Source organism: Melitaea cinxia, chromosome 3, assembly GCF_905220565.1.
Source record: "Melitaea cinxia chromosome 3, ilMelCinx1.1, whole genome shotgun sequence".
NCBI classification, from domain to species: Eukaryota; Metazoa; Arthropoda; class Insecta; order Lepidoptera; family Nymphalidae; genus Melitaea; species Melitaea cinxia.
The window spans coordinates 10,290,333-10,360,633 of NC_059396.1; the positions used below are offsets into that span (position 1 = coordinate 10,290,333).

At 31.6% G+C, this 70,301-nt stretch overlaps 1 protein-coding gene across 1 annotated transcript; it reads left to right on the forward strand.

Moving 5' to 3' along the window:
• Positions 1-8,649: 8,649 nt before the first annotated feature.
• On the forward strand, positions 8,650-54,393 carry LOC123669779 (trissin receptor-like). Its single transcript, XM_045603370.1, has 6 exons — positions 8,650-8,878; positions 18,877-19,021; positions 26,436-26,595; positions 30,137-30,334; positions 47,017-47,175; positions 53,914-54,393. Exons 1-6 carry the CDS (start codon positions 8,650-8,652, stop codon positions 54,391-54,393), a joined length of 1,371 nt encoding a protein of 456 aa, XP_045459326.1.
• The last annotated feature ends 15,908 nt before the right edge of the window (positions 54,394-70,301 follow it).

Sequence of the window (70,301 nt, forward strand, 5' to 3'; positions counted from 1 at the left end):
TTGAATACACTAGCCACACCGAATCTCTCGATAAACTTTGTTAATGATTTTTTCTCAAACATTGGTAAACAGCTTGCGGAGAAAAATATAACCTCACAGAATGTACCACTTAACACCTTGGTAAATAATATAAACCCGCAATCAATGGTCATGTTGCCAACTGACGAGGAGGAAGTCACTGGGCTGTTGAGGGCACTCCGTAGTGACTGTGCAAAGGGTTGGGACAACATTTCCAGCAACCTATTAAAAAAACACGAACTCACTATAGTACCACCTCTAACATACATTTGCAACCTTGCGCTCTCTACAGGAAAATTTCCTAAGGTGTTCAAGAAAGCCATCATACACCCGATCTATAAGAGTGGGGATCGAGGCTGTGTTAATAACTATAGGCCAATAGCCGTCCTTCCTGCTCCTCAAAAATACTGGAGCGGATTATGAATAGCAGCCTTACTAATTTTCTGGAAATAATTGTGTTTGCTCGCAAACGAAAAAAAAACCGACTTCAATTACATCGACGAGTAATACAACGTAGATCGACGCAAAAATAGTCAAGTAACTACGTGTTATCAAAGATTACTCAAAACGTAGTTATCAGATCTCAATAAAATTTATATGTAACCACATGATAAATATCAGCTTTCGATTAAATAAAAATCATCAAAATCGGTACACCCAGTAAAAAGTTATTGCGGATTTTCAAGAAGTTCCCTCGATTTCTCTGGGATTCCATCATCAGATTCTGGTTTTCTTATCATGGTACTAAAATAGGGATATTTTCTTTCCAGCAAAAAAAGAATTATCAAAATCGGTACACCCAGTAAAAAGTTATTGCGGATTTTCAAGAGTTTCCCTCGATTTCTGTAGGATCCCATCATCAGTTCCTGGTTTCCTTATCATGGTACCAAACTAGGGATATCTCCTTTCAAACAAAAAAGAATTATCAAAATCGGTACATCCAGTAAAAAGTTAAGTAATACAACGTAGGTCAACGAAAAAAGCGTCAAGTAAAAACGCATTATTAGATAAAACTCGAAAAGTAGAGATCTCAAATAAATTTAAATGGGACCAATTGGCACACACCACCTTTCGATTAAAATAAAATTTGTCGACATCGGTCCACACGATCAAAAGTTCTGATGTAACATACATAAAAAAAAAATACAGTCGAATTGAGAACCTCCTCCTTTTTTGAAAGTCGGTTAATAAACAATATTCTCTCACCTGCGCAGTTTGGCTTTCGTGCGGGTAGCTCCACTTCTGATGCTGTAAATGAACTTATCAACTTTATAGTATCAGAGATGGATGGAGGGCGGAAAGTCTTGGCTATATTCCTGGATATTGCCAAAGCATTTGACACGGTTTCTGTACCCCTCCTTATCCGAAAAATGGAAAATCTGAGGATTAGAGGTGTACCTCTATGCCTTTTTGAAGATTATTTGAGTGAGCGTACCCAGAGAGTTAGAATAGACGAATACATTAGTAACGAGTGTACATTGACTTATGGCACGCCTTAAGGTAGCGTACTTGGACCTACTCTATTTCTTATTTACATCAACGACCTGAGTATGCACACCCTCCCTGGTTGCAAAATAATCAGCTTTGCCGACGAGACCGCTCTCTTATTCACTGCAGATACATGGGCCGAAACATACAGGTATGCTCAGTCGGGTTTCAATACTATCTCAAAGTGGTTACGAGGAAACCTATTGACTTTAAATAGCGCGAAAACCACTTACATCACTTTCTCCTTTAAAGGCATTGTATCACAGTCTACTCCTCACGCCATACAAGTTCACTCGTGTTCTGAACCACAAAACGATACATGCGACTGCACACGCTTACAAAAAAAAGAGACTGTAAAATACTTGGGAGTAGTGATTGATAATAATCTTAGATTTGACGAACATATAGATGCGATTATTAACAGGTTACGAAAACTTATATACATCTTTAAAACAATAAGGAATGTCTTGGATGCTAACCGATTGAAATCTGCCTATTTTGCCCTCGCTCAATCGGTGCTAACTTATTGCATCACGTCCTGGGGTGGTGCACCAAAAACCAGACTGACTGAACTGGAGAGGGCACAAAGAGCTATACTGAAGGTATCATTATTTAAACCGTATCGTTACCCCACTGTATTGTTATACAAAGAGTGCCAGGTCTTAACGGTGCGCCAATTGTTTATACTTGACACCCTACTAAGTCAACACACACTTCTTGAATATCACCCGTCAGTGTCAGACGCCAAAAGGCGGTACAATCCTGTACAGTGTAGCAAGTTTTCCACAAGGTTCTCAAAGCGATTCTTTTGCAGCTTGGGTGGCTTTTTGTACAACAAAATCAATAGATTTCTGCCTATATACAACCTCACTAAAAATAGGTGTAATCGGAAATTAACTGACTGGTTACAGAAATTGAACTATGATGACACGGAAGCGATTCTTTCTGCCCTTACTTAGAGTACTTCTAACATACTAGCACCCACGCCCATACAACACACACGCACACACACACACACACACACACACACACACACACACACACACACACACACACACACACACACACCGCCTAACCCATATCATACCACGAATAACGTAAAATATACTAACCCTTAGATATACAAAGTTACTATCTCATATAATATTGTTTACAACAAAATTGTTAATGCCCGTATGATGAGAATCGAAATGTACTTTTTTAAGGGGTGGAGACCTGGTGTCCTGAAACACAGGCCTCGAGCCTAGCTTAGGCACCAGTCTCCCACAATATTAGTGCTCATGTTATTATGTACCTATCTAATGTCCTGTTAGCAATATCGTGGTGAGAAAATAAATAAATCTTATTATTATTATTATATAGGCTGAAGACGGGCAGAAGCGTCTTAGGTGCGGCAAAGCCACCCCTGCGGTCACCAACCCGCCTGCCCAGCGTGGTGATTATGGGTAACACAGATGAATTTACATTTACAAGAGTTCGTGCCGATTTGGCGCGAACTTGTGGAGGCCTATGTTCAGCAGTGGACTGCAATAGGCTGAAATGATGATGATGATGATGAATGACAAAAGATGTCTGCAACACTAAAAGCACCGCAAACGCGTTGTCGACACTATCCTATATTCCCCTCCACTTACCTTACCAACAGGAATACAACTCTGCTTGAAAGCAGTATTATTTAGCTGTGATATTCTGTGCGGTCGAGGTCTACCCCAGTCGGGCTGTTCCATATGTTGAACAGGAAATTTCCTGCTGTGCCTTACCTCAGTTAAATTATTGGACCCAGGAATATATTACTATAATTAGATTTAAAAATTGCTTCAGGGCTGGTTAAGCTTATCGTAAATGTATGTTACTGATAGGTTTTAGCAGCAGAGTTGATGTAAGACAGACACTAATGGCCTACAACCAACGAACTACAAGATTTAGTTTCATATGTTGCAAACAGAAATGTCTACCAGATAAAGTGGAGTTTAATAGTTAGCAATTAAAGAAATGTAAAATAATTAAAAATTTTAATCTCTTGAATATTCTTACACCTCTTATAACTTTATAAGCAACAAAAAAAAGAAACTTTTCATATCAAGCCATTCAATATGAAACCAAGCTTTATTACAATAAAAATATAGATATTTCTAAACCAATTAAGACAGTTTAAAAATATTGCAATAAGTATAATAATGATATCAATGTAATAATGTTCAACAATTATTAATTGATATTGTAACGGTAAACTAATTAGGGCTATAAATTTTAGTTTGCCGTAAAGTAAACTCATAAGTAACTGTTACTGTTAGGCTGTTGGGAGAAGTAAATAAGGTAATAGAACGATTATATATGTATATACGGGTTACAAATAAAAAAATCTGAAAGAAAGTAAACCAAATAATAATGGAAGATTTTTGACGTCACAACTAATAAATCGATGAACTCCGGCGGAATGTACGAAAAAGGATGACTGCTTGCGTTACGCTCATTGTCCCGTTACGCTATTATATATTATATTCCATATACTTTTACTCGATTACACTAGAGGTACATCCGAGGAGATGTTTTGTTATGGCGTTGTCACGTTAAACTATCGTCTGTTACAAAAACGCTTACAATAACAACACAACAACATTACAGATAACTTAATTTTTTGTTTTCTAATGTTTATGCGAATTTCACTCATTACGATGAAACAACTTTTTTGGATTTTATCGTCGTTTATTAAGTTTCTTCGATACGTCGGTATCTGCTTTCAAAATAAAATTCAATTTCATCATTATGACTAATCATGTTGCCTACTACTTATTAGAAGTTTTTATACTTTTATGGTCACTACGAACACCTTTGATTCTATTTAGTGACTTACCGGAATTGTCATTTTAAAACGCACGATATTTCGGGGACGTTGCAGATGTCATGTTCGCCCAACTACTACTACTTATGACTAATAAAATAAATGGGAAAGTTTGTGAAGACGAATCTGATGGGAACGTTTGGATGGATAACTGGATGTTTGTAACTTTTTCATATAAACTTACTAATCCGACTTCGATAACACCTTCATAAGTGACATGCCATGAGAAAAGAAAGGACGAAGATTCAGAACAATATTTAGACTGAGTTTAATGATTATCATAAGAAGGGAAGTAATTTAAGGAGATTTTTAACTTAATCGAAAGCCGATGTTTATCATGTGTATCAATGTGGTCACATTTCATCGAGATCTGATTACAACTTTTAGAGTATTCTTGTTTATTTACTTTGTGTAGAATTAAAAATGACTACTCATTTATATGTTTATTAAAATAAATTCTCTGAGTAATTTGCCAATACACAGCAATTATAAAATTATGTTGTAAAATTGCGAAATATAAAAAAAAATTAGGTAGATCTTATCATGAACCATTTCGGCAGGGATCAGGCGAAATCTATACAAATAAATATAGTTGAAGTGTCTGTGTGTAATATTAAAATAACTGCTTTTTACTAAATGCATATGGATATATACACGGTACATATACAATTAACAACACAATACAACAAAATATTTTTTTTTACAATTTTTGTCTGTCTGTTTGTTCCGGCTAAAAACGGCTGGACCGATTTTGACGGGACTTTCACTGGCAGATAGCTGATGTAATAAGGAGTAATTTAGGCTACTTTTATTTTAGTTTTTTTTTTTTTTCTATAACTCTACAAACTGAACAAGAACTATTTTTTTTAAATACCTTGCGAACGAAGTCGCGGGGTCAGCTAGTAATAAAACAAACAAGGAAACGTCGTGTACAGTGATTGATGCTGCGATCATTAATTCGACAGCCAATTGCAGCTATCATTAGACGTCGTCATTGAATAAATATTTTCACAAGCGTGGAAATCAAATTCCCAATACAAATGAACATGACTCATTTGGAATTAGATTAATATCAAGGATCTCTAACCAATCCAATTGAAATATATATATTTTTACATCATGTTTATTAAAATGCTTTAAGGCCTTAATAAAATCTAAACTTATGTTTTTAAATCGTTGAATGATAAAATGAATTTTAAAGTAAGCAAAATTTGTTTTAGCGTCGTAAACGATTATATAATAACGCCTAAAAAGCCTTTAAGCAAAATATTTTGCTAATTACATTATATTGTCCTTTGTGTAAATCAATATGAAGGCCGAGCGAGCTATACACAATATAAACAAATATTTTTAATTTAGCTGCCTAAAATTCCTCCGTTGTCGGTTTCAAGTTTTAAATAAAAAATGTGAAATTAAAATTATGTGAATGCGTTGAAATGTTTAATATCCTATTTTATGATATTTGATATTCTGTTTCTTCCACTATTTTATTAGAACCGGGTAGTTTGGCGCGAACTTGGGGAAGCCTATGTCCAGCAGTTAGCTGCGATAGACTGAAGCAAGCTAGCAAGCTTTTAGGTGGCGAATGCTAGCGCGACCCCATCTCGCTCCACTCAGGCGGGCGACTGCTCACACGTGGTAGTTGTTTAGTCATTAGGAGTCTGGCATAACCCTCTGGCACCGGAAGGTATTCATGATGGATTTCCCCCACGTAAAAAAAGCAAGCTTTGAGAATGGAATGCATTTGTGACTTTCAGAATGGAATAACTAGAATTGGACCCTCAAATTTTTTTTTCTTCTTTAATCTTTACTTCTGGGCTGGTTTTGATATTTTAAATCTAGTTTTTGGTAGATTTTTTATCTAATTCTGACTATGTCGCTCTGCTTTTGACATTATAAATATTACTTAAAAAATATTCTTAGACTTGATTAGGTATTTATTGAAAGTACATAAATAAATAATTAGTCCAGTCTTAATATAATTTTTACGCATCGATATATCTTAAACGCTTTACTGTCACATCGGATGTAGAAATTTTAGAAATTTGAAGTTTCATTATTATTTAGCTTTTGATTGCATATAACATACATAAAATAAGTATTCCAGCGTTTGCGAAAATTTTGTATGCTATAAGGAGATTAGTCCGTGTTACTGAAATTACCTGAAAATGGCTTGAGAATACTTAAGGGAAGACAGTTTTTCGCATGACTGTTCCATGAAGCGTGATCGAGAGCCAGATAATAATAATAATAAAAACATATGATACATTGTCAGTTCTACAAAGTTCTGACAGACCCAGATGTAGACCAACCTAGCTCTATATCCTGTTTACAATACGGTAACCTTTTTGGAGGAACCGAAGGTTTTGTCTGTGCAATTACAGATTAAGTTACTAAGACGAATAATTACCGGAAACATAATTTGAAAGATGGAACTCCAGACATATGCCGAGCTGGTCATAAGCCTGGAGAATCCATTAGATATGTTGTTCCGGTTGTAGTCATCTTGCTAACGGTGAGTACTTGCACAGACATAACCAAGTAGCAAGGATTACCCATCAACAACTCGCTATTCGATACGGCCTCGTTGAAAATGAGTTGTCTTATTACAGGTTTAACCCAATACCATTTCTTGAGAATGGTCGTGCATTGTTCTACTGGGATCGATCTATTGTCACTGACAGGTTTATTGCAGCCAATAAACCTGATATAGTGCTAGTAGACCGATCAGCGCGCCGAACAATTTTTGTTGACATTACAGTTCCACATGACGATAATCTCGTAAAAGCCGAAAAAGAAAAATTAAGTAAATATTTAGACCTTGCCCACGAGATTACCGGCATGTGGAATGTAGACTCAACAATAATTGTTCCTATTGTTGTATCGGTTAATGGTCTATTAGCGAAGAGTTTCGACCAACACCTTAAGAAACTCTCACTTGACTGTTGGATCAAGGGTCGGATTCAAAAGGCAGTGTTGCTTGAAACGGCCCGCATTGTGAGGAGGTTCCTCAGCCTGGAACCTTAACTACCGGTGGCCTGGGCCTCAACCTGCCACCGGAGGACTACTATTTTTATATATTTAAATATTTTTATTTGTCTTTTTTATAAATATATTTAAAAATGTAATCATAAAATAATATATTGAATAAAAGAAATAATAATAATATATCTTATAACATACACACACGCTCGTCTATCGTGGTATGAACGTTATCGTGGTGAACATGGTGAGTAACGCTGAGCACTGACGCTGTAACCTGTCCTAAGGGTAACGTTTTACGTCTCTTACGGAAAAGTAATAAACATTCTATTTCTTTATCACGACTAATTCGTTCTTAAGGCGTAAACTGAAGTCAAGTTATTATTATTTTATTCACCTAACACAACTTCCTAAAATAAGAATTTTTTAATGAAAACCTTTAAACTAAAAGCTTTGTAGGTTATTTTGCGATAAGTAGTTTTTAATCGATTCATAGATTAGAAAAATCCCTCATGTATTCCTAGACGTTCAATTTTTCTCGTCTCATATTGAATTTGAGCTTGGTGCATAAATAAAATTATATTTATTACAATAAAAAAATCGTTATATAATTATATTTTTGTATATTTATAGCGTACTAGCGGACCCGGTGTATGTTGTAGATATTTAATTATTTATTTATTAATATTAATGTATTAAAAAAAGTACTTCATTTGCACTTAGGTTCGAACACCGGCGACTAATGTACCTATTATGTGAGATTTTATTTTATTGTTTTAAATTTCATTCTAAGATAAATATGTATTTATTATGAGAATCATTATTTTAAACCTAATAACATAAACCTACCGGAACTGGTATCAATTTACCGAATCCGGGTTGAATTTCTACGTTTTATAAAGGAAAGGGTCGGCATGAAAAAAAAGTTGAAATTATTCAAACAATAGGTTTTATTATTTCTAATTAATATATAAACGATTAATTAAAAAATGACGCAAAATACAGAAATTCAACGTGATAAATAATAATACATAATTTGTATCGTAATCTGGATTTGAAATTGTTTGCAGCGAAAATAAATTGTTTGAGAATTTATCTAAGCTAGTGGAATGTAAATAATTTTAAACATTCGGAAATGTTCTTCTTACTCAGATTATTAGAATCAAAAGAAGACTAGCACCTGGAATAATATTTTAAAATTATTGTTATTGAAGAGTACTTTACATTTGAGCCATTTCTTTAATAATAATTTTTGTTTCAGATGGATGAGCCAAAGTCGAAAAATCAATTGAAATAATACTTAAAAAACAACCAAAATTATGTACCGCGTTGAATTATCCGCGGAATCTAATTATATTGTCGAATCTGCCTTGGCTACGGTCAACGAGACTCACCAGAGCAATGTCGGTAACAATTCCTACTCGTACATATCCAGAAGAAATGAAAGCCACTATCCTATGGAAGGGGAGGAGTTTATATTCGACAGAACAGATGTTAAAGCTATATTTATAACGCTTTACACAATTGTGTTTTGCTGCTGTTTTTTTGGTAAGTTGGCCAACAGGTTATCTTGTTTATAGTATCATGTAGAATTAAACAAACATTAAAATACCATATTACAGTTGCCGCTATTTTCGAATACCCATGTGGGTCGTTTTATAACATTTATCAGCAACATTTTACATTTTTAGATCAGCAATGTTGCGATTGGAACGATGCATCGTTTATTTATTTATTTATTGAACACACAGAATAAAAATACTATACATATCTAGATATATTATTATCAATGCTACAGAAGAACGTGTCCAACTCGTTTTCGGAACTAAGCCCTTGATAAAATAAATTATATAAAAGTAAAGTGTATACGTTCTAGACAAGGGAAGCACTAATACGATAGCGGTATAATTCATTCCAGTACTTGGTTACGTTGTGAGTGACACATTGTGATTAGTTTCTCGTTGAAATCAAGTACTTAAGTATGCAAACAAAGGGTCGCTTTTTTATTGGGGAGTGTTCCAGAGGGTAATGTTTATTATTATATGTGATAAGTATTATAGATATTTTATGTTACACGTTTTTAGTATCCTTTTATATTGTCTTATGACAGTGTTGTTGTCTAATTTAGTGACGTGCGTATCTCTTAAACAACGGCATTCGCGGGTTCGGTTCTCGCTCGTGAAAGACATTTTTAGTGGTATAAAATTACAAATATTCATACATAAAGCTACCACATTAAATAGCAAAAAAGTTATCTGTCCTGATTGTTATCATAGCGATCGTTACTCGCAGAAAAAAAAATGAGCCAGTTGCAGGCTGATTGTCAAGTATCGAATTATATTTTCGACTAAGCTGTGCTTACGACTTCGTCCGCGTGGAATAGTGACTTTACATGTTCTTTAAATTGGCGTAACTTTTTTATTTACTAACCGATTGACATAAAACAAAATAACTAAATGTTAAGCTGAAATTGCCACAATATATTAGTAAAAACCACATCTAACTCGGATAAGTCTTTTATGGCACAAAAACACAGACAAACAGACAAAAAATTTGACACTCATTGTTTTGGATGCTATTTGCGTTAATAAAGGTCCCAATAATATTTTTTCTCATATATCTTAAATGTACAGACAGCGACCTGTTACTTTCTTATTATATGTATTGATTTTCGAACTGAAACTCCGTTGATTCTGAATTGAAATTTCATTAAAACATACAAATTAATGTTATTTTTAGCCCTACTTGTAAAAATACGGTAAATACTAATTAAATCATAAGTAAACAAATTCATTTTCATAGTAACTACGTTTTGGAAGAGCGCTGTATCCATTCACAGTTAACCATCACACTGGCGTCGCAAATATACTCATATAAATAGCAGGTCTTAATAACGTATTTTACCTCATATCTTGAACAATATTATTAATTAAAAATAGATACCATAGAGAGCTGAAGACGTATATGTGCGTTTTAGTAAACGATACGTATATTAGAATTTCTACCTACAACAGCAATAGAAAAAACGTATAACACTTCAATAACCAGTAGGAGATACGGACTTAAGACGAAGATCACCCATCTGCTTAATAATTAGAAATAAATTTTAATTTATGTTAGTATATTAGAAAAATTGTCTCAAAACCTTTGACTATAAATTATTGTTCAGGTTAAATTTAATTCAAAATTAAAAAAAAATATTTTTATTTAAAAATGTACCTAATCTTATAAAAAATAAAGTTAGTATCCACCGACAATATAAAGAAATAGCAATTTATATGGGTAAAAATTAACCAGCCCTTCTATCATCAGAAAATACCAAAAATTGCAGAGTGAATCTTTTATGATTTGAGCCCCTTTTTTTGAGATTCGAGTAATTGACTACAGAGGCCATAATTTAGAGTAAGTAACGAATGTTGACATATAATTATGTAAGTTAAGCCCATCCTAAACAAAGCTCATTATACCTTTGTGGTTTACATGTGATGCTACTTTACATTTTAGCGCAAATGAAGCTTAAAATATATAACTTTTATATTTACAGGCTATATATAACTTTCATTAAAAAAAAAAACTCATAGAGTCTATTTTATACAATCGAATTAATACAAATACGGTAACAGATAAACTGACTGATTTCTTTCACTTTTCTTTTAACCTTAATTGAGGTCAGACGTAGCAAAATTAAGCAGCCCCACTGAGAAAGTATCTTACCACATACTCTAAGATATAATAATTATGCAACTCCTACCTACTATGTGATTTAGGCGTCTTATTTAGTGTTATACATAATATGTATATATATGTACCTTTGCATTTTTCATATCTCCTCACATAACTAAATATTACACTTCATTTTATAATTCATTTGTCGATTGCATTATTTTTGTATCTATAAATTTTATTTTATTTAACTGTTAGTATATGAGATTTAAAATTAACTTTTGTTGTTTTTATTACTAAAATTTCAAAAATAATAAATAATTTTAGTTTTTTTTTAGTAAAAATCTAAAAAAAATGTTTGTAGATTATATTCCAGGTATATATCAATTGAAATAAATTGTAAGTACAAGTGTGTTAAACCAATAGATTACACTCTACTTTTTAAGTAGCACACAAATCAGTAAAATAAAAGCAGCATGTTAGACACAAGATAGGTTTACAGTTGATCTTAATACAGTTATTTGGACTTCATTTTTAAAGTTTTTTTTATTTTTTTATATCACTAATTCGGCAAACAAGCGTATGGCTCACCTGATGGTAAGAGATTACCGCAGCTTATAGACGCCTGCAACACCAGAAGCATCGCAAGCGCGTTGCCGACCCAATCCCCAATCCCCTCCAGGAGCTCTGGTCACCTTACTCGCCAACAGGAACACAATACTGCTTGAAAGCAGTATTATTTAGCTGTGATCTTCTGTAAGGTCGAGGTACTTCCCCAGTCAGGCTGCTCCATATTTTGAGCAGGAAATTCCTGCTGTGGCCTACCTCAGTTAATAATAAAAAAGTACGACGTCTGTAATTTAATAACCGTCAAATCAAGGCCCTTGTAATATTTACCGTACTTGTATTTTTTACTTTTTGATAAAACAGAATAAATGATATCTTATTATGCATTACGTACGGGCTTTTACGTACGGGAGAATGGATTAAAATTAAAATGATTAAATCGTAGTATGAACTCTAATCGTGCCCTATTTCTTACCTATTACACGTATTTTAAATATACAAAAAATATGAACATAATCAAATGTTTACTTAGTATCTGAACTAAGATTCATGAAGAATAAATTTAATGTGGTTTGGTATAAAACCAACAGTAATTAAAAAAACCTTTTGTTTCGATTTAATTTTAGATTAATTTTAACCATTTTAAAATGTCTTTTAAAAATCGAAACAATCCTCACTTCGAATCGTCCTGAGCAGCTGCTAGGTACCGCGTTTAATTAATTTTTAACTTATTGTTCAGTCTGCGACCCTGCTGATTCACAATAATGCTTGAAAAAGAAGATATCAATTCAATCATCAATCATTACAGCCTATACAGTCCACTGCTGGACATAGGCCTCCACAAGTTTACGCCAAAAATAACGTGAACTCACGTGTTTTGCCCATAGTCACCACGCTGGGCAGGCGGGTCAATCATAAGATATCAATTGTCATTAAGAAATAAATAAGCACTACACATAACAATATAAAATAAATTATAGGAAGATGGACAATCATGGACAAAAAAGGTAATTTTGAGTTCCGAAATTACAAATAATTTTAAAAATATATAATTCAATAAAAAAAAAATCAAATTAAAAACATTCCAAACCTTAAGAACTAGAATAAATTTGAAACTGAAGTGGCCTTCACAGTTTTAACAAAAAATAAGGAAACAGTATATCTAAGTTTATTTCGAAACGGAAGAGCTTTAAATTGTTTCCTTGCTCGAATTAAAAGAACTTATTTCTATGGAGAACATGGCTTAGCTTTTTGTATTTTTCTACTTTTGTACTTTCACTAGAGGGCGGATCATTTAATATAAGTATGAACCTATTGATAATAATTTGTATCAAAATGTCAGCATTTATTTCGAAGTACAAGACTGCCGGCCTGTTGCTATCAAACGTCAGTTAATTTATTTATATTGCCTTAATACGAGGACATTAGACACATTAGACATTAGGGCTATAACATTACATTACGATTTGTGTAGGTTTCACTATTTAGGTTTATAAAGAAATAAACATTGTTACAACTAGGAATACTGTGATTTATTCGTGCAAATGTAATTCATTATTCATTAGTCTTTAATAAACAAATTTCTTTAAAACACTAACGTTAACAAATTAGAGACTTAGGTAGACTTTGGTCTAGGTATTGGATAGGCTGTATATAAGGTATAAGTAAAATTTTCGTTAAAACAATTATATTAAAAATAATAACTTGCAAAATTCAAATTACATTGCAGTCTCGTCGTACCCAAATTCTGATAAAACAAACAAATGAGCCTTACAAATCTAAATAAAATTTCTCTTTCGACATTAGCAATTATTATGAGTGTTTGATGTGTGTTTTGTATTAATTATTAAGTTACAGTCTACCTTATCAGAAAATAAACCAAAATTTGTCTAACTGCTTCCGAGTATTTGTTTTGATTTTGATAGGACTTTTAATCGTAGAGAGCTAATGTAATAGGTTAGAATTGTGACATCATTCCAGCCTATTGCAGTCCACTGCTGGATATAGGCCTCCACAAGTTCGCACCAAAAATGCCCGAAATTGTGGAGGCCTAATTCTAGAATTGTGACAACAATTCTGAAAATCATTATCGCAACAAAAGCAGCTGGGTATATATATATATAAATATATAATAATATATATTATACCAATATGTATTGTAAACGAACAAAATCACAAGCTCCAGTTCATTTACTAATAATAAGGCCTGTGACGCGCTATTTCTGCTGCGTCACCTGTTGTCGATCGAATTGTTTATTAACTTTTACTACGGTCTCACTATACTCATAAGTACGGGACCTATTTATGAATTTATCGTGTAGTATAGTACGCCTGTAAACGACCTTCTCACTTTATTATTTTACTCGTACTATATAACAATAGAAATATTACATAAATTACTGTATTACTGCGCCTTAAATTACTGTGACATTTCGTATACTTTTACAATTTAAAAAGATAATTAATACGAATATAATAGTCTTGTACGATTTTATTTTTGTTTTACCCACACATTAGGGAATTGTAAACATTTTTAATTTCATATAAAAAATCGACCGTTCCGTTTCCACAGTCATTTAGAACCGAATATGATTAAAATCATCATATCAAAAACTTCGATCTATCGGGTACATCGTTCCATAGCTTAATTAGCTAGAGCATCGACACGGTCAGTCGGTGATGCAGGTTCGATTCCCGCTGGAACGGTCGATTTTTGATATGATATTAAAAAAATGTAATTGTCTTGTTTCTAGTTATAATGATCGAAGTGGGGAATAATATTAAATCAAAGCTCTCGTCTTTTTGGGAGCAATAAGACATAGTAATATGATAGTATAGGATGCCTACCGCTCGAAATTCGTCTTATGATCTAAAATTCGTACGTGAAATCGCATCTCTGCTACCTTAATGAATAATGGAAAAGCGCACCCAAAACTAGACTTAAAGAATTGCAAATACTTCAGAATAACATCGCAAAGGTTCTCTTCAACTACGATTTCATGTCAAACACTGATATAATCTATAAGGAAAAAAATAATGAATATCTACCAATTATATCATTTTCATACTCTTTTATTGATTTATAAAATCCTAATTTCAAAAATTCACAATCAAATCGAATTAGACACAACGAAATGCGAAGACACTCACTTAGACAACGCAATAAGCTAGTCACACCTAAAACTAGAAAAAAATATATGAAGAGAGCAATAACATTTGAAGGAAGGGCACAGCTATTCAATAACTTGCCAGATCATGTAAAGGTCGCAGACTCGATCACTATTTTCAAACGGAGACTTAAACAATACATCAAAATGTTTAACTACGAATTTTATTTTATCATTGTTTTCTCCTTTTAACTTCTCTCACGCATTAGTAATACGATTCACAAAATCACAGATCAGGTCTGCAGCTACAAACTGGACTATAACTAAATCTGTCATGTTAATGTTGTTGTTTCTCATGCAAATGGCTGTATGGTTTTAAATGAAAAAATAAAGAACTTTAACCTTAAGTGGGAAATCACTTTGGCAATAGACTACTTAACATTGTTGTAGTATTAGCTAACTTAATTAGACGTAGTGCATCAACCGCTCTGGTGTAGTCGTGCGAGTAGTCGCCTAACACATCGACGGTTTGCGGGCTCGATTCCCGCACGGGATGGATATTTGTATTCGTACAAATATTTTTTTGCGGTTTGGATGTCTGTCCTTGTGGGTCTCCCCACCGTGCCACGGAGAGTACGTTAAGCTGCTAGTCCTGGTTGTTATCATAAATGTCTGATAGCGATTGATACACATAGTAGGGAACATATATAGTATATATATATATATATAGGGTGTTAGAAGCTGAATGCGTAGTGAATGCGAGACGTAGTGCTTTTTGCACTTGTAGTAATATTGGCTTATTAGTTGAAGTGAAACAAGCTCTAAGAGTCTGATATGCTAGTAAAGTCTATAAGTAACTTATTTGAGAGATTCAGTTTATCGGCAATTTTCTGAAATAGGCTTATAGGCGTATTTATATATAAATTCAACTTGAATATTCTAAGACTAGATTTCGTACTTCATAAATTCGGTGTTTCACTCGCTTAAATACCTACGTACTCGTACGTTTAGCGTGCAGAGTATTTGAGGTAGATTTTAACGTATATGATTATTACTTCTTCCTATCGCAGTCCACTGCTGGACATAGGCCTCCACAAGTTCGAGCCAGACATTATGGCGCGAATCCATGTGTTTTGCCCATAGTCACCATGCTGGGCAGGCGGGTTGGTGACCATAGGGCTAGCTTTGTCGCACCGAAGACGCTGCTGCCCGTATATGATATTTTCAGTTTATTGAATATGGCAAGGAAAAATTTATTTGAAATAAAACCATTATTCACATGCTCAGTAATAATAATTAAAACAATAAATCTTTTAAAAGATTCACGAAAATGGTCTGTTACAGCTTTATTTACCTGCTGTCGGAGTTATTTCATTGAAAGAGTAATTTTCGCGATACGATTTATATTAATTTAAAAACAGTAAGTATGGTTTTAAAACTTTGACAGATTTATGGTTACTAATCTAGAGTCTAGTCTACTACTAATCTAGGGTCTAGAGTTTTGTTTGTAATCCAATTATATTTTAAATGAATTCTTTGTTTTCTAAAAATATTTGTTTAAACCTATGCAATTTTTATACTTTACCTTGTATTTGTTTTTCTTTTATCGTTTCAAATGTATTTTTATTTCTCAGAGGTATTTCTCTTATCATCCTTGCCCTTTATTTAATAACAAAATTTATATTTTTAAATTATATTAACACTTAAGATTTTCTCCTGACAAACAAACTGAGCGATTGAAACAGTATTTTCTCCAGAATGATTAATTAAGTAAGCGCTCTTCTATAGATGTAGTAGTCTAAAACATAAAAAGATAAAAATATATTTTATTAATAATATACATAAACGCCAAATCTTAAATTTAAATAAAAAATATAACTGAATTATATTAAACTTGTTGGTCGGCAGACAGTGTTTAAACGATTGATGTGTGACGATTATTATATAATTAATTAATGCTGTGATTGTAGAATATTATTATATTTAGCATTAAGTCAAATGTGTACCTGCTGACAATGTCGACGACACTGTCATTAGTGATAATTGTAATTTATGTATCATATATCTTTCATGTATATTAACAAAATAAAATAAATAAATTTATTTCACGGGTAATATAGCGTATTATTATTTTAATGGGCAAAGAACGAAACTGCTAGATGCATTTATTACACGAGAGTTGCGATCATTTAGAATGAAATTTGAAGAATATTTTTAATATTGTAAAAAGGAATAAATATTGTGAGATTTTTTTTTAATTTCTTTATTTTTTACCTTTGACACTAAAAACGTTCACAAAGTATTTATTTATAAACGAAGATTGTTTGAGTTAAACACAACTGTATTTTGCCACAAATCCGGCTTCAAACAACAATTTTACCATTCGTATAAGGCGAAAAAGCAAGTACAAAGCGAAGTAGGAAATTTATTAGAAAACGTTTTCAGTTAGAAGCGATTTATGAATACGATCAAATTATTTTAATGGCATCATTATTTATAAAATAGAATTAAAAATCGATAAAACGGCTAATCTTCTATTACTACCACAGCTGGCGATGCAATAAAATCTATTTGCACTATAAATCTGCTTCGTAAAGTATTTATCGTGTTGTCATTAACCACTTCTATCGACGTCATAAGCTATATCAGTGGCGAACTTTTTTCTAATGGATACTAATACTATAGAGAGATAAAAATTGTGTGAATATAGATTTTTAGGGGTTAATCTCTGACGCTACTAAACAAGTTTTAAACCCTTAGACCAAGAAAAAGCTATATATTTCCCGAATGTTAGAAGATATATTTTATTTTCGTAATAGTAAATATTCATTTAAAAAGATTTACATTTTGAAAATAGTATGTTAAGAAAGGACTACTTTGCTGCTTTACCCGCTTACGTTGAGGTAACGGTGAGCTATAAGTTAATACCATTTCTACAATAATGTTAGTCTTTAGTAGATCAAAAAAATCCCTGACACCATACAATTATATCTGATAGAAAAGCTATACTAAACTACTTACTTGTCCAAAAACTTTATTATAATTTGGAAGTGATTTATAAGCATTATTATTAAGCATGTCATATTAATACATATCAATATAAGTTACTTCATCATCAAGATCATAGTATGAAGATAAACTTTGCCCGAAATAGTGTCTTGTTAGGACGCATAGTTTCAGAGATACGGGAAGATTACATTAATGGCGGTGTAGGGTGGAAATCATAATCAAAGACCAGCAAAGTTCGCAAGGATCAGTTACATATTAAATGAACCATACAAAATCAATCAACCATTATTTACAGTTATATCTAATTACGTTTTTTCCAAAAAATATAAGCGATTGCGCTGATTAATAATGTAATTTAAACGTTGTTAGCGAAATAAAGAACCTCAAATAACATTTTACAATTTGTTATTTACGCGTATTTCAGTATTGGATACTTTGTTGATTATATAATCTAGTTAAATGTAAATAAAACTCTCGGATTAGTTCAGTGACCAGGTGCTTTGAGATAGTGTTAGGTGTTTTTTGAACACGCAACGAAGAAGTTAATCTCAAGGGGACTCATTAAGACTAAGGCGTAGCTTTATAAGATTCTATAGCAAAACAGATACATGTAAATGAATACACTACGAAGAGTTTATTTTTGTTTGTTAGGTACCTTATTTTATCAAAAATATGTTATCGATATATTAATGTCACTTCAGCTTGTAATATCCCACTGCTGGGGATAGGCCTCTTTTCCGCATATAGGAGAAAGATCAGAGCTTTATCTACCACGCTGCTCCAATGCGGGTTGGCGGATATATTCCCTACTATGAGTAACGATCGCTATCACGTGTACATGACAAGAAACGGGACCGACGGATTAGCCCGCTCTCTCGGCACGGTAGTGAGACCCACAAGGACTGCACAAACACCCAGACTACGGCAAACATCTTTATGACCAATACAAATGTTTGTCATGTGCAGAGATCGAACCCGCAACCGTCAGCGCAACAGCCATAAACCAGCGTTGTGATCGTTGAGCCTACGCGTCGTTGCGTAGCGTATTAATATACCTATTGATAATAATAAGCCATAATATACACAATCTCCGCGGATCTGTGAGTTGGCGGATCTGAAGTTAAATTTGTCAAAACTATTATAAACATAAAAAAATAAGTAGGCACGATTTTATTTACATAATTGTTTTTTTTTTTTCAGGAAATCTACTCGTTATTCTAGTGGTGACCTTATCGAGGCGATTGAGGTCCATAACTAACTTCTTTCTGGCAAACTTAGCGGTAGCAGATTTATGCGTTGGAATATTTTGCGTTTTTCAAAATTTAACGATATACCTCATACCAAGGTAAGTGAGTTCACTCTTTCTCTATATAAACTATAAGTGTACGAAATTTCATACTCCTCCGTCCGCGCAATTTTCGTAAAAAGGAGTACAAAGTTTTTGCTTCACGTATTAATATATAGATTATAATTGTAATAAAATGTTTATAGCTTTACTCTTATAAATAATTGACATTATAATGACATATTATTATAGATGGGGGAAGATATCTCTTTTAGAGATAAGTCCGCCCTTGCCAACTTCCTATATTATAACGACTATTGTAAAATTACTTAGTGCAATAAATAATACAAAATGCAATTTAAGACGCAAAAAAAAATTGTAACGTTTATGGATCAAATGCAGTGTCAAAGATTTCAAAAGGAAAGCATTCCGCTCTTGTCACCAAGTAACTGATAAACGTAACGACATTTTTTAAAAGAGAAGCTAGATCGACATTTTAATAGTTACGATTTAGCTGAAAATCTGAGACTGACCATAAAACAGTTTTGACCTATTTGCAAAAGGCTGACTGATAAAAAAGCTCGATATATGTGTGCCCCATGATCTTACTAAAAAAAACGTAATGGACCGTATACTCATTTGAGATTCTCTTTTAAGACGTAATGATATTGATCCAATTTTTAAGAGATTAATCATTGGTGACGAAGAATGGATCACCTACGATAAATATGTACGAAAGAAATCGTAGTCAAGCTGCGAGACTATTAGGAAACTCGGGTTGATACGCTATAGGGTAATAGAGTGTATAGTGCATGGGGAAAGGGCATCGTTTATTATGATCTTTTACCACTGTACAAAACCATCAATTCGGATTTTAACTGTCAATAGCTGATAAGATTTAAGCAAGAAATTGTGAATAAATAAACGACCAAAATTGATCAACAGGAAAAGTGTGGTCTTTCATACATTACTTAATCTATTACACTGTCAGGTATATATTACAATCACATACATTATACACTCTATTATATATTACACTCTCAGATTTCCATCTGTTGGTCCCTTCGAAATTCTTTAGGTAATTTAAATTTAACATCAAAAAGGAATGTCAAAACTACTTGTCGCGGTTTTTTAATGAGAAGTCCCAAAATTACTACAGCAACGGAATGCTGCCACTGTGTATGAGATCGCAGCATGTTATCGAACGAAATGGTACATACATTTTCTAAAATCTTACCTTCCACTTCTATATAAATAACGAAGAATCTTTTCCCCGACCAAATAGTTTTCTCTTTAATTAAATGTTACTATACTAACAGTAATCTGAATTATTACTAAGCCACTTTCTGCACCTGTTGTCTTTCATATCGCATTTCTTTCTTAATCATAAATATGTATGGTTGGAAGGCACACGCAAAAGATGGGCAATATTATTTGACTGATGGGAACTCATTTTTAAGCGAAGGAAAAACGGAGGAGAATATCAATTTGACCTGTTTCTTTTTTACACACGACGGCTTTTTATAGAGTAGTCTGTTTTTGAAAAATCCTTTTTTATTATATCGTTAATGGTACTATAAATTAGGAAAAGAGTTTTAAGCCGTCTAAGGGTTTTATTATAAAGTAAGATTAATAACAATGACGATTTATCCTTCTACGAAATTTATGCTGTGGTATTACACATTAGCGACTTTCTATTTATAAGAGAATCTGTGCTTTAAAATTGATTATATTATATTTCCATAAAACTCACCCCTTAGGTTACAAAATTAGTAAATGATTCATTGTTAATGTGACAAAATTGAATCAAATCAATAATGAACTTTATTTTATCAATTCAGTTTACCCTTTGAACTCTGTCGACTCGTAAAACATTTTATTTTATAATTATGCAACATTTAAAATCGATTAAATCTATTAATCGAAAGTCGAGATTAGTCGAGGTTTCTTTTAAAACTTTTATAGAAACATTTCAAATGCTTATGGCTTTTATGACCAGACTATAAGGTTTATTTATTTATTTATTAATACTTTATGGCATAATACATTAAAGAATTGTACAAAAGGTGGGCTTAATGCTAAAAGCATTCTCTACCAGCCAACCTTAGGACGTACAAGAGCAAAGGCTTGTAGGTGTGCAAAACCGGGTATTAGTAAAATTCAGATAAAGAAGAAGAAAAAAGGGAGGAAATATAAAGTTAGTGGCTTAGTATATACATGAGCACATAAATTCATATAAATATACCATAAAAATCTATATATATATACCATGAAAATATAAACATACATAAACAGATACAACCTTGTATACATACATACACACATAAATACATGCATGCATACATACATACATACATACCTACATACATAATACTTAATAAGCTGACGACAATAATAATCACAACACAATTACAGTGTTTATTGAGTTCACTAAATTAGGTTAAATTTTGGCTAAGAAGAACCCCTTAACTTGCCTCTTACATGAGTCACGTGAAGGAGCTCTACGGATGGACTCGGGTAACGAATTCCAGAGACGAACAGCAGAAACAGCCAATGAATCATACAAAAACCCAGACCTATAAATAGGAGTAAGAGATAGATTATGTGATATTTAGATAATTTGACTAGAAATTCGAAGTAAAAAAGTTAATGAGTAAGCACTCGATACTTTTTAAGGGGTAATTCAAATCTCAGTGATGTTCATTTATAACAAAATTACAAAACAAATTTAAAAATAGGTGTCCACTTTACTACGGACACGAGTTACTTAAGAAGTATAAATAAATACATTTAAGATGAAATAATAATGTCTCTCACTCTGGTCTCTTGAGAAATATTCTCATGAACAAAATTTTCGTGTCCGCTGTAAACTTACTATAATTTAGTATCAAAATTTATTATAGACATAATTCTATATTAGCTTGCTCTAAAACTAAATGGAATTCTTCGGGGAATCGGAGATGAATCGTGCCTTGTTACTCGAAATTATGCCAAAGGCTGCTTGGCCATGAAACTTGAAAATTATTGTCATCATACCATTGTACATAACACTTATTAAACACAGCAAAACTGGTCAAAATTGTTTGCGTATAAAACTTTCGGAAATGCATATAAATCTAGTTATGTACTCTATACTTTTTGAAGTGAAACTTTTTTAGGCGCATGAAGATAAAAATTTTACGGATGAAACGGCAACGTTTTGATGAAACGGCGCCGTTTTGATGAAACGGCAACGTTTTGATGAAACGGCAACGTTTTGATGAAACGGCAACGTTTTGATGTAACGGCAACGTTTTGATAAAAAGGCAACGTTTGTGTCGATGGTGCCGGAACGGAAATCTAAAGCTTTCGAATTGTATAAATATAAACGAGACTTAAGAACTAGTTTGCCAAAGAAGTTTCACTTCTGACATATGTACTTTGTACGCACGCACTTTTTTATTATAAATACGAGAACATATACAAATTAATCAGACACATGCACAATATAAAAAAAATATTTTTCTAAATAACAAAAAATTTCCAATTAAAGTCTGAAATGTCCTGCTTCACTGAAAGGAGGGCTGTTTAAATATTCTAAACAGGTTTTTCTGTCATAAAATCGTTTAATTTAAATACGCACGTACACTTAAAAATTTGACCTCAAGACAATCATCTCATTTGAGTATAAAATTACCAATTTAAATAAATCATTCTTGTATTTAGATATATCAACCAATACATATACTCGTATTTGATACGCGGTCTAAATGTAACCCTATATTGTGTGTAAATGTTAAAAATATTTAATTAAAAAAACCCCATAAACACGTTTCGATACCAAATTTTGGTATATAAAATTCTACAATGTCTTTAAATATTTTCAAAATACATAATATCACTAAGCAAGCTTAAACGAGACAAATATATATTTCAAGCTTAACGTAAATTCCTAATAAGATTGTCTTGTGAATGAAAACGAATTCGTGAAGAAATTTGAAAGGATTTTAGATTCTTGAATGTTTTCCTACTAACTTATTTTTAAGGATTGTTTTTTTAATGTCATTTCTGTAAATATATGTACGCAACATTAGGTAATGTTACATACTTACATACTCCAGTATCCAACATTGTTATTAATTTAGTTTTTATGAAATTTAGGAAATGTTTGGAGCGTAATATAGAAACATTGTAATATATAAAAATAAATTTGAGACGGAAATATTAGGACATTATATTATGTTTTCATTATCAGATTATGTTAAGGGCACAGTAACATCGAATTATCATCACACTTGCATATGCATGTCAATTTTTATTTATATTTTAGTTATTAAAATATAAGAGTTGAAATGGGCACCACATAAATGCACGAACTTTGCTAAATAAATAAAAGCTTGTTTTTATAAGTTTGTTATTTTATAAAGCAACACTTTCAACACTCGTTAGGAAAAACTGAATGTGAAACACAACCTACCGAAAAATGGGAACGTCTCGCATTAAATATTTTGTACCTCAAAATATAATTTATATATATCAGTTTTTATGAAAAGTACTACATTATAATTTATCATAGAGTTAAAATTAATTTAGCAAAAATAGACATTTCTTAATTCACACTTCCTAAAAACTCAAGGACCATATTATATTAAGTAACGTTTAGTATTGAATTCATAACGATATAATAATAAATGCAAAGTATTATACTAGTAACTTTTAGTATTGAATCCACCGATATATATCAATGAAAGCAAATTATTACATTATAGCCTTTACTTCATATATAGCCTCTACCTTATATTGTTGCTATGCTAAAAGTTTTCAGTTTAATCGTATAACATACGAGTATAATAAATATTTGTGAAGGCTATATGCGTTAGCGATGTGTTTTGATGTGGAATAATACGAAATGATCTTTAAAATCTTTAATAAAAAAAAATTATGAAGTGTACAAGATTTAGCATAAATCCATAATCCTTTTTCATCACAATCAGTTCAGAGAAGGAGGTTCTCAATTCGAATGTTTTTTTAATGTATGTTTTCATTTCTGTAACCTCAGAACTTTTTACTGGAAGAACCGATTTTGATGTTTCTTTTAGATACTCTGTTTCTTTTTGTGTTCTATTTAAAAGATGTGGTCCCATAATTAAGATGTGACAAGTACTTTTTGAGTTATCTCTAATAACCTATAGCTTGACCTATTTTTCGTCGACTTACGTTGTCTTACACCTCATAAATTTTTACTGAGTGTACCAAATTTGAATGTAGTCGAATTCTTTTTTTGTTTCGTTTGCGAGCAAAAACAATTATTTTCTTACACGCCTCGTAAGTTGTGTTACAGAAGCGTGAACATTTATTATTATCTACTTACTCAGTTGTTGCGAATTTTTGCTCAAATTTATACATCTATTATGAATGGAATATTCATTACAAAATGTGCCATATTAGAAAAAAAAATGAATAAAATAGTTGATAGCTCTTCCTTTTACAAAACATGTTTCAAATTGGAATCGTTTTTTCGAATTCGAAGTAGTTAATAAGAAATGCAATATCAATCTAGAAAAAGAACTTGCAAGATCTCATTCGTATTTGCTTTCTTTTCGTATTAATTTTCTTATTATAATCTTTTCGTATTAATTTTGTATGAGGGTTAAAATATTTTGATATTTCTAACCTCATATAAAGTTAATACGAAACCTCATAACATTTAATAATTATAGATTATGCAAAGTTCCTCATAACTTTGAAAATAATACTAATTCTTATAAACTTAATAAACGTAGTCGGCAATGACAAAGTCCTTATTGAGAATTTGAGACAAATTAAAAGAATTCATAATTCATTAATAAAATAAATAATCATAAATTATTACACATTAATAACCCATACTGTGATGAAATAATATTATCTTATATACGTTACAAAGCAATGAAAGAAATTTGTAAGATTTTCGCGAGATCTCGGAGAATTTTAAAATCTCGCAAAATTACGTTCCCTATTCGTTACCCATTGCCTTGAAATTTATTGCATTCATGGTGAACTACGTTTATAGCATTAGATTCGATTGACGTTACATCTGGTATCTGTTTCGCGTTAAAAAACAAGTAGAGATTTGTTTAATTTATAATAATCAACGATGATATGAATATTTTTTTACGTAATTAAAAATGTTTTAAGCAGAATTAAACAATAAATACACACATGTATTTGATATTTACCCCGTTATAGAGACAAAACGAAAAATATTGTATATTCCTTAAATAAAGTTTAATTTTGTTTGCCTTCAATTTTCATCGACGAGTAATTCAACGTAGGTAATCGGAAAAATAATTAATCAGTTAAATAAACATTATAGTTGTAAATTTAAATGGGGCCACAATGCAAGCATTGTCTTTCGACTAAAAAAGAATCATGATTGTTATTTAAAGAAATTATGAAGTAATAGACATAAAAAATAATGTCGAATTGAGAAGCTTTGTCTTTTTTAAGTGGCTTAAAAATAAAATATTCATAACTACATGCTACAAAAAACTTGTATGATTATACGAAAACAAATGTAACTGAAAATATTTATCTCTATATTTAGGAGTCATACAGTCAGAGGTTTTTTTGTAGAGACCTCCTTTCTTCTAAATGAGACAGCGAATTCACTTTGTCATCATAAATAAATATACCCGACGTAGTAATAATACGAAAGGGACATTTTCGTTCTACATGCCTTACACTTTTTTTAATTTGTAGGAACTTATATAATATATATTATATGTACTTATATAAATATAATGAAACCTTCGTTATAGAGCTAACAAAAAACAACGTCGTCATTTGTCTTCATTAACTAGTTTATACCTATTTAAAGCATTCACAAAGTGTGAATTTTTTTATTATTTTTATGCCTTCTTATTTTTATGTGCATCAACAGAACAAATTTTTAAGTAGGTTTTTTAAGTGTAAGTATATTAGATACATCTAATTAAAAGATTAAAATAGGTCTCTAAAGTAAGTTTTTAAAGTATCAGTTACTTAGTATGTCCCTTTGATAACCATTTCTTTCGTCCTTTTCATAAATGTTGTACCTAAATTTGTTCTAGTATATTTATGAATGAAGCCGATCACAATAAAAGCTAATCAAAAAGACAGCAGCTTACAACATTTGAAAGAACACTTTGCAGTGGTAATATAGAACTACTTTAAAGTGCAAAAACATGGCGAGCTCAGCACAACTATCTTTGAATTGATAAAAGCGTAAAGTTAGGAGTGAAAAGATATTGCATTGGTGCAGTATAGTGCACAACAAATATGGTGGTGATTCGAAATTAGTTTTAATTTCATGTGATCCTGTGTCCCTTTCATGTGATCTCTCCCCTATATTCCACGACGTATTATTATATATATTCAACGATTGAGCTATCAAGTTGAAAATTATTATGATGCTATTTATTTGAAGCAGGTTTTGTGAGTACAACAGAAGATATGACCTTATATTTTATTTCAGCTGGGTGTTCGGCGACTTTCTCTGCAAGATGTATCAGTTTGTGCATTCACTGAGTTACACTGCATCGATTTTCATCCTAGTGGTGATTTGTACGGAGAGATATTTCGCCATCATACATCCTATAACGTGTAAACAGATACTCACATCGACTAGATTGAGGGTAAGAGAACTTGTATACTTCTTAGTAGTACTTATTCTTGATAGTAATTTTTGGCGCAACGGTCACACACTAGTTTGTGGCTGTTGCGTAAGCGGTTGCGGGTTCGATCCCCGCACATGACAAACATTTGTTTTGGCCATACAGATGTTGGCCGTGGTCTGGGTGTTTTTGCAGTTCTTGTGGGTCTCCCCACCGTGCATCGATATGCGAAGATGTGTATAGAAACTGGTCTGTCTAAGCATAATAAACGTATGGGAACAAATGAAAGCCCAGCTGTTAATAGCTCTATATAGATCACAAGATGTATGGATAATTTTAAATACACATTTCAGAAATATACAAAGAGATGTAACTGAATTCTCTTCACTATATAATATATATTTGGGGTTGTGGGACCCCACCGTGCCTTGGAGAGCACGTTAAGCCGTCGGTCCCGGTTGTTATCATGTACACCTGATAGCAATCGTTACTCATAGTAGGGAAGATATCCGCCAGGAGCAGCGTGGTGGATTAAACTCTGATCCATCTCCTATATCGGGAAAGAAGCATATGCCCAACAGTGGGATATTACAGACCAAAAAGTATAATAAAAATAGTAGTATTTTTATAAATATGCATATATGATATCATACGAATATTAAAAATATGTAATTCCACAATTTTTTTAAACTATTGTCACGGGATTTTCTACACGACATTTTTAACTAAATCGTAGTTTCAATGTGCTAATAATTCACCTTGAGTTCCTAAAAGGGAAACATAAAGAAGTCTACAACGTGTAGACTACACGTGAAAAAATCACAATATGTATGTAAATTGGTTATTCCGTAGAAGAGCAGTGTTGTGAATAAGCTTGATTTTTTTATCAACTTACTTAATATACGAGTATTAAATATATAAAACTGTTACATAAGATTTCCTGTTCTTCTCTTACGAAACATGCGTTATGTTTGTATCTTCGTTTTTTTTTTGTTACGTTTTGTATCTTTGTATATATATTATATGTATACATTATTTTATTTATAATGTAGATGGACGCAATAATAATGTCAATGAATAGTTTTATCAATGATTTTCAGTTAAATGAAATCCGCATTGCATATAAAAGCAAGTTAATAAAATTAGCATAATTTTATCGGCACAATTTCATTATAGTAAATAATTTAGGTCAGCTAACTTTGCTTTGGTTACAACCCGTATTAAATAATACCTCCGTGCTTTACGATGGTAATTTGTTTTAAGAATTAGGTATCTAGAACAGTACCAGAGATGAATCTGAAATCAATTTCCTGAATACTTGAACAATCTATTCATTACAGCACTTGCAATTTACTAAAAGATAAATTTATTTTTAACTATTTATGTAGAACGCCAAATCTATTAATCAATGTAAACAATTATCATTATTTTTTTTTTATTTTTTTTTTAATCTTTATTTGTATAATGTAAGAGGCTTTGGTCGCTTAGCGACTATGTGAGCCCCATTGATCATAACAAAATAACTATACTCTTAAACTAACCAATCTTAAAAACATCCAATACACCTTAATCGCCAGTGCCGACGTAGGATCAGAAAGGAAACAATTATCATTATATTATTTGTGCAAACAAAATCGAGCTGTGTTAATTACAGTGTAGTCATCAGTGGTAAATTTTGTGTAGTTTTATTTAATAATAACGACAACGGATGTTATGACGCGTCTTCAATATCGAATTCGTCTCCACATTTTTTTTAAAGTTTGCTTTCTTACAATCTCTCATTTTGCAACAGATGTTGCAAGTTTAGCTACAGTTTTCTATTCTTAAGTAATTTTCTTAGCAGCACTTTTTAATACTTTAAAAATAATGCAAGCGAACAAATGAATGAAATAAAATAGGGAACTGCAGAATTATTTGAAAACGTGGTTATTGGCTTTATTTTAGCGTAGGTTGTAATCAGGATATTGTTGATGTTATGATTTAATTTTTGTCAAAGATAAAGAGCCGTTCAAAGAAATAAATGAGCAATGTTGATATATTATTAATACATAAATTATAGCTTTTGCAGTAACCTTATTTAATTGTATGATAATAAGTAGAATATAAAGCGTCTTTGCCTCCTTGCACAAAAGGCTTGTTCTATTTCAAAAAGTGTTCGGAATTAATCTCGCCACCGGTCGCCAGACTCTACTGCAGTTTAGCACTCACCTGTTACATTTTTTTTAGTCCAAGATACGAACTAAATGAGATCTTCACTCATCTGCTTAGTGGATTAAAATTAAATGATTTGCTAATCCTCTTTGCCCCGACATTCGTATAGTCACCACCCGTGCACAATTACTTTGTGCTTAAATGTCTTTACTCTGTTTTTGTCAGTTTCAAGTAAATTAAGATCTTCAACAGTTTACAAGTCTCAAACTGTACTTTGCGTAAAAGGTTTATTGAGCGAGCAGATATTGTCAAATACATGAATATTACCATAGAACGTAACCCTAATTTTAGGTGGAATACTTATGATTAATCAAGCAGAATTCGGAAGTTAACTTACTGTTTTAGAGATCTTTGAAATGTTGTTGAACCGATTATTTTAAAAATAATATATAAAACTTTTTGTCAATATCATATTTCATATTGCTTTGTATCATGGGGTCGAGTATCAAAAGCAACATTGAAGTCACTTCTTTATCCAAAGAATGAACTATATAAATAAGTACTGTGAGGTTATTACAGCTCGATAATTATTCTTACTAGATGTTATCCTGAAACAACATTCCGAAGTAAAATATACATACACCGGAAATACTAAATAGGCGCAGAAATTATGCAATATACTCCAACACTAAAACGTTTCGAACTACGTTTATTCGTAAATTTTATTGCCACTTAGGACCTATCTTATCACTGAGGATTATCTATAACAGAATTAACAAGAGTTTTTTCAGGCAATAGTAAAATATTAAAATTAAAAAAAAATAACTACTTTTTTAGCTTGTCTTATTGCCGCTACACAGGTTTTTCTAGTATGGCAGCAGAGGTATCCTAAATATAATTACTGTGAAATTGCTCTATAACTACATCTTAGTACTAATGTAAATCTTTTTTTTTTGAAAAATAAATAATTATTATTACTTTATAATTTTCTTCTTGAGTATGTTAATATAAATCACGGCAAAGCTAGCTGTAAAATTCTTGACTGTTACTATTATTTTCCTGTTATAATAATATAAATATAAAATAATTATCATGCATAAGCAGATGGGTGAAATTTGTCTGTACTTCCGCTCTCCTACTATTAGTAGTCGCTGTTATAAACTGTAATTTAGGTCACTTAATACAATAAAATATTGTTTGTTTTCTTTCTTTCCTTCCTTGTCGTTTTCTTAGGCGTTAAAGACTCGAGTATGAACAGTAATATTATGCTAAATATTTCGTTTGATTATTAACTGAAATGTGAAATGGGTATATTCAATTTATTATATGCATAGTATTTGTAGTATTTAAGTAAAAACAATGTCCATTACCAATTGAATAATTTGCTATTCTGTATTGTGTTTTCTTACAGTTGGTGATTCTCGGCGTGTGGATAACCAGCGCCGCTTACAGTGCTCCTAAATTCATATTTGTGGAGACAATCACTAATGACTTAGGAGACGGCCACATAGAGACGATCTGCATTCAACATCGAATGAAATTCAACTCGGAAATATTTGACATGGTTAACTTCGGTCTTCTCTACGTGACACCACTATTAGTGATGACGGTAAGCTCAGTACTAATTTATCTAACGAATCCTTTCGAGAATACTTTTAGCAAACTTTACAAGAATATTAATCCTCTCTGCTTGGAATAAATTAAAAGTTTAATTTAAAATGAATAATTTAGAAATACTCACGTGTTATGAAATTAGTGAAACGGTACACTAAATAATAATAGATACAAACGTGTTTGCAATATTTAAAAAATGCATGTTTCGTTATAAGCCATTTTTTTTCAGGCATTTGTTGTATGCAAAACTACGTAGGTAAAAAATAAATATATCATTTCATAATGGTGTTTGGTGGTCGTCTTTATTGTTATATTATAGTTATTTTTTATTTACTACCTAAAATTATGTTATATTTCGAATATTTTCGATTTCCCTTTTTTATTTATAACTGTATGCTGTGTGGTTACGGCAGTAAAGAATATGGCCACCCCCTCTCTTCCCATGAGTTTCGTAAGAGGTGATTAAGCCATTAAGGTATAACACAGTTTCACTACCACCAAGTCCATCTCTAGGTGTAACACAATACTGACTATTATATTACCATTATTATGAGGTTTGTCTTGCAACGGTGCTGAATGGTACTGCGTAAGGATATTGTATATGGAATGCTTACACCGGACCGCTACGCAAACACCGAATAAATTTTCGTACGATTTCTTTGATTGTGCACCGTCAGCCTTCCGTAAACTAAAATAGTCCACAGGTCTTTATTGTCTTTAAAGACAATTTTTTTATATTAAATCCATTTTTTCATTTATTTTAATTTTTTACGTTTTAAAGGCGGCGAGCAAGCGTACGACCCAACTGATCGTAAGCGGTTACCGTAGGACATGCGGCGTAGGCTATAGTCGCTTGTTCTACCACAAGCATTGCAAGCACGATGACCCTACCTTTTACTCTCCCCAGGAGCTCCTGTTATGATACTCATCACAGGAATACAATAGGCACTACATGAGAGCAGTAGTATTTGTTTGTGAGCTTCTGTAAGGTTGAGATACTTATCCAGTCCGGCTCCTTCAGATTTAGAAAAGGATATTTTCTGCTGTCCTATCAAAATTTATAAAAGAATAATAAGTTTAATAATTCAGTTCAGTGAAAAAATCCCCCATTTACTTATGAATATACGAAACAGTACTAAGCAGTGCTTATTCGGATAATTGAAAAAAGTCGTAGATTCACCCAGAACTAGTATCAAGCCAACTACACAGACTTAGTAAAATATAATTATGATTATATAATTAACTTTTAACGAATGTTAATCCAGGTAGTGGGGGATATTAAGGGTAAAGTTTAGGCTGAAAAAATAACAGCAACTCTCCCTTTTACCAAACTTTTGGGTTTGCAATATTTACACGGACTAATTAATGAACGTTGGAAAATTGTCGCGCAGACCGCATTGTGAAAAGCAACTTTTTTTTATAAAAGTCAGACGAATTTTTCTCGAAAACGTTAATACATTGACTTAGTTTTCGAATAACAATAATGCTTGCATTACCTGTGCTTGTTCGTGTTCGTGTCGTCTGCGACACGTTAGCTTAATGGCCCCAGCAACTAAGATAACACAGATAAGTTTATATAGACGATACAGATATTTTGCTTAATCTTTATTGGGTTTTTGAGATTTCGTGTTGGGGTGCTTCTAGAGCCTACCAAAAAATAGTACCTATCTAAAGTACAATTTTTTGAGGGTGTGTTATTTGGCTAAAAAGTTATTTAATATTTGTTATCTGACTTAACAGCAACCAAATGTGCGGTATTCAGCATAATATTATGATTTTGGTATTTTGACTTTGTATCTAAGTATTCGAGTATTCAAAATTAGTCACTTACGACAAGTACTTAAAAGTAACTGAAAATATGTGTTTAAAATCAGTAAAAGGTATACATTAAAATAAAATTTATCGCATGATTGACGCATTATTTAAAAACGATTTGGTTTTCCTTTTTCACCAATTGATGCACCTTGTATTAAGTCTGACTAAATCTTACGTTGAAAGAAAACAAATTCATTTTTGAACAAGACAACATTGTTTTTAGCTCTGTCATTTTTGTACAAACACATAATTCACGCCTGAAAGCGTATCATTTTTATTTCCTTTATGATCATGGCAATCAAAATGTAATTAGGAAAATTGGAAAAAATATGGGAGGACTCTGTAATCCAAAACAAAACATGTTTATTATGGCGAATTTTATCAATCATCTTCGTATCGATTTTGTTTTCCAATAATATCCTTTTGTTAAAGATTACTAACTAGACGTTATTATTAAGTCTCTGAATACCTAACTGACGATATTAAAATGAAATTTTCACGCAATATGCTATGCATTATGGTTGCTATAAGAAAAATTATGTAAATGTAATAATTTAAAAAATGTAACTGATCTTCAAGTTAGAAACATATTTTTTGTCGATTTTACAGAAATGCAATTATCTCATACGTATATTTAGTTCATATTTTGTTAAAACGAAATAATTATGACACATCCTATTACCGTTAAATAGTAAATAAAATATTAAAACTAGACAAAATTAGTAGTGTATTATTGGTACTGAAACATTTTAAATAATTGTTTTTATACACATACTTATATAAATATGGGTATAATAAAATTAGGCCAATATTTCATTTATATGCAGATGTCGACTGTATCTTTTATAAACACTAGAAGGACACCAGCACTGCGACCACGACGAAATCCGTATTGTCGGTCGCTTATTAGCTGGCAATCTTCCTTAGGTAACCAAGGAGCTGATTGTTAATAACCCGCTCCATCACCTTAGACAGCAAGGAGGTAATCGCAATTGGCCGGTAGTTAGATGGATCTGTGCGGTCACCCTTTTTGGGGATAGGGTGCAAAATTGCTACTTTCCACGAAGACGGTACTATACCAGTGGTGTAAGAAAGTGAGAATAAACGCGTTAGAATTGAAGTCAATTCAGGAGCACACGTCTTAAGTACGAGGGCCGGAATATCATTAGGACCACTGGACTTCTTGACGTCGAGGGAATACAGAACACGACGAATGGCACTTTGCTCAAAGCGCATCGTGTGCTCGCACTTGGAAATGCTCGGTGGTACCATCCCCTCATCGTCAGGAGTGCAGAGAAGTTTCACTTTTCATTATAAACAATTTTATAATTATATATATATACATGCGTTAATATGCTAGCTTCGTCCCATATTAGGAATAATAATATGTAATATTTTTAGCAGCACACTAGAGAATTATCGTAACCACACAGATGACAACAATAAAATAATACTGCATTCAAGTTGTTTTTTTGTTCTTGTGGTAAGGTAAGTTAAAGGTGTCGGGGGTAAGGTCGGCAACTCGCTTCTTATGCAGGTGTCCATAAGCCACGGTGTCCGCTTTTTGGTGGCCACACTATTTGTTGTTTCAAAAAATTACAGCGGCTGAACTTTAATAACGGGTTAAAAAAATACTAGATTACATCGATCGTTTTTAAGGTTTAATAGCTGTGTAGTGTCATAAAACGTGTCTTTGAATTCTTTACAATAAAATTTAACTTACGTGAAAAAAAAAATTCACACTACTAACCTGAAAATACCCATATTCTAATAATGGGAACAAATACGCATAATATGTTACTGAACATAATCTTTACGTGCCTGTTGGCTCGTATAAATGATACATGCGCAATTTTTAATCTGTTTAAAATTTTATTTTCTGATAACTATGTGCTCGCTACGGGTGTGTGAACATTTCAAAGCTACAAATTATTCATATGGAATGGAATTTAACTACTCAATGTCAATTTTGTGATTTAAAACCCTAGTTCACGATTATTTTTTTATTGCCATGACGTTCGGTATGCACTGGTAAATTTAAAAAAAAGGATTATTTGTTTTTGTTTTAGGAATTTATATGTTATTTAGAATAAAAAATACAGTTAGATCAATACAAATTTTTGTAGTGAGCTTTCACATTAGGGAAAAATGCATTTACTTTCACAATTACACGCACACGTCGTCTTGAAATAAATAGTTTTTCGTGTTGAAAATAATGTTTATTGAGAAAGAATATTGGCGAAAAAAAATTTCATAAATACATTTACAGTCTGATTTTATAAAATTATTGTAAAATTGCAGCTTCCATTAAAACTAGACTCCATCCTTGATACTGAAAAATAACGAAAACATTCTTCAAAAAGTTTATATAAGATAAAAATCTTGTTAAAAATGAAGAGGTTCACTCAGCTTTAGTCGTCAAAAACGAAAAGCTTATGTCTGACTCTTATAAAAGACAAATAAAAATCTAAAGCCTTTTTTTGTTGTCTACTGACATAAAAAGGTTACTTATACCTTTTTTCGCGTTGTGTTAGAAAGATAACTAGTTTGTAATATAAAGGTGTATTGTTTTGTATACAGAAAGATTTATATTTGAAATAAATAATATGTATCGGTTATTGTATATACAGAATATGACTGAAACCCGAAAGGAAAACCCTTTTAAATGTCTTTTGGTCAATTATAAAAGGGATAATTAAATTATGAAGATCTAACATGCGCATATAATATTGGGTTACTAATACTCGTATATGAAAAATACAATTTTATAAAACTTACTTTATTTCATTTCCAATATAAATACAACCGAACAAGACGGAATCAAATATTGATTTTAATAAATCAAGTGATACTTAATACTAGCAGTCATGGCACCATCCCACGTGGACATGATTTGTACCATAACTATCTTTAAATATTTAGTTCTTAAGTTATGAATTGTAAATAATGTAGTAATTCCAGAGGAAGGTTATGACGAAAGAAATGAAGGAAATGAAGGTTATGAAGACTGAGAGCCGAGGAGGGCCAGAGTTTCGTTATTTCATAAAAGCTGAAAATTTCTCAGTGCACGCTCCCAACGCCGATAGAAACAATAGCCATACAAATAATTTGCGCTTACATTGCAAATACTTTGGCAGATACTAGGTATCAAAGGCGGCAAATCCACGGCCAACCTAAATGTTTGTCTAGATCAGGATTGGAGCTATCGAAATTAGTCGACTACTGAAGAAAAATCTTCTAATAGGTACCACAGTAACCATGAGTTAAACTTCATATTTGGCCATTGCTTCAACCTGTGTTGGGAGCATGCGCTGAGAAACTTTCAGCTTTTATAAAATGATGAAGGTCTGGCCCTCACGGGCTCTCGGGTTATTAATATGTAGGTATAATACATGCATAATATAGTAGAGGAATACTGATAGTTTTAGAGGTTTCTAATTTGATGTCGTAAATAAACACATTTTTTGCGCTTACATTACAAATATTTACTTTAACCGACTTCAAAAAAGGAAGAGGTTACTATCTATATCTATCTATATATATTAATGTACGTTCGGGGATAACTTCGTCGTTTATGAACCGATTTTGATAATTCTTTTTTTGTTGGAAAGTAGATATCCTTGGTGTAGTACCATGATAAGAAAACCAGGATCTGATGATGATATCCCAGAGAAATCGAGAGGAAACCCTTAAAAATCCGTATATCTTTATACTGGGTGAACCGATTTTGATTTTATATTTAGTATCAGAATCACACCCGCGCGAAGCCGGAGCGGGTCGCTAGTATTTCATTAAATAAATATATGCGTACCTTAATGCGTATACGCACTCATTAAGTTTTTCATTAATGCTATAACTTAATTTGTATACATTATTTAACCAGCTGCAAAAAGAATAAAATTATATTTTCAACTGTATTAATTCTTTCTTCCAATACAATGGCCGATTGTGAAAAGATGTGTAAAAAGCCACTCCATTGAGAACTGACAGATAACTATTAAAATATGTCGGTTTTGTTTGAAAATTTTAGCTTACCTGTCGAGCGTAGCTTGAGTTATTGACAAAGAAATACTAAACATTGAGGATTTGGCTTGGATTTACTATATGAACAGTCAGTTATGCCTCCTGTGTTCAGCATATACGTTAACATTATATACTATACCAAAAAAATAAAAAAGTTTTTCGTTTCACAGGTAAAACGACTTTTATTGTAATATGTAACTTTTGACACAATTTCGTTATTTTTTTTTACCTTGTTTTACTTATGAAAAGCAAACGCTTAATTATTTATACCACGAAATATGGGATTTTCATAACATTTGAAATGGCAAAGTGTCGATATAAATATTTACATCATTACGAAATTCGAAAAGCAGAATTTAATTCCTCAAGTCAACAACAACAAACCTTCTTACTTGTTATGATTTGTTTTGGGAGTATAAATGTTTGTTTTACATTAATATCGTTAAACGTTAAAAGGTAAAGTATTTTTCAACGCAGGGTTAATAAAGCTGTTTGCTTAAATAATGTTTATATAATAATAATGTACTTATTGCTACTACGATTTATTATTAATAGAAAAATTGTAACATATCTCATACTCAATTTTAACATACACATGGGTACGTAGTTTCAACAATTTAAATCTGATACTTCAGTTCTGACAAGTCAGATGCAAGTAAAATTTTATTATCAACTATATATTTTATATCAGCTGTGCCCGCGACTTCGTTCGCGTGGAATTTAACAAAAAATTATTGTTTAGTTCAGAGAGCTATAAAATAAATAAATTTCTAAAATAAAAGTAGCCTAAAATACTCCTTATTACATCAGCTATCAGCCAGTAAAAATCCCGTCAAAATCGATTCAGCCGTCTTATTATCCAGTACAAACAGACAGACAGACAAAAATTGTAAAAAATGTTATTTTGGTATATGGTGGTATATGGTTTGGTACACGTAACGTGTATACCTACATCCACAGGCATTTAGTAAAAAGTGGTTATTTTAATATTACAAACAGACACTCCAAATTTATTTATATACGATATGAAAACCTGAGATTTAGTAATCTCGGCATCGGTGACAACTGATAGAACTGTAATTCTATGTCAGTTACATAAGCAAAAATAATTTGAAATTTTCAGTGAACTTCCGTTCTACACGGTTCAGGCTTTATAAGAGTTACATTAACATTGATAGTACAAAAAAACCAACTTCAATTATATCGACAAGTAACACAATGAAGGCAGACGAAAAAATTGTCAAGTAAATACGCATTATCAAAGATTACTCTAAAATTTGTAATCAGATCTCGATGAAATTTAAATGTGACCACATGATAAACATCGGCTTTCGATTAAATTAAAAATCATCAAAATCGGTACACTCAGTAAAAAGTTATGCGGGTTTTTGAGAGTTTCCCCCGATTTCTCTGGGATCCCATCATCAGATCCTGCTTTCCTTATCATGCTACCAAACTAGGATAGGAAAACTAGGAAATATTTTCTTTCCAACAAAAAAATAATTATCAAAATCGGTTCATAAATGACGGAGTTATCCCCAAACATACATTAAAAAAATATATATATATAATACGGTCGAATTGAGTAACCTCCTCTTTTTTTGAAGTTGGTTAAATAAATCAGTGTGAATAAAAATTGTATTTGTGAAATCGGAGATGTTTAACTGGAAAATATTCCATAGACCAAAAATAATTCAAGTTCCATAGAAAAAAAGTGCACTCGTGTTTATTCCGTTTTTATTAATTTGAACATGTATTTGAAGATTTAATTAAATTCCAAAACTGTGTTCTAAATTACGCAATAACGTTTTTATATCTAAGTTAATTTCTAATTTTTACGTTTATAATTATAAATGTTACCTACCTATTGAGCAGATTTAAAAAATAATTGAATATATAAACCTTACTGCCATTTAATTAATTTATATTCTTTGATTATTTACCACAAATTATTTCTGTTTGATCTTAAAACGTAAATTTTTCTCTTGAAGTCTACATTAATCTCGAAAAAAAATCTGATAAAAGCTTAAAGTTTTAAAGTCTACATCTATTATACAAGGTCAACGTTAACAAAAATTATGAAATAGTTCCCTATTAGATATTAGTTTTCAACCCGCTCTGGAACAAAGAGCTCAAGCACTGTCAGCTGCATTACGAAGACGATGCTTTAGGTAGTAAGATCAAAATTTAAATCAAACCAACGGCATTTATTGAGTATAAAAGTCTATGAAAACTACAACGTATTTACATCAAGAAAATTATGTATAACAAAATGAATATCTTACAAATTAATTTATCTACGTTTAAACGGACAAGAAATTCTTAAACATGATAAATAATTTCATTTATTTATTTTATTATCATTAATTACTTATTTATTCATTAAAATATTGATACATTAATAGGTTTAATATTGGTATTATATATTATATATACATGGTGTATTGTATCCATTCATATACATTTAAAAAGCGGTTATTTGAATGTTACAAATAGACACTCCAATTTTATTTATTTATATATATGTATAGATATAACCCGTACAGTGAAAATTAATGATGACTGTTCTTGCCAAAAAGTTCTCTATAATAATATATGTAATGTATAGTATACGTTAAATTGAAATACCTAAATGAGAGGGCGGCAAAATTTTCTTCCGCCCCGGGCGGCCGACAACCACGCTACGCCACTGAAGAGATCACAGACAGTTGGCAGCCCTTCACATGTAAAGCTGTCAATATATTGAGTTATAAAATTAATTACTTTATATATTAAGTTTCAGCCGATACTAACATTAAGAGCGAGGTTTTTTCAAGGAGTGGGATGGATAATTTCCCAAAGGAAATACATTTTCTAAAAACCTTGATGCAAGATCCTTTCTGTTAGGGTCTTTGTACTTATTATACATATTTAATAAGGTGTTTTGATTGACTGAATCATTCCTCAAAGCCAAGTCTATTGAATCAAAGCACGTGAAATTTTGCCAGAGGGGCTCTTTTGAAATGTACATAAGGAAAATGATTGAGATAAAAATTTGTTTGAAAATTATTTGTTGTTAGGCCTGTGGTCCAAAAGTAAATATAACACTTTACTCGAGTCTTTTTAGTAAGGAAGAATAATTATATGTATATCTTAGGTAGGTATAAGAAATTTTAATGCTTAGGTGATGAAACAATAAGGGGAGAATATTATATAGGAATATATTAAATTATTTTTGTAGATAAAAAGTGCAGTTTTTACTTATATTTATTTTTAATTTAAACTCATATGAGATATAATGAGAATAACTGAGGTAGGGCACAGCAGGAATTTCCTGCTCAAAATCTGGAGCAGCCCGACTGGGGTAGTACCTCGACCTTACAGAAGATCACAGCAAAATAATACTGTTTTCAAGCAGTATTGTGTTCCTGTTGCTGAGTAAGGTGACCAGAGCTCCTGGGGGATTGGGGATTGGGTCGGCAACGCGCTTGCGATGTTTCTGGTGTTGCAGGTGTCTATAAGTTACGGTAATCGCTTACCATCAGGTGAGCCGTACGCTTGTTTGTCGACCTAGTGACATAAAAATAAATTAAAAATATAATTACAATAAAGCGCTTCAATAATCGCGGGGATTTGTCCCGAGCTTTAAGTTTGTGCTTTGAGTTTTAAGAATAAATTGTCATGGAATTCGGATATGCAAAAGGATATGTTTTGAAAATAATATTAATACGAGTCTGCCCTACCGTTTTTGAAATCAAAATTAAAATGCTTGTCTCTTTATTTTGGTTTTCAAAAGTCAAATTAAAATTATTTGAATCAAGCTAATGTGATTCGTTCTCGTACTATATAGGATACATGTCAATTAACATAAAATACGTGCTAGTTCGTTTACTGATTACTTACATACAAATATATTACTGAGTGGAAAGAAAGTACTTTAAATGATAATATTGTCAAAGCGCTGCTCGTAACAAGGAACTTATGTTTTAAATTTAAATGTTAATATCTGGAAATTATGAGATATCTGTTGTTGTGGTATTTTAAAATAATACTTATCTGGAGACTTGCGATTTATGATTGTTGTGTATAATACAATTCAGAAACAGCAAACTGTACCTGCATCACTGATCAGCGCGTGGTCTAGAAATATTGAGACAACACTAAGTGGCTCTTGGCTTGAATTTGTCTTTATAGTATCAGGTGGTTGCAAAAAGATAGGACAAAGAAGAAGAACGATCTTCGATAACCACCTAAATGCAATTCTATGCATAGATGACCCTTTAGGACTATAATTAAAAAAATTCCAAATCAAATAAAGCCTATTATTACGGTTTATTTGATAGGAGTATTGTTAAGGTACGATGTACTAATCGAACCTATCATCGATGAATGTATGGAAGGATATTTTGGCAAGGATGGCACTCGATTTTTGTAGTGGGTTGGTAATCGAACGAAGTTCGTCTGAGATGAAGGTTCAAATGTCCCAGATGTTCCAATTTATTTTATTCAATTTATATTGATGTCGTAATTGTAGTCTCAGCTTTTTACTAAAGATATCAGATCGTTATTTAGATAAAACATCCAATTTATATATTACAATTCGAGGAAGATAATTAAAACTATATCTTCATGATGATTTTTATTAAATGTACTGGCTGATACTTAGAACTTTCTTTGCGACACTTACAATTAAATAAAATTTTAACGCTCAAAAACCTTCCACAAACATTTTAATTATGTTTTAGGGCTCCGGAAACACCGGCTAGATATGATAAATATATGTATGTATAGCCCATACAAATATTTGTCATGTGCAAGGGTCAAACCTGTGCGGTACCGCATCAACTACTATGGATGATGCATAAAATAAAATAACATTGAATTTCAATTTGAAGAAGTATCGTCAAACATATCAACAATACATTCTATGTGCAGAATGATTACACCAAAAAACTATACTTATATCTGTGATATAAAAATGTGCTGGTCGCACGCCTATCTAAGCATGTAGTTGCTTTCGCAATGAAATGAAAAAATCGTATATTATTACCTTATATTTCTCTCAAAATGGTCAAATTATTGATATCAAATAACTAAGTTTACACGAATAAATTGTAAGATAATAAATAATACATGCGCTGTAAATAATATAGCCACCCCCTCTCTTCCCGCGGGTGTCGTAAGAGGCGACTAAGGGAAAACACGGTTTCACTACCTCTTTGGAACTTAAAAAGCGGACCGATGGCGGGATAACCACCCAACTGCTGGCTTTCAAATACACAGGCCGAAGATAGGCAGCAGCGTCATCGGTGCGACAGAATCAGCCCTGCGGTCATCTACTGGCCTGCCCAGCGTAGGAGGTCATAATGTTTGGTGCAAACTTGTGGAGGCCTATGTCCAGCAGTGGACTGTATTAGACTGAAGTGATTAATATTATTAAAAAAATTGTAATTATGTATTTTAGTCGACTGTCACCTACTATATAAGCATTAACTTACCTTAGCAGCAGACGACTGCATGTACTCGTATGTGTTAAGCATATTTCAAATATATATATGTATATCATAAAAGATACCATTTTTAATAATATACCTAATTATTTATTCATGTGTTGGTAAACCTCTTGAGCTTAAACTTTAGCCAGCATTTTTGTTAAATAATTTATTAAACAAATAGTATTAAATCAGCTTGATATGAAGAGAACGCTTGTATAATTATAACTTAAAATTGAACGTACCGCTACGCTAACGCGGTTAATAAAGGTTTTTGTTACCTTCCATGTCACTACTGTATAACTTGCCTTTGAGAAGCAAACGAAGATAAATAGACTCTCAAGACATCTCAGATTCAGCCAAAGGAACGATCTCTTATAAAGTCGATATAGAAAGAGGCAAGTAGACGGTTAATGGTGAGCTCACTTCAAAAGACCTTTGTATTAACTTAGTACTTTTTTACTGTTGTAATACTTACTTGCAACGGATTGCCTTGCTTTTTTTTCTTACAAAGGAGGACGTTCTTAAGTTGCTTTATGATTATTATTTTTATAGGCATATAAGGCATTATAATTTTTCACTGGGTGTACCGATTTTAAACTGACTTCAAAAAAGGAGGAAGTTAGTCAATTCGACTGTATATGTCTATGTATATATATATATATATATCACGTGCCCAATATATATATATATGTATATATATATTGGGCACGTGAAATTTCTATCATAATGTTTACTGGATACGCGACGCCCAACGATTTTGTATTTGTGTGATCAATACCCCAGATTGATGAGAAGATTGGTGCAATCTGGTAGCTAGGACTTACCGAATTATTTTTTAGCTTTTAGTACATAGCCTAAGTACATCATTTTTATTGTAATAAAACCGATTAACATAAAAAAATTACTTTATTTTATCTGTTTCGAATATTCCCTTTACATGTGAATTTTCCTGTTAAAGATAATTTTTACATAAACTCTTTACAAACTAGGTGGATATTCTATCATTAATAACAAAAGGAAATTATACTATATGATATATAAAAAAATAATATGCTGTAAATAAAATTAAAAGTTTTTCTTAAGCAATCTGAGTTATCAAGAAAATCTTATCTGTATCCCTCTCCGGATGGTGAGCCTAAGTCAACGTTATACAATACGTTAGATAAAGCACACTGTATAATAGAACCTTTTGATCCTCTTGAGAATTCAAGTAAATTGATTTCTTTTCAGGATTGAAAGCATTAATCTATCTATCTTATACCTTTAAACGAGCAATTCTTATATATATTAGAATTGTTCCGGATATATATATATATATATATATATATATATATATATATATATATATATATATATATATATATATATATATATATATTCCGAGATTCAGATTACAATGGTTCCAACAATTTTCATGAAATTTAGTATGCGGGGGGTTTAAGAGGGAATTAAGCGATCTGGCTAGGATTCATTTTTTAGCCAATGAAAAACTGCTACAATATCATTAGAATACGAAGGTAAATTTTGACACTCCAGTTCAAATCCACATGTTTGTTTAGATCGGTTTATTTCCCTATTTTTCTAATTACATTCATGCTTTTTTATTCAAATAACCAGTTCATACTTTTTTATTATTATGTCGATAAGATCGAAAAATATTATTTAGTAGCTGAGAGGAGAGACTTCGTTCTGTCAAAAGTTAGTAGTATTTTTTTTTTTCAGTATTTAAACCTTCTGTGGGCCTCAAGGAACATAAAAAAAAAATATCTGAATTGGTCGAGCCATTCTCGAGTTATGCGCTTAGCAACATTGATTTTTATTTATATAGATATTTCATCACTATGAAATTCGTATTTAAATAAAATTTCCAAAAAACATGGTTTACCAAAATAGAACCGAGCTAAGCTCCGTCATCCGGGTACTAAAATTTTAACGTACAACCTGTTTCTAAACGTTAAAAACAACATTTCAATATTTTAATGTATATTAAAAAAAAATCTAACTATTGTTTGAAAGATATTCTCACTGTAACTAACTGTATACTGTAATTTCCAGTTTTTAAGGATTTTTTATTTTTTTTTACTGACATACTATTTTTTTTTAGGATTGGGGAACAGTACAATAATTTTAACGATTTTTGTAATGAAACATTTTTAGAACAACAAGATTTGAAACTTGATGAATCGAAAATGCGTCACGATAAAGAAACAAACACATAAATATGAGAATGAGATAGAATACAATAAAAATATATACATTACTAGCTAACCCCGCAAACGTTGTTTTGCCATATATGTTATTAGCCCCCCTTAACCTTATAACTGAGGGGTATGAAAAATAGACGTCGGCCAATTCTCAGACTTACCCGATATGCACACAAAATTTCATAAAGATCGGTCCAGCCGTTTCGGAGGAGTATGTTAACTAACATTGTGACACGAGAATTTTATATATAAGACTAGCTGTGCCCGCGGCTTCGCCCGCGTTTAAATCAGTTTGTCACAAAGTTTTCCCGGCAAACTTCCAGTGAAACTCTCATCAAAATCGGCTTAGCCGTTCCGTAAACCTTCCTCTTGAAGCCCTCTCTCCATTGGTGAAACCGCATGAAAATCTGTTCAGTAGATTTTGAGGGAATCGATCACATACGCTTTTGGAGACTTTGTTTTATAATACACTAACTGTTGCCCGCTACTATGTCCGCGTGGTTATGAAGATATGCATTACTATTAGGATGCTTAATGCAATTTTTTTTTATTTCAGTCACGTGCTTATCACTCTGAGTAACGTTATCAAAAGCACAATTTGGTATAATTTAATAGTTATTTTTATAAAACTTTTTTATACACCGCATTTTTAGTTTTATTTTCAGGCTGCAGAATAAATAACCTATCAGACGAACTTATAGCTGCTGCATATGTTTCATACAAACTTTCAACCCCAATTAAACCTCCTTAGCGGTGGAAGTTCCTAGCGAACGTCTACTAACTATAATCTACCTCCTTGCCAAATTTCATCTTTGCCAATCTTGGATGGATGAACCATCCGGCGGTTTTTGAGTTCTCGTGATGAGTGAGTCAGTGACCTTTCTCTTTTATATATATAGATTACGATGTATTATTTGGACACTTCCTTACCATCTATAAAGCATACATTTTAAATTTCAACTCTCTTACTTCAAAAACATAGGACTTTCATACAAACTTCCAACCCCTGTTTTATCCCCTTAGGGGTCGAATTTCGTAAAATCCGTTCTTAACGAATGTCTACGACCTATAAGGAGCTTATCTGCCAAATTCCAAGATTTTAGGTGTTATAGTTTCGGCGATTTCGTGATGAGTGAGTCAACCTACCATCCCCCATTTTAACCCCAAAAGGGAGTTGATTTCTAAAGATACATTATTTGGATACCTTCTCATCATCTATATAGCATACATTTTAAATTTCAACTCTCTTACTTCAAAAACATAGGACTTTCATACAAACTTCAAACCCCTGTTTTATCCCCTTGGGGGTCGAGTTTCGTAAAATCCGTTCTTAGCAAATGTTTACGCCCTATAAGAAACCTACCTGCCAAATTTCAAGTTTGTAGGTGTTATAGTTTCGGTTAAGGTTCTCAGGTTACTTTTCAGAAGAACTTCCGCCGCGTGTAAATTTCACGCACACACTTTTTGAAGAGAAACTTCCTTAGGCGCCTAAGATATTATTATATCTTAGGCGCCTAATTTATTCAATCTAATGTCTTTGTCGTTTTATTCCAAACTGTAACAGTGCAGGGTTATCGAAAACAAGGTAGCGACATTTTATTTGTTGAAGGAAGATTGTTATTTACCGATGTTGGTTTCAAAGTGAAATTTGAACTTGTAAGGAGCTCGAACTTTTATTATACCGCGATCGGACGGTAATATCAATTTTATTTACTACTAATACTGAACTCAGATATAAACATTATATAAATTTTGTAACATTTAACACATGACAACTTAAATTAATCGCTTTTAGTGATCAAAATATAATTACTATTTGTTGTTTGTTGTGCGCAATAAAGCGTTCAGTAATCCTACTAATATTATAAACGCGAAAGTTTGTATGTATGGATGTGCCGATGTATGGATGTTTGTTCCTCTTTCACGCAAAAACTACCGAATGGATTTTAATGAAAGTTTACAATAATATAGCTTATAGATTGAAAAAAAAACCATAGTCGTAAATGATTATTCTAGTTATTATTATTTAATTTAATTCTAATAATTATTCTAATTATTATTATTATATAAATTATATATATCTCTCACGGTCAGTTTTCAGAAATAGAGAAAATAAGCTTTTGTTCGTAATTCGAATGCAATGTTGAAAATAATACGCCTCAATGCTTGAAAATTAAAATTTAAATAAAAAAAGTCATGGGCACTCAAGAACCTATGGATGTTAAAATTTAAATAAAAAAGCTTTTACATTAGAATAATACATAGGCTATAAATTTTTTAAAACTCATGTAATGTATTAACTTATTATTCAATATCATATTAATTTTCTGTGGGAATAATAAAATAAAAATAAATGAAATCCTTATATATAAAATTCTCGTGTCATAATGTTACTTACCGATACTCATCCGAAACGGCTTGACTGATTTTTATGAAATTTTGTGAGCATATCAGATAGTTCTGAGAATCGGCCAACATCTATTTTTTTACTAGCCTAAGTTAAAGGGGGGATTAAGGGGGTTAATAATATATGTGCCAAAACAAAGTTTGCTGGGTCAGTTAGTATAAATAAATGAAATTACTATACTAAGTACTGCTTTGTATTGTTAGATTAAAGGTTACTACTTTTTTCTTACTACAATACATAAAATAAAAAATAAACAAACAATGGAAATAATCTATATACTCTCGTTTAACTCGTCCTAGCGTGAGTGAGATGTGAGTGTGCGAATAAATTCAAGCCGTGCTACTGAGATAGCGTTGTCGTAGTAACGCATAAGATACGGTCGATAAAAATTTAAAATAACATTTTGATGCAAATATTTTGTATTATTTTAATTACGAAAAAATTAAAAAGTAAGTGAAATTTAAACACTTATTTAACATTATTATTTCTAAAAACGGACTGGGTGTTATATGTTTCGACACGGATCATTTTTAATTCGAAATGTGACTGACGTAACAACAATATAATCCTCCAACCAATACATACCTCAACCCTGTCCCTCATTTATACTAATAAAGAGACATAATTCGTTGCCGCAGGTTGAAGGTCAGCGCTTAATATTCTTGCCAATAAATTTACCACTTGATACACACTTACGTGAATATGTATTACATTTATTTTTCATTTGTTATAAATAAATAAATTTTGTCAACAGGTACTCTACACAAGAATTGCAGTAGGATTGTGGCAAAGTTCACACGGGCTTGGACAGCTTGGTCAAACTCAGTGCTGCTCAACACAATGCCCACGCGTGGACAAGTCTGCACAAGGCAGCGAAACCCAAAGATCACTAGTAGGCACATCAGAAATTAATGTATAAAAAGCATTATATTTATCACCAAGATAACTTCGCTTCACTTGAATTGCCTTACTGGATAACCTTTTTATGATTACAGCTCCACTCTCGTAAATTACAACAAGATCTTATGCCCAGTAATTTTCTTTAATAAAAAGATTTATAAATCTTTTTTATTAACTATAAAATTAATTATTTAACAATCGAACCAGCTGATTACATAGTTAGATCGAACACTTAACAAAATAAACACATACATACATTGAAAATATGAATAAAAATAATGTTTAGATTTTTATCTTAAATTTTAAATATTACTCAATTATTGGTAGTAGAAAAGCAAATACAAAACGCTTAAAATAAAAAATAAAAAAAATGTAGGCATAGTGTATGATTATTTCATCGCGTTAGTTAGTATTGTGATTTCTAATATAAACGACATTTTAGAGATTAAACCGATGTACTATCATAAGCAAAGTGCATATGAATGATGAATAAAAGATTGTGCTATTTAGTCAAATAATCCAAAAATGTATAGTCCTAAATTATTCTACACCATAATAATTTATTACGCGTACATAATACGATTTCGTTTCTCTTTCACGTAATAAACTCTGAATTTGTGAGTTAGCACACGGTCCTTGATCATGCTACATTCTTTTGACTCTCATCTTTTAATATTTTGCTCGTGAATTGTTTATTAAGTCTCTATATGTGTCTGATGGTATAAAGTTATTTTATAAAGCTACTAAAGTTATTTATCTTATTATTACTTGTTAATATGTTTGATGTATTTGATTCGACGATTACAGGATTTATTAAATTCTGAATAATTTAGAGCTAAAACACAATATTTAAAAAAGGGCTTTGGCAAAGCAACCCCGCTGCTTCACCTATACCCACACACACAGCTAACGCAAAATCAGAGCAAACGTGGAATAGAAATGGAGCAGATAATGCATTTTTTTTTTTAAATTATTTATTCTTTATTGTACCACATAGAGTAATTTAATAAAGAATTGTAAAGTAAAAAGTATAATGTGTAATGAGGCGGAGGAGGAGGAGATTTACCACTATGGTTTGAACTAGGATTTGGTCCTTTTGATAAAATTGTCCATATCAATATGCGTAAGTCCTCTTACACACGTCTCATGATATTGTCTGAAGATTTGGCTAATAATCACCTAAGAATAATTTATCACAAAATTTTATCAAGGAAAATCGAACTTGGTTATATACATTAATTTATATAAAGTACTTAAATTAACAAATAACGCCGTCGGGCCTGTTCTAGGCAATTTTTAGGATTACATTATTCCTCCAGTTTTGAAAAAAGTAATTACACCAATAATGATCTCAGTGATATCCAAATCTACTGACGATGTATTGTTTTGTTTTCTTACCATTTCTAGCTTTTTACCTTTTTTAGCTAATGTAAAAAAATATTGTATTTTTTTACAATGAAATGAACAATAAAATAAAACTTGAGGAGTATTGTTATAATTATAAACAACCCCTATGATTATGTGCTGTCTAATAAATAATATTTACCTTTGTAGTCATCTTTGTTAAAAAGTCACGTGTATACATTTTTATTAAAAGCACCGTGATACATTCAAAACCTATTAAACATGACACCTCACTATATTGTTTTCTTTAATCTTTATATGTACTCCTGCAAACAGTAGCAACGTGATTTTTATGCGAAAGTAAGTTTAGCAGCCACTCTTGATGGAAAGCAAAGGTGAAGTCTAGGTTGGTGTGCACTTGACTAATAATTTTAATGATACTTAAGTTGTATGTGACAGGTAACACGGTGTTGGGAAGATATTCTAGACATTTATGATTTTTAACCGACTTCCAAAAAAGGAGGAGGTTCTCAATTCGACTGTATTTTTTTTTTATGTATGTTACATCAGAACTTTTGACCGGGTAGACCGATTTCGACAAATTTTGTTGTAATCGAAAGGTGGTGTGTGCCAATTGGTCCACTTTAAATTTATTTGAGATCTAACAACTACTTTTCGAGTTATATCTAATAATGCGTTTTTACTTGACGCTTTTTTCGTCGACCTACGTTGTATTATACCGCATAACTTTCTATTGGATATACCGATTATGTTAATTCTTTTTTTGTTGGAAAGGGGATATCCCTAGTTTGGTACCATGATAAGGAAACCAGGATCTGATGATGGAATCCCATAGAAATCGAGGGAAACTCTCGAAAATCCGTAATAACTTTTTACTGGGTGTATCGATTTTGATAATTTTTAATTTAATCGAAAGCTGATGTTTATCATGTGGTCACATATAAATTTTATCGAGATCTGATAACTAATTTTTGAGTAATCTTTGATAACGCGTAGTTGCTTGACTATTTTTTCGTCGATCTACGTTGTATTACTTGTCAATGTAATTGAAGTCGGTTTTTTTTTCGTTTGCGAGCAAACACAATTATGTTGAATATTACTTTTATCACATATGCGAACATGTGCGAGTTAGATATTTATGACGAAAGTATTCCACTATTTATGATAACTGAATTGTAAATGTGAAGAAATAACAAGGAATTACAAGAAATACATGTTAATACTTTAACCATTTGTATAAATAAACAAGCAGAACTCTAATTAAAATCTACTGCTCACCATGTGCAAAAAAATCCTAAAATAGTTTCTGCCCCGAAAAATAATATCTGAAGCCAATTTACACAGTAACATCACGTAAAATACGATATAACGGTAACTTTTAAGTAAGGCCCAAGGGTCCTATTCGCTTCCACGAGAGTAAACACTCAGTAACTTTCATATCAGAACATTCCGAAAGGTAAAGGTGACTTCCATGAGACCACTGAACTTGAAGAACCTATTGCATTATAGTTTTTTTTTTTTTTTTTTTTTTTTTACGGCAAATTCTCCTTCTACGCAGAGTTTGGTTATTGCTACTAATTTAGTTGCCTGATTTTATTTGTCAAAAATTTGCTTAAACGTTTGAGAGAATTGAATATAATATATGTGTATATTTAAGTCATGTTGAAACTTGTCACAATTTAACGATACGTACAATCTTTCGACACCTGCTTCGATTGCGTAGATTCTCACAAATAGGCAAAAAAGAGGTAGCACTGTCGTAGCGACGTTAAAAAGATGCTGAGAATAGCTTGTCCAATAACTCAACCACATAATAGTAGAGGATCGATACTATATTCATTTATACCAAGCTAATCACGCTTATTGGATTATATTATTTGCAAAAAATGCGTTTGCCGTTAAATAAATATGTAATCTTTCAACCTTTTAAGGCACTAGCATAACAATTAGCCTTTCTTCAAAACAAATTAGTTAGAGAAATACGACGGCCATTCGGGACAGACATGTTCTGACAAATGTTAAATATGCCGAACAAAACCCATCCACTGGTGTTGAACATTCATTACTAGAATAATTATATCCAACCCAGCAATAACCAATGTAAAATGGTATGCTATTCGTGATGGTCTGCGTCTTATGCGTTATTTGACTTTTTGTACACTGAATAGTGTACAAAAGGTAAAATACTTATTATTTATTATGAACTAATTATGTACTTCATGTTTGTATTGACAGCTGGAAGTATGATAACTTATAAAACATATAAATTCAAGGCAAAAATGTTTTGTACATCTAAAACCGATATTTAAAATCACTGTAATTTAATCTTTAAAAATTTGATTTCTTCTGCATATATCCATTATGATTGTATGTATATAGGTTTTCTTATAATATTCGCTTTTCCGTGCAATGCGAATGTAAAAATAGCTAAAGAAAAGAAATATAAAACCAAAGTTCTGTAGAATTTTTCCAAGTAAAATCAACTCGAAGAGATCCGACATTTATACTCGTTGAAATTTGCATAAGCTTAACTTAACTTTATTAAAGTTGATGATCCAATAAATATGCCACACGACTTGAATCCTGTACGAACTACAAGTTTTATTTAAATATAATTGTATTAATTTTCTACACAAGACATGCTAGTTAAAATTGTTAAATCAAACATAAAGACAAAAATATCAAATTCATATTCAAATTTAACAACAAAAATTTTTTTTTGTTTTATTCAACTAGGTCGGCAAACAAGCGTACGGTTCACCTGGTGGTAAGCGATTACCGTAGCTTATAGACGCAAGGGCGTTGCCGACCTTATTCCCCCAGGAGCTCTGGTCACCTTACTCGTCAACAGGAACACAACACTGCTTGAAAACAGTACTATTTAGCTGTTATGTTCTGTACATTTTTCTAAAATATAAGCATTTATAGAAAATAAATTTACAAAAAAAAATTATATTTTTTTTATAAATAATCATTTAACGAACAGTGGAATAACACATGATTAGAAAGGCTTATAACCTTTAGCATAGCAAAAGGATTTTAGGATAGTTTTGCAATCGTACACATTTAGATTAAAAAAAAACGTGTGTAGCTTTACTATTTATGGTTAACAATTGCAAAGAGTGTAGTATACACGATCAGCTTTAATTCTTTCATTGGGTACAAATAAGACCTCTATTGTTGTTAAATCCTGAATAATAAAACAACGTACAAGGAAGAATAAAGGATAATATCCTTGCATAGTTACAATGAAACGTGTTAGTCACAATTGTTTTACGCGGCTACGTCCATTCATTTTAATATATAGTATTATGTAAACATCCTCGATCCAATTGTATATTAATTATGCGGTGAAAATTGTAACAAATAGCTTCAAGTCACATGATAACAGTACCAAATAGCCCTTATTAATAAATTAAAAAGGGTTATCTGGTACTGTAAATTATTTAAATTAAAAATCATCAGTAAACAAAAAATAACTTAATTTAAACAAATAAATTGAATTTTAATATTTACGAGCGACCCGCTCCGGCTTCGCACGGGTATAAAATATAATTATAGCCTATGTCATTCACTGAAAAAATGATTAAAATCGATCCAGTAGTTTTGATTTATTCATTACTGCCCGTGGCCCGCACGCGTTAACTTTAGAGTAAAAGCCGGCCGGAACCGCCGCAAACGCTACGTACCGCAATTTTTAAATCTGTAATATCTTCGAAAATATTCATTTAAATCATATGCTGTAAAGGGCCATATAGATCTATATTAAATCAACAATGTATTTAAGGTATTTAATTAGTTAAGGATTAAAGCTGTATTTGTTTCGCTTTGAAAATTAGCCATTATTTGTCGTAAAAAGTAAATGACAAAAAAACAACAGTTATTGTGGGATATCCATAAGAGATAGACATATACAATAGCAGAGTTTTCTGTAGACCTTTTCAATGTGTACAATACTTAGTACATTATTTTGATAAATCTCTTAGGGTTCAGGCTGCGTTTGCAATGTAAGCGGAAAAAATGTAATTATTTACGACATCACATTAGAAACTTCAAAAATAACAGTATTTCTCCACTATTTAATGGATGTTATTATACATATAAACCTTCTTCTTTAATCACTCTATCTATTAAAAAAAACCGCATCAAAATCCGTTGCGTAGTTTTAAAGATTTAAGCATACATAGGGACAGAGAAAGCCACTTTGTTTTATACTACGTAGTGATTAATAATAATTTACTTAAATTAAATATGTATTTATTCAGTAACTGTAAGCTATCTTATAATGTAGAAAATATATTAAGTATCATTTTTGTTTAATATAAAGGCAATAATTGTCTCATTACTGGGAATGATTGAGACTGCGTTATTTAAATGATTTTAATTGCCGAAAATAATGATGCGCGATCAACGGTAGAGTTTCCTACGGGTATTCGATGTTGTATAAATAAAATTATTATCCTCGGTGCACTTAAGTATGATTCAGTAGTTTCTAGACACGGCGATATTCCACTCACTATTCTACTTACACTTTACGCATATTTATAGTATACTAATGATGTAATATTAACAAGAAATTAATGTATTAGGTAATCACGTGAATATAAAATAGTATGGTATAGTTTTGCGTTACGACTCAAAAATATTTCTTACATTAGGTAATAAGTTGTAGAAGGGTTCAGTTTATTTATGATAAAAAAAAAACATCACATCAAGCTAAAAATGTTCTTGAAAAAAAAAAAAGAGATAAAATATACAACGCGTTCAGCCTTTGAATTTTAAACTGTTGAAATAAAACTTTAGACTGAGATAGAATTCCAAGTTTGAAATATAAACTTTTTCAGTCTTGTAACATAATTATGTAAGATGGTTCAAATGATTACGCGTAATTCTCATTTGAAAGGTTATAAAAAGAAGTAACACAGACAACTAAATTACAACAAAATATCTTTATATTTTTATGTTTTTTATACATTTACCTAACATTCTTTCCTGCAAATCTTAAGGTTAACAGGAAGATATAGCTGTATATATTATATTTCTGACTTTTGTTCAATGCATTTTAGGTAGTTGTGAAATAAAGTTCAAATTAATAAATTTGCAATCATAGATGCATTATACTCGTATACTGTAGGAGTATGAGTCATTTATTGATATACATATACCAGTTAAACCGGGATGAAAAATCAGTCATACTATATATAAATATCTTTGCTGATAAATGAAAAAAAAAGTCTTGATTTATTTCTTCTTGAATATTTTTTTTTCCATAATATTTTCGAATATTTGAATTTGGACGATAGCGTCCATAATTATTAAGATCAAGTTAGTTCAATATTATGAATCTACAAGACAACCTTAACTGACACTTATCTTCTATTTACAGGGAAAAGGGTTGACGCCATCGAAAAGTTCAAAGTGCCACAATCATGAGACCCGTAGTTGTCATCATTTGAGCCACCTATCTCGGAATGTGCTACGTGCGCGACGTGGTGTTGTTCGTATGCTCATTGTCTTAGTGCTTACCTTTGCGCTATGTAATCTTCCCTTCCACGCTCGCAAGATGTGGCAGTACTGGTCGAGTGGTTACCAGGGCACGACTAACTTCAGCGCTCTTCTAACGCCGCTGACCTTCCTCATATCATACTTCAACTCAGGAATCAATCCTCTATTGTACGCTTTCCTATCCAAGAATTTTAGGAAGGGTATGCGAGAACTTCTATTTTGCAACCTTTCCGGTAAGCGGAAGAGTGACAATTTGATGCTGTTGAATCGCGTTGGAGGTATGGGCTTGCGAAGGAGTTCAACACGATCAACGCGTGCCAACTGCAGCACTGTTACTATGGCACCTAATGGAGAGTCATGAGGGTTACATCGCCGCAGATTTACCTATAAACATGAAAGTGCTGATATTTCCTGATTAACGGAGAATACTGATGAGGGAACTAGTAGCAGCTATTGCACGGTTTCTACAGTTTCTAGACGAGATTTATATGACTAAGACTTTGTTCCGAGCTTATAATTTAATATAAAAATCAATAGCTGTTGGATTAGTGATCTCATGAGCTTAATGTAGTACGTAAATCCATGTATTATTTTTATTCTAAACTTTTGTTTAGTACTATTTACAACATTAAGTTCTATCACTAAAGTTTATTGATTTTTTTTATTGAGTTTTTATAAATTTTTCACTATTACTATTTAATTACTATTTAATAATATTCTTGAATTAGCTTCAATGTTTATATAATGTAATAAAGTTTTACAAATGTCTCAATAGAGACGAAGATGAAGATGTTAACAATATTAGAATTTATTACAGTCTTTACACATAAAATGATTGTTAGGGTAAAAAATGCTAGAAACAATAGATGTCTAAAAGCTTAATAGGCTCGTTATTATTATTTTACTTTACTTACATTACGAAGGTTTTAGTAAACCCTAGAATTTATATTGAAAATAAATATACGGTAAACTTAATTAAAATACTTCACGTTTGATCACATTGAAATTATATAAATATATATATAAACAGCAGCATAACAGAGACAAATATATGTCTCTATATTTATTACTATATTTATCTCTCTATTTATATAAGAGTTTGTTTGTAAGCGCGCTGATCTCAGGAACTACTCGTTCGAAGTAAGCAATTACTTTCGTGCTCGCTATATAACATCATGCTACGAAAAGGAACATAAGAAATGTTACATACACATACATTACAGCCTATACAGTCCACTGCTGGACATAGGCCTCCACAAGTTTACGCCAAAAATAACGTGAACTCATGTGTTTTGCCATAGTCACCACGCTGGGCAGGCGGGTTGGTGACCGCAGTACTGGCTTTGTCGCACCGGAGACGCTGCTGCCCGTCTTCGGCCTGTGTATTTCAAAGCCAGCAGTTGGATGGTTATCCCGCCATCGGTCGGCTTAATCGGCATAAGAAATGTTACGAAAACAAAAAAAAATGTTCTTTTTCGACAGCCTCCGTTGCGTGCGCTGCGTAACCGGTTAAATCTTCCCAAAAAATATGTGTGACGGAATTGCCACTAAAAGTTCTACAAAAGCCCGCGACAGCATAATATGTCTATCTTTTAAAGTTACCTAATTATAACCATTTTTATAGTAATCAAATTTGTTTTAAAATAATCCATTATTTGCGAAGATGGTTGTATAAACATGATATAAATTATAACCCAAATAAATACGTTATTAATTACAAGTATTTCTTTTATTAACTTTTTGACATAATTTGATTTCAATGAATATCTTAGAAGATAGCGTCTTCGGTGCGAGAAACCCAGCCCTGCGGTCACCAACCCGCCTGCCCAGCGTGGTGACAATGGGCAAAACACATGAGTTCGTGCATTTTTGGCGCGAACTTGTGGAGACCTATGTCCAGCAGTGGACTGCAATAGGCTGGAATGATGAATATCTTAGAAAAAAAAATTAGAAATATCTTAGAAGATATCATATTTTTAAAATAATTATGCAACAAATTAACGATCATAAAAAGTTAACAGGTGATTTTATTGCATTACTATTATTAACAAGGCATATAAATCCTTACGAATGGAAAATACTTCATAAACGCGCGTGAAACCACGGGGTACAACTAGTTATTTTATAAATCACTTGAAACTAAGGTTATTAAAAATGTAGATTACTAAATTTACTTAAACTGGTAGTTGTAAGGTTTTGTATGTGGAATAGAATAATTCACGACTTTGTATGTTTTATTTTCGTACTTCTAAATGTCGGTTGGGTTTCCTTGATATCACATTGAAGCAATGACGGCTCACACTTGAACAAAATTGAATTGGTTTCTTGACAGTAACGAACCGCTAAATACATAAGAGACACGTTTATACTTTTTGAAATCTTTGAAAAAAATTAAGTACCTTATTTGTTTCATTTTAAAACCTACTTGTAAATAAGTATTACCTATATTAGGGTAATTATTAAGCTTTGCTTATAGAATTCTAAGAAAATGAACCACTTAAGGTTACATTTAAACAGTAACGAGAAATTATTTGCGTTAAAAAGGCCCATAATGAAAACTACCACTATAATGTAACTTCATTGGGAAATATAATACATAGACATAAAGGCGAAGCGGCTCCAGTCTGATTTTACTATCTCAATTTTGGGTAATAAATCATAATATAATGTATATATATCTTTGTAATGATTTTATAGTATATATCTCATACACATTGCATTTAAAGTTATCAAAAAATAATAAGTAAAATGTTCTTCTGAAAAATTTCTTATATAAGTATTTATAAACGTATTGTGTACATAACTAAAAGCTAACTTTATGTATTTGTATTAAATTATATTTTATTATTTGTTAAAATTCGTAATTTTAGCAAAACTATTTTTAATTAGTTTCATACTTATAGACTTGTTATTAAGTAATGTTGTTTAAAAATGTTTAATACTCAACGTTTGTATTGTGATTATTAAGGATAAATATTGTAAGTAATTGTCTTAAAAATTTTACTACATGAACTTGTCTGAGAGTTACCAAAACTTTTAATAATAGTGATTTACGATGTATTATAACTTGTTGCATTATAAGTGTATATTAAGTCGGTGACTCTTAGTCTATATAATCCTAGACTCTGTTACTTAGTAAAGCTTTGATGTTATAACATATTTTAATATACTTGTATATAAAAATACATCACGTAAATATAATGTTTTGTTATATTTTTATAACAATTGTTACGAAATATCATAACTTATCGACACGTCAATCATATCATTAAGCATTCTTCAATCGATGTATGTAAATACAAATTAAGAGATTAAATAAACGATTCTTCGCATTTGAGACTTTTATTGAAGAGCACGTACTTAATGTTTTTATTTGTATTAAAAAGGTGACAAACAGTCAGAATCGAAACCACAACCTCATGGCAAAAAGTAGGGCCACTACAAACTGCGCCAACCGGCTAGTCAAATGAAACAGTCAAGGAGCTAAACAACGATCAATAACTTAATGTATAGTAGCAGTATGTATGTAAGCTCATTAGTGAGCAAAGAATCTGAAATAAAACGTTACATGAATATACTTCTAATCGGGCTGCTCCAAATTGGAGCGGGATATTTCTTGCCGTCCCCTACCACAGTTAATTACTTAATCAGCTTTTATTATTAATCTACTAACTAAAAAACACGTATATAAATATATTTCAAAATAATTTTATTTGGGGTTTATAATAACTTATTTTTCAAATTAGTTAAAGATTATAATTGTTTCTAATGACAATAAAATATGATGACCTGACCGTAAACATGACAAACTATAAAGAGGAATCCGTTACTTTATTAATATTATATTTTACTATATACCAGAGCAAACTATTAGTAAGAAAGGATGACACGACATAACTCATTTTAAAATATTACAAAATATTCCATTAAAGTATAAAATTTAATTAAAATTGTTTCACTAAAGCTGCAACAACGGAACAATAGTTCATAGTTAGAGTTTATGAATTACAAGTTAAGAATTAATTTAAGTTAAAACCGTATCAACAAAATTATACTTTATAAATATACGTTTTGTTGAACACATTTTTTTTCCTTTGTAAACAAATTAAAACATTTGTGTTAAACTAATATTTAAATGAATTTGTGAATGATGTGCAGATATTATTTCCTCTAACGGTGGCAAAAACAAAAGACTATATTCATTAGCCCGTTCACCCAATTTACAGTGGCTCTGGGTTCTGTTGGTGGGTTTTAGATTTGATTTCCGAAAAATATTAAATTATTATCATCAGTCAGAACACCTTAAAAACACCTGTAAAACATTTTTTTTTAATTACACTATCTGCTAATTGTATGCCTTGCTGGTTAACATTAGTAATAGTTGGAAAACTAAATGACTGTCTATATCAATTTATTTATGTAGACAAAAAAATTAGAAAATATAATATGTATGTATATTTAAAAATGTATAATATTTATTGTTTGAAAGTGCGCATACATTTCAAATTTATATTGTAAATATTTTGTTATCCTATGTTATGCTCCGGGTATTATGGGTTCGATTCCCGCTCCGAGCCTGGTTGTAATATACATATTTACTTACGTATATTTATATAGCCATATCAGTCGGTTATTACGTAAACATTGGGTTACTTGTATAAAGAACCGTATATTTATAGTGTAGTAGAAAAAAGCTACTTTTACAACAGGCTTACTCAAGTTTAGTTTCTGTTCGGAGCAGCCATTTGTTGTTGCATAAACATTTGTTTCTGATCTGGGCTTACGTCCTCGTGAGTTTCGGAGGTGTTCCGGGATAAAGCCGTCAGCCATGGCATGTCGTATCATGTTATCATTATCGTAGACACCTGATAACGATCACCACATATAGTCGAGAAATTACCCGCCAAAATACAGTAGGACAGTCGAAAGTAGTGTGGAATGATAGTATCTACCTAGTAAGACTAGTAGAAGTCAACATCCTAATAATAGCAGACTGTTTCACTTCAATTTTGTTAGCCTTTAATAAAAATAGTAATATTTAAGGTCAAGTAGGGCTATCAATCTTGTTTAGGAGGAATAAGACTAAAATTAATATCAAAAAAGTCTCCCTCTTTTTCTCTGTCTTATGTTTTTGAGGGCAATGAAATGAACCCTAAATTTTTTTTAACAAGAGTAGAGAATTTCCATCAAAACTTGATGAAATTGCGGAAGTTATACGATAATAAATTACAATGACCTAATTCTACGTATTTAATGTTATTATAATAATACTATAATCATAATAATGTTTACAAAATAAATTAAAACGTTTATTACTGCTAATGTTCGTAACTCGCTGCTAAGAAGAGAAAGAAATATAGAGGCAATAAGAAACGGTTACTGACAGCTTCAAATTATTAAAAGTTATGTCATCGTAATAATTTATTTCTAATGTATTCATCATTACAGCCTATACAGTCCACTGCTGGACATAGGCCTCCACAAGTTTACGCCAAAAATAACGTGAACTCATGTGTTTTGCCCATAGTCACCACGCTGGGCAAGCGGGTTGGTGACCGTCTAATGTATTAATTAGGTATAATTAGTATGACATGCTTTACTTTAGGAAAAACTTAAAAATATTGGTGGAAAATTACACGATAGAAAGCACACAAAACAAAAATTATCCTTTTTCCTTTTTAAGACTATTCTTAGGGCACTGTCTCGAGATTATATTAAATTTATCCTTCCTTTAATTGGGTTGTCTGGAAGAAATGGCTAAATAGACATAACTCCGACCATTGTACTTCACAGTCTTTAAATGTTTTTAAATGTGTTTAATTTTAAAAAAGGTACTTGTGGTGTACACTAAAGTATAAATAAATAAATAAGACCATTCTTAATTTAGAGGCTTCAATTTTTTATTCAAAGTAACACTGATTTATTGTGTTGACATTAATTAGTATTTATATTTATAGTGCTTATAATTTCGGTCTCATTTGAGATGCATAAACGTTGTGTACCGGAAAATTTAACTGAATTATTGGTATCAAATTACTCTACTCACAATAGACTCACACTTGGGCAATTTTGAAAATTGATTGATTATAGTAGGGCCGGATTTGGGTGGAGGTCGTACTGAGCTATAGCTACGGAGCCTCCACAAGGGAGGGGCTCCCACGATAAAGAATTAAAAGATGTGTTTTAGGTCAGACGGCTCAGTAACTTTTTTATTTGTCTTGAGTCTTTTTTCATATTTTAGTAACAACACTTGTACAAACATAATTATATCTTGAATATTAAAACCATATTTTTATATCTATTCATAACCTAATTTTGGCCGTAAAAGGTCGATATATGTATTACCAAAGGCAACAAAAAATTTCCCTTATAAACTCATAATAATTACAGACTTCGCTCTTTTACTTTAAAACTTACTTATACGAGTAATTGGTACAAAAAGTTTCAATTGAACATTGATGGCAACTGATGCGACTTAAATGCCGCACTCCTGAAAGAAAGTCTCGTCTGCAAGAATGAACAATCTTAAAGCTGCTTCATTGCGGTTTGTCTTATAATTAGGTAATTTACCATTAATAATGATTAATTTTATCAAGTGAATTCGATAGCAAGCGAAATCAATGGCTTTACGTGCTCACCCATAGATAGTAAGAAGACCCACTATGATACATAGTCGGACTGGAAACAAATATTTAAAGAAATAAAAAAATCTGTCCCAAGGTTAATCGTGCCGAAAATCACCTGCATTGAAGTGGCTACTCATGAATCTAACGCAAAATTACACTCGTGCCCGACTCGGAGAAAAATCATTAAAATTAATAAAGGAGCATAATTTTTACATACAAATTATATTAATCAAAGTCTATTCCATTTTTTATTTGATGTAGACTCTTCCCGTGGGTGTCGTAAGTGGCGACTAAGGGATAACGCACTCCCACTGCCACATTGGAACTTAAAAAGCTGATTAACCACTAACCGGATAACCATGTAACTGCCGGTTTTGAAATACAGAGGCCAAAGACGAGCAACAGCATCGTCGGTGCACAGCGTAGTGCGGCGCTGCTTTTATTTATATAGACGATATGTGTTTCCTTGCAAACGAAAAAAAAAACTGACTTTAATTACATGGATCAGTAATACAACGTAGGTAGACGACAAAAATATTATAGTAAATATAATAATCAGAGATAACTCAAAAAGTACTCATCATATCTCGATAAAATCGAAATGGGACCACGCGACAAGGACGACCTTTCGGTTAAAAAACGATTCATTGAAATGGGTCACACTTAACATTGTAAAAATGTGTGTATTTTCATTTATTTTTATTTTAGATAATAAGTTTCCTTTTTATATCTGGGTTGTCTGGAAGAAATGGCTAATCAGCCGTAAGTCCGCCCATTGTTCACTGTCTGCAACTACTTTATGCTGTGTTTGTATTATATTTGTGGTGGTAAGTATAAAAGAAAAATTACAAATAAAAACTGCCAAGTGCGAGTCATACTCGCGCACCGAGGGTTCCGTACAAACAAAATTATTAAAAATATTTTTATTATATGATGTAACTAAAAATATACATGTAGAACTACGGAACCCTAAAAAGTGTCTCAAAGAATAAAAAACAAAAAAAATGGAATTAAAAATAAAATTTATAAACTTTTCAAGTAAAACAACTTTAAAAAGCCAAGAAACGAATTAAAAATTACGTCGATGTGTCTCGTTTGCTCTTATATTCTATCATCAGATCTTAAAGTATTGTACCACACCTAACTTTTGACCTTTCAAACAATTAAAATAAAAGTTTTCAAGATTGGTCCACAATTGATACAAAATACCCGTGAACATTCATAAAAGAACAAACAACTTTCTTAGAACCTCCTACAGCTTTAAAACGGTTCTTCGAACATTAAACCTGAACAAACACTACCTACATTGTATAAATGTACATACAATTAGTAAATACGATGATATATAATACTGAATATAAACTTTTCACTTTACATAAATGTAAGAGTTTATACTGTTAAAGGCGTAAACTTCTGTTTAACTAGATACGAAAATATCTTGGAAATACAAACGACACTAACTAAAATTATCATAGTAGTTTAAATTTCGGGGTTCTAGCCTAATAAATATATTAATAGACCGTTACTATCTATTACTTATACAACTTTAATGTTCATGAAAAAATAGCGTTTCGTATTTCATTTTATTTCTCGTTATACTTAATATTAAAATTCAAATTCACGCTATTGCGAATATAGACACACAAAGATACCGTGTAGCGTACAATACACATTGCACCATATGCGAAATTTTAAAATTTATAAAATGAAGGACAAGAATAAGCTTACGCTATCTTCTATAAGATATATACATAACATATATATGGATACAAACGTATTCAACCTATTTCATCTTACTGATTTGGGATGCACTTTTTTTCCATATAGAAGAAGAGACTGAGCTCAATCCACCACGCTGCTCCATTGTGGCTTGGCGAATACGTTACCCAATACATTACCTCGTTGATCTATCAGTTGTCTATGATAAGAAACGGGGTCGATAGCAAGACGTGCGCTGGACTACGGGGCACGGTGGGAAGACCCATTAGGACAGACATCCAGACCGTAAGCAAATGATTATATATAAACAAATATCTACCCCGATCCGCGACCCAGCGAACGCTAGTGTTAAGGCGCCTACACGCGTCATTACAGCATTCAGAGCGGCTGGTATTTAACTTAAAATAACAAGTTACAAGATTTACACTTACGACTTTTCTTCTCTTCTCTAGACTTTTAATATCCAGAAAATAATCCCTGATGAAATTTATTTATTAAAAATTATCACACCTTTCTTTAGTGTAACAAATATTATTCTTTTGTTATTCATTATAAAGAGTACAATTTTGATTGCAATTTTTTTTTTAAATATATTTATTTCACAATCTTTAAAAGGACCTAAATAAAGTACTAAGGAAAGATGTATGACGTAAATAATTTATTATGTAACATAATCTTGTAAATGTTCACTGACGTAAGGATGCCCAAAAGATACGATATATCGATATAATATGACATTATAGCCATGCGGTTCGCTGCGATATATCGTATTCCTAGTAAAATATTGTATCAACGTATTGCATCAAACTATGACAGTATTTTGTTCATAATTATATTTATGCGGATCACATTACTTAACTGCATCGACCTGTATCATTTAAATCCTGTTTTAGTCTTCCTATGGTTGTATGGTAGCAACTTCCTGTTTAGTCTTTCTATCTAGTAAATATATATATTTTATTTGATAATTACGTCCATTTATATGATTTCTAAGCAAAACGCTAAGAGAGTAAACTAAAAAGCTACAATTTTATTTTTGTAATCTAAATATCTTATGTATCGATACAATATATACATAATTGTGTTTGCTGGCAAACGAAAAAAAACCGACTTCAATTACATCAACAAGTAATATAACGCAGGTAGACGAAAAAATAGTCAAGTAAATACGCATTATCAAAGATTACTCCAAAAGTTGTAATCAGATCTCAATGAAATTTAAATGTGACCACATGATAAACATCGGCTTTCGATTAAATTTAAAATCATCGAAATCTGTATACCCAGTAAAAAGTTATGCGGATTTTCGAGGGTTTCCCTCGATTTCTCTGGCATCCCATCCTGGTTTCCTTATTATGGTACCACACTTAGGATATCTCCTTTCCACCTTTTTTTCAATTCGGCTAATTCGGCTCGGCTTCTGGCTTCCTTATCATGGTACCAGGAGGGATATCTCCTTTCCAACAACAAAAAAATATCAAAATTCAAGTTCATAAAGGACGAAGTTATCCCCGAACATACATTAATATATATATATATATATATATATATATATATATATATATATATATATATATATATATATATATATATATATATATTTATACGGTCGAATTGAGTAACCTCCCTCTTTTTTGAAGCAGGTTAAAAAATAATGCGAGTGGGTCTGAAAGTTCCAGTAGTATATTAACCGAACATTGATCTGAAGGAATGGATGCTAATTTTCTCCGAATAAGAAGTAACTCTTACTATAGTAAAATCTGTAGTGAATACGATAGTTAACAATTTCGTAATTTGATTAGATTCATAGAAATTAATTACACCTTAGATTAAGATTCGAATGACTTTAGAAACTGTTTTAATTTTAATAAAGGTCTATTAAGCAAGTCGAAAGTTGACAGATCAAAAGACTTGAAAAACGATTTGATCTTGGAGGACTTGTGTAATTTTGTGGAATAAATGGAGTATATACTTTAAACATTGCTTTTATCCCGAACCCTACGCCTGTTTAATAATTGTAAAAAAAATACTATTTTAAATCTCAGAACATTTAACTGAGGTAGGGCACAGCAGGAATTTCCTGCTCAAAATACGGAGCAGCCCGACTGGGGTAGTACCTCGACCTTACAGAAGACCACAGCAAAATAATACTGTTTTCAAGCAGTATTGTGTTCCTGTTGGTGAGTAAGGTGACCAGAGCTCCTGGGGGGATTGGGGATTGGGTCGGCAACGCGCTTGCGATGCTTTTGGTGTTGCAGGTGTCTATAAGCTACGGCAATCACTTACCATCAGGTGACCCGTACGCTTGTTTGCCGACTTAGTGACATAAAAAAAAAAAAAAAACATTGTTTAAATAAATATAAAGAGACAGGCGTTTAGCATTTAAAAGTAATAGATTCCCAACATTTTTAGATCACGAGCTGATATTACGATATGGATGATTTTAGCAGTCTCTGCACGCCACATGTAAGAAACAGCGCGCCAGAGCAATATATTTACATTTTTTGTAGCAACTCGCCCGCATGTAAAAACTGCCGGATGCTTAAATCATAGTAAGATGTTTATAAACGGTAAACGCTTGTACAATTATCAACCTTGATATTTATGTTTCCAGTTCTTCAATCAAACGTGTTCAAGACTATTTGCAAATATCTACTGACGAAAGTGAATGCCACTCAATTTTTAAAATGAATGGAAACACCAGTGTACTACTTCCACAGTCTATTTTATAATCTTTTATAGCCCATTTATATACAATGTTGCCGTATTTTACTATACAACAACATAACGTATATGCAGGGATGGATGTAAAAAGAATATACATAATCTGAAACACTTTCGTACTGCAGTTTGGCAAATATAACATTATACATGTCTCGGATTTTCTCTTAAGGTATTTCCTATATATTATCTCAGCAATTATGATATATTTTCATATAATTAAGCAAGTTCAAAATACATGTGTTCGATACACTATAATTTCAGTTCTATTCACAATCATTAAACTTAAGAGCTAAATCAGATTATAGATATATAGTTATATTATAAAGTGGTTTTGTTCAAGTATCCTAGTAATATGTAACTTATATTTATTGGATTTACCTTATCTTCCTAACCATGATAGATTTACCAAATAAGACTATAGTTTATTAGCAGTTTTTATTCGACATAGAGGCTTAAAGTTTTCAAAGTGTCTTTTTATATATAGTTTATGAATTGTGACAGTTTTTTTAAAATTCTTTTTGTAATTGACACTTAACCGATACGTACATAAACGTAGATAAAATTTTCACGTTCGTTTAGTTTTGGTATTGAAAGAGTGGTTAATTCAATTTTGAAACCTCGCTTTGATAAATGAACTTTCATCATTAAAGTGTCACTCAAGTTTTCACTTAATTATTTCAGGTTTCTCAAAGTTGAGTCTACTGATTGCTCAAAACAAATTTTGGCAATATTGGCAACGAGAAGTGAAAGCAATTGTATTTTTTGAAAATTATAACATCACAAGTATCTTGTACAAACTCGTCTATTGGCACCTAAAACGGATTTAGCATTTAATTCATATATGTTAGCTTTTTACTTTTAAAATAATTACCTACATTATGCCATTATCGAAAACAAACAATGGTATGGATATTTATTAATCTCTCTCAGGTCTGTTAACCGTCAAAATATTTTATATCCAGGACGTAATTCGTCTAAATAGAATGATTAATCCTTTCGTATAAATACTACACGAATAACTAGTATTTCAATTTATAATTTACTACTCTTTCAGTTGTTATTAATTTCAAATTATTAGTATTACATTTGCTCTTTGTCTTCAGTACTAACACAATTCCTGGCTTTGTGGTGAAGACGGAGTAGATGATGCTATTCTAGTAGGCTTAAACGTTGCCACAATGTACGAATATCAAGAATTACGAGTATCAAACTGTAAACGGTAATATATTATAAGCTAGTCTGAGATCTAAAAAGTAAAGAAGGACTCAAAGCTATTTAAATTCACATTGAAGCGTATTGTAAATATCATATACTTTCAGGAATGACGTCCAGAAGTCCCAATGTGGCGTCAAATTTATTCATCGTTCACAACCGCCTAAAAATTAAAATTAGCTTTAAATTAACAATCAACATTCGTTAAAGTTCATATAGATTTATCCAGATTCGGCAGTGAAGAAAAATTCAAAAGAATGATACATACCCAGAACATATCTATACTAATATCAGGAACTACTGGTACGATTTGAAAAATTCTTTCAGTGTTAGATATCCCATTTATCGAAAAAGGCTATTATCATCACGCTAAGACCAATAGGAGCAGAGCACTAATGAAGAATGTTTCAAAATCGGGTTTTTTTTCCTTTTGAGAGCTTCCGCTGCGTGCGCTGCGTAAACAATTAAAGTTTCGCAAAAATCATGTATGACAGAATTGTTCCTATTCCACGAGGACGAAGTCGCGAGCAGGAGCTAGTTGTATAATATACTCGTTTTAAATGAATTAAGCAGTGGGCAGCTTTGAGTGGGGTAATTGGGGCATGGGGTAAATAAAGTTAATGGATTAAATGGTCGAGTGTTGCGGTACCGTCTATTTATAAACATTCGACTTTATTCAATTCAAATTTAAAATTATTTATTAAAAAAATTATGATATTATACACACTTACAATTTACAGCTAAAGATCAATCTTAAACCCTTATCATATAATTTTTCAAAATTAATTTAGGAGTTACGAGGGAACATAGGAATTGAGTACTAAGTAACCACATAATAATAAAGTCGGTGTAAATTTTCAAGTCAATTTTCTACTTAAAAATAAAGCATAATAAAGTTTAGCATCAAAATACTAGTTTATCTTTATAGTGCCCAGCTTTCATCATAAAGTACTACAAAAAAGTGTTGTAAAACTGCCGATAAACCATTTATAGCGTACAAAGCCTACAGAATTTAATAAGCTTTTCATCAGAACGGGTTTATAGACTATATTGCGTTCGCCAACCCAAACTCTTTTTAATATTAATACGCACTAAGTTTATGTTAACATTAATACGTGAAGCAAAAACTTTGTATCCCTTTTTACAAAAATTGCGCGGACGGAGGAGTATAAAATTTCGCACATTTATAGTTTATTGATTTATTTTATTTAATACTTTATTGTACACCACAAATATATTACAAACAAAGCATAAAGATAGTTACAGACAGTGAAGTACAATGGGTGGACTTATGGCTAATTAGCCATTTCTTTCAGACAACCCAGACATAAAAAGGAAACTTATTATCTAAATTGGGTAGGTGGTGTAGATGTATAATAAACTTACTTTAAAATGTCTACATTCTAATACTTATAATAAAATAAAGAATTTATTATTATTATTAGTACTATTATTATAAAAAACACACAAATAAACTAAAATAAAAATATAATATATATTCTATCATAAACTAATAAAGTATGTGAGTTTATGCAGTGAAGGAGTGCAGAATGCTGAGAGCATTCTGCACTCCATATTTCAAATTTTCCATATTCCATATTTCAAAGCCCGCAGTTGGATGGTTATCCTGCTATCGGTCGGCTTTTTAAGTTCCAGGATGGTAGTGGAACCGTGTTATCTCTTAGTCGCCTCTTACGACACCCACGGGAAGAGAGGGGGTGGCTATATTCTCTAATGCCGTAGCCACACAACATATTAAACATTAAAATTTTTAATTAATTACAAACGGTACTATGGGTGTATCAGATATGTATACATAATCATATATATTTTTATAATAACGTATAGGAAGGATATTGATGCGAGTTTTTAAAGATATTTAGTATTAGAATTATAACACCAAAGTAATGGGAACAATATTCCAGATTTTTGATCGTCATTATTTTTTTGTCGATCATAGGTGTCGCAAAGAAACGCAAAGCTTTCTTTGAGGTAGTGAGGTGTGACAGGGTGGAACAGTACACAATATAACAACGACATGTACAATTGTATTTTATTATAATTAAATTTGAACAATCGACAATTTTGCTACGTTTGATGTTTTTTTTTTTTTCGTTACAGTAGCTCTCTAACAATTTTATGAAATATTATTAACAAACCTTTGATTTTATTTCAATATAAAAGACACAAATTCTCGATATTCCAAGAATATTATATAAAACATTTGAGAACTTTATGTTATCTCAAACAATCTTAAGTTTCTTTTGGAGTTCCTTCAAAAAATATAACAATGCTAAAATAATATTGTCAAAATTCAATATTTTAATTTTCTTCCTTTTTTGTTTTAGACAAATTTTATATTGCATATTTTATATGTTACCAATGAAGCACGACTTTGTCCAGAAATCGTATTTGTCAACAATACAAACATTTATATTCATACAGTATTAGATCCAAAGAAAATACTTTATATTTATTAGTTAGTAACTGAGGCTGGTAATAACGGACTAGGAAACTAAACACCACCTACGGCTGTACCGTTCAGCGAAACATAGTACTTTTTTGTTAGTTTTTAACCAACTTCAAAAAGGAGGAGGTTCTTAATTCGATTGTTTTTATTTGATGTATGTGTGTCCTCAGAACTTTTGACGAGGTGGACCGATTTTGATACATATTTATTTTTTTCCAAAAAATGATGCACGTCATGTGTTTTCATTTAAATTTAATTGCGGTCTAACAAGTACGTTTCGAGTTAAATCTAATAATGCGTATTTACTTTTTTTTCGTCAAATTACATTGTATTATACGGCATAACTTTTCACTGTACCGATTTTGATGATTCTTTTTTCAATCAAAAACTGATGCTTGTTGTGTGGTCTCATTTAAATTTGATCGATATTTGATGACTACTTTTTGAGTGATCTTTGATAGCGCGCATTTACTTGACTATTTTTTGATTATTATTCACTTACGTTGTATTACTTGTCTATGTAATTGAAGTCGGATTTGTTTCGTTTGCAAGCAAACACAATCATTTAATTTGAAACTATTCAAGTTAATAGCACTGAAATGAAATTAAATTACTTGAAAATATTTATTTTGTCATCAGGTCAGCACACACTTATCAAACGTCAAAAAGATTGTTCAAAAAAAAAAAGATAAGGTAGCATAAAATCAGTTAATTACAAAAAATTACATGTAAACATTAGATACATTACAAACTTAGATAATGTACGTAGTGTTTTATTGCTACTTTTGTTATTATATATTTCAATATTGTTTATCGTAGTTTAAGTACTTTACAATTTGATTTATATTATTTAACCGACTTCAAATAAGGAGGAGGTTACTCATTTCAACCGTATATGTATGTATATATATGTATGTTCGGGGATTTCGACTTCGTCGTTTATGAACCGATTTTGATAATCCTTTAAAGAAAGGAGATGTCCTAAGTGTGGTACCATGATAAGGAAACCAGGATCTGATCATAGGATCCCAGAGAAATCGAGGGAAACACAAAAATTCACATAGCTTTTTACTGGGTGTACCGATTTTGATGATTTTTAATTTAATCGAAAGCTGATGTTTATCATGTGGTCACATTTAAATTTCATCGAGACCGGACCGGTTTTATTCGACAACTTTTGGAGTAATCTTTGATATTGCGTATTTACTTGACTTTTCGCCTACCTACGTTGTATTACTTGTCGATGTAATTGAAATCGGTTTTTTTCGTTTTCCAGAAAACACAATTATTTCATCTCCTCCTTCTTCTGTGGTTAACAATAGAAATAATTAATTTCAGCACAAGCATCGATATTAAAATTTTACGAATGTGTTTTCCTGAAAATGATTTGTATATTAATGATTATATACTTATTTTTTAATTTTTACATAATGGGGCATTTATAAATTCGATCTAAATCTATATATAAATAAATTTCGTGTCACGATATATGTTCAGATAAACTCCGAAACTACTGAA

Excerpts from the sequence above, each read along its gene's own strand:
- LOC123669779 (XM_045603370.1), top strand. The coding sequence starts at position 8,650 with ATGTACCGCGTTGAATTATCCGCGGAATCTAATTATATTGTCGAATCT. Across the intron at positions 19,022-26,435 it reads ACGATATACCTCATACCAAG|CTGGGTGTTCGGCGACTTTC; the intron begins GTAAGTGAGTTC and ends ATTTTATTTCAG. Across the intron at positions 26,596-30,136 it reads TCACATCGACTAGATTGAGG|TTGGTGATTCTCGGCGTGTG; the intron begins GTAAGAGAACTT and ends GTTTTCTTACAG.